Genomic DNA, 72,089 nt, shown 5'->3' with positions numbered 1-72,089 from the left:
GTTTTTTATTGATATAATTATTTGTACTAACAGTTTTCCTAATACTGAACCAACCCTGCATTCCTGGGATAAATCCTACTTGGTATTATCCTAGTGATTACTTGCTGTAATCTTTTTTGCTAAGATTTTGATTTAGATTTTTGCATCTATATTCATCAGGGAGATAGATCTATAATTTTCTTTCTCTGTTTTAACTCTTCTTGCTTTAGGTATCAGCACTATTTTGGTGTCACAGAAAGAGTTAGGGAAAGTTCCATCTTCACCTATTTTTATAAAGAGTTTATATATAATTGGAACCAATTGTTCCTTAAATGCTTGACACAATTCACTTTTGAATTCATCTGGCCCTGGAGATTTTTTTCTTAGGGAGTTCAATAATGGCTTGCTGAATTTCCTTTTCTGAGTTAGGGTTATTTAGGTATTTAATTTCCTCTTCATTTAACTTCCATTAACAATATTTTTATAAATATTTTTTACATTTCACTTAGATTATCAGATTTATTGGCATAGAATTGAGCAAAATAATTCTGAATTATTACTTTAATTTACTCCTCATTGGTGGTGAGTTCACCTTTTTCATTTATGATACTGGTAATTTGGTTTTCTTCTTTCATTTTTAATCAATTTAACCAGAGGTTTATCAATTTTATTGTTTTTCCCAGAAAACTAACTCTTAGTTTTATTTATTAGTTCAATAGTTTTCTTGTTTTTGATTTTATCAATTTCTCCTTTAAGTTTTAGAATTTCTAATTTGATATTTAATTGGGGGTTTTTATTTTGTTCTTTCTCTGATGTTTTAGTTTCAAATTTAGTTCATTGATTTCCTCTTTCTTTAATTTATTCATGTAAGCATTTAAAGATATAGCATATCCCCTGACAGCTGCCTTGGCTGTATCCCATAAATTTTGTTATGTTGTGTCATCATTGTCATTATCTAGGATGAAATCATTAATTCTTTCTATGATTTGATATTTGATCCACTCATTCATTAAAATGAGGTTATTTTGCTTCCAATTAGTTCTAGGTCTATATCTCCTTGGTCCAATATTTCATGTAATTTTTTTTTAGGTTTATGCAAGGCAAACGGGGTTAAGTGGCTTGCCCAAGGCCACACAGCTAGGTAATTATTAAGTGTCTGAGGCCGGATTTGAACTCAGGTACTCCTGACTCCAGGGCTGGTGCTCTATCCACTGTGCCACCTAGCTGCCCCTGCATGTAATTTTTATTGAATTATGATCTGAAAAAGAAGAATTCAGTATTTCTGCCTTTCTGCAATTGATTATTAGGTTTTTATGACCTATTTTTTGTGTAAATATATTCCTTTCTATCCCAATTCAGTTTCCACCATAGGTCTATCATGCCTAGGTTTTCTAACAATCTATTTACCTCCTTAAATTCCTTCTTCTTTATTTTATGGTTAGATTTATCTAAATTTGAGAGTGGGAGGTTGACATCCCCCACTAGTAGAGTTTTGCTGTCTTTGTCTTCCTGTAACACCTTCAACTTCTCCTCTAAGAATTTGGATGCTATACCATATGGTGCATACATATTTAGTATTGAAATTACTTTATTGTCTATGGTAACTTTTAGGAGGATATGGTTTCCTTCCTTATTTATTTTAACAAGATCTGTTTTTGCAACTGCTTTGTTTGAGATAAGGATTGCTATCCCTGCTTTTTTCACTTCAGCTGAAGCAAAGTATATTTTATTCCAACCTTTTTCCTTTACTCCATATGTATCTCTCTGCTTCAAATGAGTTCCTTTAAGCAGCATATTGTAGGATTCTAGTTTTTAATCCACTCTGCCATTGGCTTACATTTTAAGGGAGAGTTCATCCCATCCACATTCAGTGTTATATTTATTAACTCTGTTCCCCTCCATGCTATTTTCCCTCTATTTGTATTTTTCACATTATCCACATTCCCCTGTATTTTGTTTCTAAATACTGCCACCTTCAGTGTATTTGCCCTCCTATATCCAACCCCTCCCCCATTTTCCCCCTTTCCCTTTGCCTTCCTTTTGTTAGTTCCTCTTTTCTTCCCCTTTCCCTTTTCCCTTTTTATTACTTGAAAGGCAAGATAAGTTTCTTAACTTATCTGAGTGTATGTATGTTAATTTTAAGCCAAATCTTATGAGAGTAAGATTCAGGTAGTTCTCACTTCCTCCCTTCTTTCCCTCTATTACAACTGGTCCTTTACACCTCTTAATGTAATGAGATTTATCTCATTCAATCTCTCCATCCTCTTGTTTCTTTTCTGCCCCCCCCTTTCAAGGAGATATTGTTTTTAAATCATTCTGAGTCACAGAAAAGTCATATGTGTCTATCACTGTTGGCTAAGTATATTCTCTCTAATGGAGTTACAATTCTCAAGAGTTAGTAAAGTCTTTCTCCCAAGTAGAGATATAGCCCCTTTCATCTTATTGGACAGCAATTTTTTTTCTTTACCCTTTTTTAACCTTTTCATGTGCTGTTTGAAGTCCAAATTTGCTATTAAGCTCTGGTCTTTTCATGAGGAAAAGTTGGAAATCGGCTGTTCCATTAAACATCCATCTTTTCAAGGCTCAGTTTTGCTGGATAGGGAATTCCTGGCTCCATTCCAAGCTCCCTTGCTCTTTGGAATATTGCATTCCAGGTCCTTCAATCCCTTAATATTGATGCAGCCAGGTGGCTTACTGTGGCTCCTTGGTATCTAAATGATTTCTTTCTGGCTGATTGTAGGATTTTCCCTTTAATCTGATTGTTCTGGAATTTAGCCACAATATTCCTTGGTGTTTTCATTTTGTGATCCCTTTCCAGAAGGGATCAATATATCCTTTCAATAACTATTTTGCCTTTTGGTTCCATGATGTCAGGGCAATGTTCCATCACTAAATCCTGTAATATTAAGTCCAGGCTTTTTTTCTTCTTCATTATTTTCAGGGAGACCAATGGTTCTTAAGTTGTCTCTTCTAGTTCTATTTTTGAGGTCAATGTTTTTGCTGATTAGGTATTTTACATTTTCTTCTATTTTTTTGACTTTTTGATTTTGTTTAACAGATTATTCTTGTCTCATGAAGCCTTAGTTTCCACAGACTCCATTCTTTTTTTAGAGAAGAATTTCCTTCATTTACTTTTTCAACTTTTTTCCCAATTGGTCAATTTTATTTTTGAAGTTTTCTATTTGACTCATTGAGGTTTTGAGAGAAATTTTTTTTTTTTGCATTTGTCCAATTGTATTTTCCAATGATTTGTTTTCTTGTTTCAAGGTGTTAATTTTCTCTCCCAAATTGTCCAGTTGATTTTTAAACTCCTTCCTGATTTCTTCAAGGAAATTTTTCTGGACTGGAGACCAAATCATTTTCTCCTCAGAGGTTCTAGATCTCTCTGAATTAGGTCTTTGTCTTTGAGGTAGCTTTCAATTGACCCTACCCCTTTCTGTTGGCCTTTCTTTATTTTCCTAAGATCTTGTGTTGAGGGAGGAGGTTGGTTCACAGAGGTTTGGTGTTGAGATCCCTAGAGGCTTTGCTCACTGAGTTTAATAACTCCAAGTGGGATGGCCAGTGGGGGGGGTGCTGATTGCTTTCTTTGGAGTGTCTATGACTTTGATTAGAGGCCCTTTCCCTTGGCTTGGAGTGTGTGGGTTGTGCTGCTGGATAGTTTTATCCTTAAACAATGTGGCCTATGCCCTGGGACAAGGTAATCACTTTCCCTATTCAGCTGAGGGAGCTCTTCTGCCCATGCCTGTGCCTGGGAGGAGGGGTGAGCTGTTACTCTGTTTGTTCTGGGAAGAGGGTTTCTCTGAGACTCTTGGTGCTGGAACTAGCTTTCCAGCCCTGCTGGGAAGCCCCAGACTGTCAGTCTCTTTGGCTGATCTTAGGTTAGTCCCAGTTTCACCCTGCCCCTGCTGGCTCTCTGCTCTCTGCCACCAGCTCACCTACAATCACTGAAGATAAACTTTGAGGTAGATTTTCATCTCCTAGCTTCTTTTTCCTGGGTTTTGTTGATTAGATTTCTGTTAAGAGGTTTATTATTATTTATGAGGGAAGATCAGGAGACCTTAGCACAGTGCCTGTCTTCTCTCTGCCTCCTGGCTGGAAGTCATGCATTCTTTTTTTAAATGATTAAAATATTAAGTTAGTAAATCCAACTAATTGAGAATTCATAAGCTATGCCATATAGCATTCAAAATAGTTACTTATGACTCTAAAAAGAAAATAATCTTTCAAAAATCTCAATGACTCACAAAAGAATTTCACTCTTAAGAAATTCTGATGAAGAGGAGTACAAACTGAGAAAGCAACTCATCCTATTTGAATCTCAATTTTGAAAAATTCAAGTGACCCTATTTTTCAAGGTTTTTTCACAAACTAGATAGGTCTCAATCTAATGTAGGTTTGGAAATGAAAAATAATTTTATTGGGATAGGAATTTATTAATATTCAAATGATCTACAGAATCATGGCATTATATATATCTACAGAATCATTATGATATATATATGATATTAAAGCATTATCTCATTAAATGTCCTTTTATAGTAAGATCTTACCCACAACATCATTAGCTGATAATTATGTGTTTTTAGTTATTCAAAAGCTTCTACAAGGGAGAAAAATTATATCTCAGAATCTTTTGTTTCTAATAGCTTTCCATGTAGTTCCTTTCAATTTTTTATTTAAATTCTGTAGCAATATAACTTCAAATGTTTTAGTATTTGTGTGCTTATGTACATCTGTAAAGAAATAATAAAAAAATTAGAATGGATTCATGTCAGTTCAGTGTACTGTCCTTAGGAAAGTACTGTTCATGTGTACAACATGCACAAATTCAAAATACATACAAAATTGATCTTGTAAATTGTAAAAGTAAATTGTAAAAATCTCAAGCTAGTAAGGGCATTAGAAAAGGCCTTCATGTAGGAAGTGGTATATCTGGGCTATAAGAGGGAAAGGAAATGGAAAAAAACATGTTAGAAATGGAATCCCTGAATTAAGTATGCTCATGGTTTTTGCTTAGGAATTGAGGGACAAGATCTGCAAGATGAATCTGTAAACTGAAATAGAGAAATAGAGATTAAAAGGATGTCAGGAGATCCCTCTGATACAGCTTCTTAAGGCAGGGAAATAGATAGCTCAGGCTTTCTCAAACCATGTTCCACAGTGGTGTTTAGAACTACTAAGGAATTTTAGAAAAATCTGGGAATGAAAGACAAGTCTCTACACACAAACTGTCTGATCTTTGTATCTCTCACTACCTATCAAGTGCTGCTATTATTTTACCTGAAGCTATATCTGGGAGGGCAGAGTTATAAGTATCTCCTTATATTATTACAACTAGTGTTCAAGAACCGGCCATCTCTACAGGCTTAAGGTATGACAAAGTCCTGTCCAGATATTAAGAAAAACTTTCCTGACTAAAGACTGCTCTGTTGTACTAAGAAGAAAAGTCTCAGATGTGCAGCTTCCCAGAACATATGATCCAAATTAAACTCTGGTAAATTTTCCTGGTGACCTGAAAAAATAAGAGGTTGCAAACTCTACTTGCTTCATTAAACCATGAAGAGTCAAGAAAAATTTCCACCCTCCCCAGCATCTCTTTTCTACGCAAATTCAGACCCACTCCCTGAACCACAAACCTTAAGGAAGGAAATCAAAAGAAGTTATATCCATTCACACATGAGAATGGAAATCTGAGTTTACTTTGGGGGCAGGAGTTTCTTTGTGACTGTGACCCTCTCCATATCTTGTAAGTAGCAAATCCATACCTGTGGGAAAGCATGAAAACTAAGATTCATCCAGAATTAATTAGGCTCATTTCAGAGTCACCAGTGTCAACCAAGGCTCTCAAATATTTCTGTTGGGATGGGATTAGGAGCAGCTAGCTGTACATTATAATATTCCAAGTGATTATGTAATATTAGGGCAATATAGCCTACTAACCCCAAAAGTGGATAGAGTCCTGGCTCTATAAAAAGGAATAAGGTTCAAATTATGACTCTAATGCTTACTACTGTGACCTGGGTCAAGTCTACCTCCCTAGGTCTGTTTCTTTTTATGTAGAGTATTGAATTATGTAACTTCTGAGGTCCCTTCTAACTCTAGTCCTATAATCTTGTGATCTTGAATCTAGTCCTATAATCTTGTGATCTTGAATCTTGGGATTCCCACAACATCTCTGGGTAAGCATGGAGATATTCTCCCTAGAAGAGGAAATAGGCTCAGGAAGATTTGACAGGAACAATATTTGAACCTAAGTTCTTGGCCCTAAGTCCAGCATGCTGGTCATGCCATGTCATAGATACTATTCAATATACCAATCCAAATGGAGGGCATTTCCTTTGCCATTTTCTCTAAGTAGGAACATGACTGTCTATTCCAAGGGTACTTTTTAAGAATATGGAACATAAAAGCAGATTTCTACACCACATGCTAATTTCTATGAGACTAATCTACTGCAGTTATCTTTTCTTTCCATAGGCAGCAGGGATGCACCCAGGTACAAAGGGCCAGGATGAGTGAGTGAGCTTCCTGGGGCATCCTAAGCTCTCATCTTTAGTATCTTAAGAGCCATAACCATTGCCTCTCAGTCTGATCCTTTTGCCAGCTCAACTTTGGAACTCAAAGCAAGAGGTAGGAGTCAGAGAAAATTTCATTTTCTCTGTTGTTGCAATTCTTTGTAGATAATTGTCACATTTCAGGGTCTAAAATCAGTATAGACAATAGTTTGAGATATACTCAGAAAATGCAGAAAAGATCCTGAGCCTAGCTAGGGGTCTGAGGCAGGATTCCAAATCAAATCTTCCTGGTTACAATTTTGTGCTCTTTCCATTAAGCCAAATAGCTGTGCTAGATTCATAGATCTAGGGCTTGCAAGGACCTCAGAGGTCACCCATTGTTGTTATCCTTATTTTACAACTGAGAAAACTGAGACTCAGGGAGACTAAGCCATATAGGTAATAAGCATCAGAATCAGGATATGAATGCAAGTCTTTTGACTCCAGAACCAATGCCCTTGGTTCCTGTACTGTATGTCCAGAATCACTCCCCAGAAGTAGGTGATTTCACAAAAATCTCATTCTAAATCACATCTTGCTTTGAGGGGGCAAACAAAGAAGTATTCCAAATTGCCCACTCTCTCCACCTCTTCCCAACTGAATAAGAAAATAAGATTCTTATATGAGTAAGTTCTCTCGAGCCTGTATGAGAACGTGCCCTCCTCATGAAATCACCCCCTGGAACATGTCCTATGTGATTTGACCGCTTTCTTAGAGTTCCAGGAACTAGCCATTCCTTGGAACATAAACAGTACTGAAAAGAACTGGCTATTCTCACAGTGCTGATAAGGTCATGCACTTGAAGAGTCAAGAAAAATTTCCACCCTCCCCAGCATCTCTTTTCTACGCAAATTCAGACCCACTCCCTGAACCACAAACCTTAAGGAAGGAAATCAAAAGAAGTTATATCCATTCACACATGAGAATGGCAATCTGAGTTTACTTTGGGGGCAGGTCATTTAATTATGTTGTGTCTTGTGGCCCCATATGACATCTTCCTAACGTCATAACACTTACTAAGTTCCTACGCTCATGATAAGAACTCTAGGATCCTTTCCAATTAAATTTGGCAACAAGCCTTCTTTGTTCTCCCCTAATAAATATCCTGAAACTCTAAGCATTCAAAAGATTCTCACCCATGAAGAAGATTTTCTGCCTGGGGCTCTTTCCTGTTTGGGACTCAAAGGCTGTTGCTGAATCGGGATCCCCCAACCAAAATGATTAGAGTTGGTGCTCCCCCGAATTGGTGATGTTTTCTTTATCTTTCTCTTCTGCTTTTATTATAGCATTAATAATCCTTTGTCTTTTATGTATTATTTGCTGTATTGGATGTTATTGCAAGCAATCTATTCCTTACATTATGCGATTAAAATACTTTCATTTTTCAACTGCATGAGAGCATCACTTACAGGAAGGAATCAACCTCATTAAAATCACAATACATTAATTGGCATCATGAACAGGATTCGTTGTGTAAATGTCTCTATTTAAGAAAAGTACAGAGACCCCTGTCCCTGTTGAAGTACCAGGATGGGAGGACCCTCCCTTTTCTTCTTTAGCAAAGGTTTGGGCTCAAAACACAGGCTCTTGTGAAGATTGGGGAAGCCCCGTTAGGGATGGAAAGCCTCCCCAACTTACTGAGTGCTTAAGTAAAATTACCATAGAAAAGGGAAAGGAGATGAATAGTATTTGCAGAAGGGGATGGACTCTTTTAACCGGGTATCATAAGGTATTAAGCTTTGGATAAGAAAGAGGAAGAGAAAGTTCAAATGGAGAAAGAATTGATTGACCTACAGGGGTGAATAAAGTCTGAAACATGCTTAAATAATATGTCAAGAGAAAATGCAAATTGTGCAGTCTGAATACTGGATTTAAGGACCTGTGAAGAGAATAATGAAAGGGGTACAAAGAAAAATGAAGAGGCATAGAAAAGGTTGGGTTCTTTTTTAATTTATGGAAGCTAAAGCATGTAGAATGAAGGTATGAGCAAGTTTGACTTTGTATAAATAAGATATTGGTTTTGGAAGTTTTGAAAATTGATTTAAAATCAATGTAAAGTAGGAAAGAACATAGAGAGCTATGAATCAACTAATAAGTTATGGAATTTCTTCTAGGATTGGCAACCCAGATTTGTACTAAATTGAGATGTGTTCATAAAAGTGATTGGAGCAATTAAAAAAAAAATTAATATGAGACTGCTACCTGTGGGAGAGAGCTATACTCCTGAGCTAGCTGCATATTGGGCATTAGTAGAAACTGAACAGTTTCCTTTAAATCATGAAGTTTTGTTAAGGCCCCTAATAACTATTGTGAGCTGCATAAATGGAGACTCTGATCTCTCATAAGATAGGACATGCACAGAAGTCCAGTATAATCAAATGGAAATGGTACATACAGAACAGAACTAAACCAGGAGAATCTGGCGTCTCTCCCCTGCCTGAGAAAGTATCTGAATTAACCTCAGTCCAGTCTCCACTGACCACTTCCCCTCAGAAGGCAGTTTCACCAGCCAAATGGAATCAAGGATATGATGCCTTGAGTCCTGAACAAAAGAAACACACTTGGTTAATGGATGGCTCTGCTAAATATTTAGGACAAATTAGGCATTGGAAGACTGTAACAAATAATATTTTTAGAAAGAACAGGAAAGCAGTCAGTGGACAAAACGGATGGCTATATGTCAAGTATTAAAACAGGAGAAGGGGAGACAATGTCATATTTTTTACAAACACCAGGGTAGTGGCAAATGGCCTAACCACTTAGATGACCATGTGACATGCAAAAAATTGGGATTTTTATGGGAAACAAGTTTGGGCTTATGAAATGTGGAAAGATAAATGTATTTGGGTCCAGTATGCTTATGCCTCAGTCTTTCATGTAGATGCCCATGCCAGTGTCGACACTCTGGAACATGAGTATAATGCTCAAGCCAATGAACTTTCAAAACTAGAAGGAAAATCCCTGCAAATGATGCCCCTGGAGAATAGGGATGATTTGATGCTAGGAAAATGGATTCACATCACTGCAGGCCATCTTGGGGCTCTTGCATATTACAGCGTTTTATAGGCTTCTGATTTTATGCTGCAGTATGGACTTGGACTCTGGGAGCCCGGTTGAGATTCTCCAGGGACAAGATCCAATTGAATTGGTGGTCAGCTATTGACCCTTCACAACAGGGAAATTATACCTGCCCTTCATTCAACTTTTTTAACATTGCTAATTGGACTATCACTAATGCTACATTTTATCAGAATCCTTCATCCTATATCCTGAAAGGGCCTCTTTCCGTAGAGAATGTAAGTTTTACTATCTCTTCGTTAGTTAACATTTCATGTTGTATTACTCCTCTTCCCTTTGCATCTCCGGCCTCACGGTGTAACATATTAATTGAAAGTTGTCCATCAACAATGGAACAAGAACTAATTAAGAATTGTACACAGTGGAATATAGATAACTCTACATATAAATGTTACTACTGAAAATAGATACCAGTATTTAGTCTGCTCTAATGCTTCCACTATAGTTAACCGAACTACATGGAAATAATATATATCTATTATTATTACCTGAAACACCACCCACTGATCATCCTACATCTATTGTTTGTGCCCCAAAATCATGTATTAATACCTCTGTTTCTCAGCACAAAATTGTACTTCATTATAATGTATCCTTCCCACTTTTATTGCCCTGTACTAGATTTAAAAGAGCTTGGTACAATATACTCCTTGGCAGGGCAGGAACAGGTTTGGGTATAGTAAATTCTATAGATCTTGAGACCTTGGCCAGCAGACTGTGCAGTGCTGTGCAGTATGTATCTCAAGCTTTAACAATTAATGCTAATTGGTTGCACACAGCGATCCTGCCACACCAACATACTTTAAAAATACCAAGGCCAATTCTTACAAGTTTTTAATGATTGCATTCTAGCTAATATACAGATGTTAAAAATTTACTCTGGCAGGGTGATGATTTTTACTTTCCCCCGATACAGATGTTGTTAAGAATTTGACTTGGGTACCCAAATTGTTACCTTTTCCTTATATTTCTTTATCATTGCAACCTTTGATCAGTATTCTTTTTTTTTTTTAGGTTTTTTGCAAGGCAAACGGGGTTAAGTGGCTTGCCCAAGGCCACACAGCTAGATAATTATTAAGTGTCTGAGACCAGATTTGAACCCAGGTACTCCTGACTCCAAGGCCGGTTCTTTATCCACTATGCCACCTAGCTGCCCCTTGATCAGTATTCTTAATCAATCTCATGTCCTCAAGAAACTATTAGAATCCAACATCGAGTACAGACTCACATAGTTGCAGGATGTTTAATTGAGGCCTCTCATTTAGTAACTTCTGATACTAATCATCATTGGTATGACTTTTTGTTTAATTCAATAACCTCTACTAAATGTTTTAACAGTTTAGCTATATTCCTATATTATTGTTAATGATTTTCTTCCTATTATTATGCATTTGTAATTGTTACATGTATATTAAAATGAAACAAATCTATAGTAAATTTACTCCCATAGTCCCGTCCTCATACATTTCTCGTGACCTTAAGGCCAAATGAATAAGAAAATGAGATTCTTATATGAGTAAGTTCTCTCGAGCCTGTATGAGAATGTGCCCTCCTCATGAAATCACCCCCTGGAACATGTCCTATGTGATTTGGCCATGTTCTTAGAGTCACAGGAACTAGCCATTCTTTGGAACACAAACAGTACTGAAAAGAACTGGCTATTCTCACAGTGCTGACCTTAATTATTTTGTGTCTTGTGACCCCATATGATGTTTTCATAAAGTCATAACAGTTACTGATGTCCTACATTCATGATAAAAACTCTGGGATCCTTTCCAATTGAATTGGCAACAAGCCTTCTTTGTTCTCCCCTAATAAATATCCTGAGACCCCAAGCATTGATGAAGAAGATTTTCTGCCTGGGGTTCTTTCCCATTCGGGACTCAAAAGCTGTTGCTGAATCGGGACCCCCCAACCCAGATGATTAGAGTTGGTGCTCCCCCAAATTGGTGATGTTTTCTTTATCTTTCTCTTCTACTTTTATTATAGTATTAATAATCCTTTCTCATATATATATATATTATTTTCTGTATTGAATGTTATTGTAAGCAATCTATTCCTTACATTATATGATTAAAATACTTTCATTTTCAACTGCGTGAGAGCATCTTTTACAGGAACAAATGCGAACCTCATTAAAATCACAATACACCAACCTTTGTTCTCTTTTCTTGCCATGGGCCAGCTAATAGGCAGAAATCAGTTATTCAGCTCATAGGCTGCCACAAGGAGGTGGGTGCCCAGCCTATCACTGGAAGCCAAAGAGTGTGTCAGTTTGCTTCAGCTACTCATTGGACCCCAAGTGAAGTCCATGCTATAGCCTATTTTTACAGTGTCTGGTATTGGAAGGCAGTACTCTCCTCAGAAAATCCTCCACAGTGCCCCATACAGAAAAATTATTAGACTATGAAGGGCAAAGTTATTACTAATGTATCAACATGTTGAAAGTACACTATTTCAAGGGCAGCTAGGTGGCACAGTGGATAAAGCACCGGCCCTGGAGTCAGGAGTACCTGGCTTCAGATCCAGCCTCAGACACTTAATAATTACCTAGCTGTGTGGCCTTGGACAAGCCACTTAACCCCATTTGCCTTGCAAAAACCTTAAAAAAAATGTACACTATTTCATTTTAGCCCTGATACATTATCTTGGTGAGAACATGATTTTCAGAGATGAATAGGTCTTAAAATAGGGTTTAAAAGCTTTTGATATCACACAGAAATCATGTTTTGACAGCCATGGAATCTTGATCATACCCCAGGGATCAATTATAAATTATCAAGAGATTTGAGAAGAAATGGAATTCCAGACTTTGAAGCATGTTACTTTATAATACAATACTGAGGAGAAATAGCTGAGAGGACTCATTTTCAGTTATCTCTCCTTTTCTCTACCATCACAATGACAGCCACCCAAACTCATCATTAGACAAGGATCTTGCCAACTTTGAAAGGTTTAGAGGATGATGGAACACTCATACTACATCAATGGCCTATCTTCATATTCCCCAAAGATGCTCTAAAGAGCATCCTGGATCAGCTGGCAAGAGGGTCTATCATCAGGAGACAAAAATAACCCCAGACCCTTGGCTCTATAGTAAGTTGAGGAAAGGCACTATGCCTAAGGAAAATTTCTTGAGGAAAAAAAACTTCCATCAAGTGCACTATTTCCATATATTCTCTCAAAGCTTGCATTTACTTTCTCTGGGCTCTGCATTTACTTGAGAGAGAATGTGTCACAAGTTTTGACAATATATTTCAGGTCAAGTGTTCCTGTATTGCCTTGGAAATGCCTTTCTAAAAGCTACTTAAGGCTAGTTTATTACATTGATTCTCAGCTGATAATATATTAAAAAAGGAAGCCACTTGGAGCCTTGAACCATTGCCATTAGAGAATAATTCTTGATTTGTTCACTTAAAACTCCAAAAGGAAGATATAGTGAACCTAGTTCTGAGTGGAAGAGGGAGTTGGAATAAGGATACCCAGAGCCTACTTTAGCTACAAGTGCCTCTTCTCCCCTGAATCTTCATTTCCTGTTTCTTTACCAAAAAAAGTTGAAAAAATAAACTAAAACTCTGTTTAGTTTAATTTATCATTAGAAATCAGCTTAGCCAGGAATAAAGAGTCATAAATCTATCCTATATTTTCTTTGTAGAAAAAGGCAACTTTCAATAAGAACACATCACTTATATTGGAGATTCAGCAAATTGGAAGGCTTAAGAGAATTAATTCCTGCTATTTTTTTGCCTTTGTTCCTCCATTACTGAAAGAGACAAGATCCCTTCCTGTTTAAACCTCTCTTCTAGCACTCTTTAGAGTGTGCAACACATAATATTATTTTTCTCCAAGGAATAGTCATAATTTCTTCCTACTACCATTCCTTTTAAAATGTTAATTTGCAGCCTAGTTGTAGATATACAAATCATTCAAAGGTGAATGCTCATATTCTCTAATTTTACAGACCATATTAGATGCATTTAAGAATCCATCATGACAGATAGCATTGTCTCAAAAGGCATGTACTACCTTTTCAGAGATTGAATTTCTTTATTCTCTCAATGGTTATTCATCAAATTATGGCACTGATATTTAATTGTCCAAATGATGAACCATTCTCCTATAGTCATAGCAAAATCATTTCCATCTTATTTTAATTAACATCTGTATTTAACCAAATCCATATTAAAATAGTTTTGGCAAATAATTTCACAATAAAATAAAATGAAAACCCAGGAAAAATTTAATAAGTATGATGACTTTTGCTAAGTGATTCCCTCATAGTATTCCAGCTGATTTTTTTTTCAAAAAATAGAATCCAAAGGGAAAATATAGAAAGACTACAATTTAGAAAGCAAAATCCAAGGGGTGGCTAGGTGGCATAGTGGATAAAGCACCGACCCTGGAATAAGAAGTACCTGGGTTCAAATCTGGTCTCAGACACTTAATAATTGACTAGCTGTGTGGCCTTGGGCAAGCCACTTAACTCCCTTTGCCTTGCAAAAACCTAAAAAAAAAAAAAGCAAAATCCAAACATCCCTTGGTTCACTGAATAATTCAATAGAGACAAATTCAGTACTGTTCTGTAAATTAATCAGTCTGATGTAGGTTCCAAACTATTTTTCAGGCAACAAAGATTCAAAGACTCATCTTGCATAAGAACATATGTCATTTAAAATATCACAGCTCCAAAAATCATGAAATCAAAGCTTTGCTGAATACACTTATAGTTGTTCTCTCCCCGCTAGTCTTTTTCTCTCTCTCCAGCCATCAAAATTTCATAAGTGTGTTTCTTTTTTGTTTTTCTCACTGAAACTCTCAACCTCATCCTAGCACAACTTTAGAATCCAAGATTGAAAATTTTATTGTTTTCTTATACTTTGTCCATAGTAGACTAGTAGCTATAGGAGATTCTGGTATATCTGGCATATATGTGTATATATATATATATATATATATATATATATATATATATATATATATATATATATATATATGGAGAGCGAGAGAGAGAAAGTTTTTTTTTTCTCTTTTTTTCCCCATAGCTTGAAAAGAGGTTAAACTTTTGAAAGAGATGAGAATAAGAAGATACCAGGATGCCTGCTGGTCTCTTGCTATGTGGAGAAGTATCCATTTTGTGATGCTCAACATTCTTGCAAGTCTAATTCATGCAGCCATATTTTGGTACTAGAAAAACCATAGTTTTGACTGTATGGACTTTTGTTGGAAAGGTAAATGTCTCTATTTTTTAGTACACTGTCCAGATTTTCTATAGTTTCCTTCCAAGGAGCAAATGATAATTACAAAATAATCCTTTTATTTGATAATACCATCTGTTCCTTCATGATTTACAAATAAATAAGTGAATAAAGAAGTATGTGTATGCATATACGTATATATGAATGTGTATAGATGATAGAAGACAGAAAACAGATTGATTCTCGTGCAACAATCTGTGTGTATGCATATATATATATGTATGTGTATAGATGATAGAAGATAGAAAACAGATTGATTCTTGTGCAACAATCTGATCAAAGTAAATGTAGATTATAAAATGCAAACAATTAAACAAATATAGACAAGATTAAAAGCCTGGTAAATAAGATGAAATCAAATATGTGTTAAAATACAGTTAATCATCAACTTTTGTTGAAGAAGTTATAATGATAATGTATATTTTGTTATTTGATACAATTTGCTACATTTATCAGCTTGTCTAGCTCACTCTTTAAAAGACATCAACAGATTTCCATACCCTTCTCTCTTTGTTGACCAATTCAAGCTATCTCTATAATATTTATATCTATGGGAAAAAATGAATTACAAGATGCAAGATAGTAGCATCTTTTCATCCCCTAATTGTTTTAGATTTAAGAGAACAGATAGATGGCAGTCCTAAAACCAGAAATTGTTATTAAATTATATAACATTATCTAGATTCACAATTTCATTTATAAATATTTTCCTTTTTTTTTCTTAGAAATGGTCCTTTATTACAAGGGGAATACGCAGAACATTTTTAAAGTTTATGGTAGCCATTAGTTTAATTATCCTCCCATATAATATTTTTTATCCTAAAATCTAACAAATGTAATTGATTTTGTACCCTACTCTTTGGGTTAGGTACTAGAGGAAAGTAAACTAACCAAAATGATAAGAATAAATTTTATTTCTTTCATTTTTTTATCTTTTTTCCCTTTCCTTTCTCTTTCTTTCCATAGACCTCCTCTTGCTTGATGATAATTTAATATTTATATAGTTTGATGATGCTTGATGACAATTTAATATTTATATATTTTCTTTTATGTGCCTAATATGTATCAGACTAAACTAAACCCCTCCTTTAATTCCAGCCTCCCAATTTCATGAGGGTTTATTTGGGTTTGAAGGGATAGCATCAAGTGGACTTCTGGGGATGGAGCCAAAATGGTTTCATGAAACTAGAAAACTCCAGGAGTTTCCTAAAATAACTTTAATTGAAGCCTCTGAAGAGACCCCAACTTGACAGATATCATGGAGAAACTTCAGTAAAGGTCTATCTCATATGGGTAAAAGGGGAGTATAGCCCAACAGAGGTGGGAGAATTGACAATTCAGCTGGAGGTACATAGCCCCAGTACAGCTCAAGTCTCTATTTAGCAAGTTAAAGATGCCACGGGACAGGAGTGAGGGTCCCAACACCAGTCCAGAAGACAAAGTGTGATCTCCAAGAACATTGGTACAACAAAGTGAATGCAGGGAACATGTGCTAGCACCTGAAACATGATAGGAAGTAGTAATCCAGGGAACAGACCCCAGACTCAAGCACAAAAAGCTTGGCACTGTGCCCCAGGAGCAGAACTCATTTATCAAAATGAGCAATAAACCCCCCAAAAGTGCTAATCACAAAACCCTCTATTCTGATAGGGATGATAAGAATGTCATCTCAGAAGAGGAAATCAGTGACAAAATGCCTGTATGTGAAACCTCAAGGGGGTTTTGAATTGGTCTCAAATCCATAAAAAGGCCTCTTGGAAAAGCTCAAAAAGAATTTTACAAACCAAAGAAAAGAGGAAGAAGAAAAATGGAGAAAAGAAATGAGAGCCGAGCAGAAGAATTATGAAAATTGTCTAAATAATAACTTTAAAAAAAAGTATTTAAAACAATGGGGGTTAAGTGACTTGCCCAAGGTCACAAAGCTAGGCAATTAAGTGTCTAAAGCTGTATTTGAACTCAGGTCCTCCTGACTCCATGGCCAGTGCTCTATCCACTGTGCCACCTAGCTGTCCCTGAAGAATCACTTTAAAATTGACCAAATGGAAAAAGAGATCAACTCCTCTAAATGTAAAATTAACCAATTGAAAAAGGAAACACAGAAGTTAACTGAAGAAAACTAAACCCTTCATATATCTTTGTAGCTATAAGCTACATATTTCAGTCTAACACACATTCCATTCTATTTTTTTTTTACCGTAATCTCTCCTTTACTAGTTCACTACAAATCAATTTATTCTTAAATGATGTTTTTAGTGTATTTGGGAGCCTTAAAACTTTGTTGCAACAAAGTGACATGGTCTGTGGTTTTTTTTAAAAGATGGCAACATTATATATATATATATATATATATATATATATATATATGTATGTATAAACATATATATGTATATATGTATGTATTCATGTGGATATTTAAATAATTTTTAGCTCTTGAGATAACAAATATTCTAAAGAAAATGTAGAGGTTTAATTCTATATAAGATCCATTTTTCTATCAAGAATTTTTTCTTGCCTTTGTCTATTTGAAAAATCAAATTCAGTACAAAATAGGACTTAAAAAACCCAAAATGTAGAATGTTATAAAGAGAAAAGAAATGCATGTTATTAAGCATCTGGAATAAGTCAATATTTGTGTACTAAGTTCAGTTGTGAATAGCAAAAGTTTTCTTCACTAGTCTAGTGCCTGTGTTCATTGGTTGCTGTCATCCCTACTCATCTGATTAAAAAAAAAGCATACAAGTTTGAGCAAACAAACTTTTTCCTATCCCCATTTCAAGTATAGAACACATAAAACCGTACTTAACAGAAACTGGGTAAAATAATAAAACTTTCAATCATAATTTTGCCAAACCTAGAGAAATGTACAAACAGATGCTTGTTATATTGACTCACTATAACAGCTCAAGATATAGCAATAAATCTTATCTCAGTGAAAACAGTTTTTGTGGAATGCTGAAATAAGATGTCCAGGTGTTCTGACTTTTATCTATCTCAATACAGGGAGGGAGAGTTGAGAGAATTAGAGAAATATATAGTCCATTAAACTTCTTTCTCATAGCAGGAATTTTAAGGTTCATTTGGCAAGTGCTGGACACAATTAATTTTTCATGTTTAAGTTCTCTGACAAAAGTGTGGAGTGCCAATATGGTGTATTGATTAAAGAGAAGTTTTCATGCTCTAGGAATCGAACATTTTGCTATGAATCTAAAAGGCAAAGCTCTTAGTTTTTCTACATCTAGGGCTAGTGCATTTCTGCACTGAGGTTAGGTGCAGGGGTATCTGAAGACAGGGCAAATATTTACCTCGGTAAATTTACTCACTTTGACAGAAATCTGAGAATTCATTATACACATTAATATTTTAATACTTTTTTACATTACAGAGAGGAGAACTTTGGTGTCTGAATGATTTAAGGAGAGAAGTTACCAATTAATTACTTGAACTACAGAAGAATATTAAGATGAGTCCTTTGAGATACTTTTCTTTTTTAAATAGAATTGCAATCTCCTGGGCCTGCAAAATGTAACTCAAAGACCAATCTTCCTTCTAAAAAACAGGTGATCAAACATACTTCTCTCAGAAAAGGAGAACTATTAAAGTGGAAAAGTTGCACATATTGTCAAACTGATTCATTTTATTTCATTCGGTAATTTGAGAGAAGAAATTGCCTTTTATTTTTCTATCCTCTGCATTTAGGACTGTGCCTGTTAGATAGTAGATGCTATTACTTGTGGATTATTTGTTCACTGTAATGGAAGTAGGGTGGTATTCTATGAAATTTAAAAGTTATTTTAAAATAGAATAGCAAAGATCTAAATATCTGAATGATCTATTGAAAGGGGGGTATTTAGTATTTCCTTTTCAATTTTAAGAATATCTGTAGCTAGGTGGAATAATGGATAGAATACTAGACCTGGAATCAAGAAGACCTGAGTTTAAATTCACTTTCAGGAGCTTACTAACTGTATGAACCAAGTATGAACAAGTCACTTAACTTTTCTCTGCCTTAGTTGCCTCTTCAGTTGTTTTGTATAAAATAGGGATAATACTTATGTCTACCTCTCAAGTTTTTGTTACTGGAAAATAAGATAAAATTTGTGAAGTATGTTGTACTTTAAAGCACTAAATAAAGGCTAGCTCTATGTATTTATGTTGTTGTTACATTCTGAATCCATTGAGTGGGTCATGGATCAATGTTTGGCAATCATTTTGGCATACTCAACAAATTTGCATGTGACATAAAACTGAGAGCAACAGCTAACACACTGAATAGGGTCAGGATCCAAAGAGACCTTGACAGGTTAAAACCCTGGATCAAGATAAGTGTAATAATGATAAATATAAAATTTTACACAAGTTCAAAAACTCTATTTCTAGTTTGGGGAAGGATAATTAGACAGAAGTCTATGTAAACATATCTAAAGTTTTACTGAATTGCAAGGTCAGTACAATCAATACCGGGAAATGGCAGCCAAAATAAAAAACAAGAACTTAGGTGGCAATAAAAGAAGCATAAAAAAAAAATTAGTCTCTCTTTATGCTCCCTGGTCAGTTCATATCTGTTGTTTTACATTCAGTTCTGGATTACAGTTTAAAATTGTTGCATTTACTGCCCAGCTTGGTTTCAACTACACAGAACAAGATTACAAGGACAAGTTAATCACTTCTAAACTAACCACCAAGCTGTTATCAAGCCTTGATTGATTACACCTTCGGCCTCCTTTCTCCTGTGATTTGAGGGCTGGAGGAGAGAGTACCACACTCTTCACATTGCCTTCTTTTTTAGAGGGTAGAACCTGGGCTCTTATAATCAATCCACTTTTCATCTGCTGCCTCATTGCAACTCCATGAAACAAGATGTTCTTGATGCAGAGGAAAGATGAAGAGAATTGTGAATGTAGAAATTGGGTAGAGATGTAAATTGACAACCACCTTCTCTTGAGATGTAAATTGACTACAATGGAAAAAAACAGAATTATGATTGTAGCAGAAACAAAATTTGTAATCTTAAAGGCTGCTAATCTTTTCAAATTGGGTGGAAATCATTCTTGATGTAAGTCAACTACCACTGATTCATTGTTTAATGTATTCTGATTTCCTTAGGTTTCACCTTCTACCTAAAAGTAAAGAAAAGGGAATTCACCTTTTGCCCTCTGGATGAGAGCAAGACATAAAAACCTGGGTTGGCCTCCACTCAGGGCTGGCCAGTCTTCTCTGACTTGCTGGTCCAGTCAAGTTCAGCTTGATTGTTCTTTTGTCTTTGCTTTTCTTTATGAACCATTTTCTTATGTGTTGAAAACTTTTTTAAAATAATTTTTTATTTCTACCTTTGCTTTCCTGAGTCTGAATAATGATTCCTCATAGGCAGAACCTAATTCAAGTAGCCCGTGGCTACATAATGACAAGCCAGCCAGGAGACTCTGCCCAGACTTGGGAAAGTGGATTGAACTCCATAGGTGAGAAGCATGCCCCCTTTTTTAGATCCTAGATTTTTAGAAAAGTAGGAAAATTATTGGACCTCTAGCCCTCTTTCTGTTTTCCTTTTTTCTGGAAAACAGGAAAAGTTTGAGTTTTGAGGGGAGTCAGCTAAGCTGATCCCATGTGGTTTTTCACAGCAGCCCTTATGTGAGCCTGCCCTGTTTTATTCAGACTGCCCAGAGAAGGCAGTTCTCAGTTATGTTTGGTTTATAACTCTACTGTGCAGTAAGGGTTGTTAAGGAAGGACGTTTGACGTATGTCCAATTGATGTGTTTGCTTACCAATAAATTGACAGAATTAAAACATGGGAAAATTTAGTACCAAGACTCCCCCCACCCCAAGCTGTGTGCTTGCTCCTAGGAAGGAATCAGATTTGACAAAAGCAAAACACCTGACTCTTTGAAATTATCTTTGGGTGGAATTCTCTCTCTTTCTCTTTGAAATGTTCTTTCTCATTCTATGCTGCCCCCACCCTCTTCAGGAGAAAGGGGTAGGGAGAAAGAGAAGGAAAATCTTCCTTTTTAGAACTTCAAAACTCAAACTTATGTCTCAGATGGAATGCATGCTTCACTGCAGGAAGGGTAAGATTCCCCCCCCCCCCCACTCCAACTTGTTTTAGAATAGGGAACTCCCATACCTTCTTACTGGTTTGGGGAGGAGGGAGGCTAGGCAATGACTATGTTATATCAATTCCAAGCCTCATCCTTGGGAGGGGGGGAAGGGGAAATGGGCAGATTGATTGAGAAGCCTTGTGGTCAGTTAGTTAAGAAAAAAAGGAGGGGGAGATAATTTTTTTTTTCTGATATATATATGTGTGTGTGTGTGTGTGTGTGTGTGTGTGTGTATGTATGAGGTTCCTCAAGAAATTCTGATTGATTCTAAAAGTTATTTTTTTGACTGGTCATAAATGGTACATTCAAAAAATGTTAAGTATTTGTGTGTATATGTGTGAACATGTGCATTTAAACATCATTGGGTCATTTTCACATCTCTCCACTGGCCTGAAGAGGTGGGAAAATGTTTCTATATTCTGAGATTAGGTGCTGGCCCGGGTATCCAATCTCACCTGGGTAAATTTGAAATCTTTATACAAATTTGTGTGTGTGTGTGTGTGTGTGTGTGTGTGTAAATCAGGTCTGAAATAGTTACAGTTACCTGAGTTAAATGTTACTCCTACTTTGGGTTTTGAAATTAATTGCTTAAAAGTTCTAATTTTAAGTAATTAATGAAGTTGGGGTCTGAGCCTATCCCCTTATTCCATTTGAAAGTTTGTAAGTGGAAAAGTTTATGAAATGATTTGAGCTGTGAGCTTTTTTGTTAACATAATATTAATTGAAGGCTGTATTCAACTAAATTGAGACTTTAAGGTTTAGTAAATGTAGACTTCCTGCCCTCAAGAGGCTTTGAAAAGAGGGAAGGAAGTTTTTTGATAGAAAAAAGTTATCAAGTGTTTAAAAAAAGAAACTACCTGAGAGCTAAGTGAGAGTAACAAGTCTTGAGAATTTGTGTTATTAAGAAGGAAAATAATTATTATAATCTTTGTCTCTTATAGCATGTTTATGGAAAGGAATAAATATGTATATGTATTTATCAATTATCTGGTATTCTTTTCTAACTTCAAAGAAATTATATTTGGTTTAGTTCTCTTGTGAACACGGAAGCTATTTGAAAAGTGTAATGTTAAAGCCTAGAATTAATATGTGATTGCTTTGAAGGGGTGATGAGGGAAATATCACAAATTATGACCCCCTTCTGGAATATATCGACTTGAATGCCTGGTTGTTTTCTTAATTGCATTGGAATCAATAACACATGTTAGAAATTTAAGATATTCTAACTTTTTTTAAAGAATTCTGAAAGTAATGATTTATATATTTGTAAAGAAATTTCTAGATATATATATGTATACTGGGACTAAACTGGTTATTTGCTTTGAGCAAACAGCACCTATGTAACATGAGGAAGATAAAATGATAACTTGAGATTTTTCTAGCCAATTGTTATGTGAGAAGTATGTAGATGATGGATAACCTCCTAGCCAGAAGGAGATGTTTAGTTATTTTAAACATAGTTAATAACTAAATGGGTTCTTTGCAAAAGGTTGATTTTATAAAAAGTAAGAATTGGGATTATTGCATTTTTACATCTCAATCTGTTTATTGCATTTCATTCACAGCACTGTCCTTAGGTACTTGAGTAACAATTGGATTATTTTTTTCCCCTGGGTCTCTTATACCAAATTACAGCCTGGCACACTCTTGGTTCTTCTTAATGCTCAAACCACCTGAAGCTCTGGTTATAGGTAATTGCTATATTACAGCCTATTGATAATTGATTTGCCTTACATCAGGTAAGTTAAAATAGAAAGACAATATACCAGTGAAGCCATTTAGCCCTATGGAGTTTGATGTTAAATGCTGTAAATAAGTGATCTTTAAAAGAATGACCCTAGCCTCACTGGGGTAGGATTCTCTTAAAGGAATCCCTCACCTGGTTCACTGAAAAGATTGTGTGTACATGACTTCATAAAGGAACATGCCCTCATGTCCCTCTCTGCTCTGTAATATCAAATTGCCATGATCATTCCAGGTGCATCATAATTAAATATGAGAGTGAGCCATTGGAACTCTTACCTTCTAAATTTTAAATGGCAAGTATTTTTGTCTTGACCTTTTAACATCTGATGTAACTTTTTACCACAAGTTCTCCTAATTAAAAATAATATCTGTATGATTGTTTATATCAGAATAATGTCTTTTTGATATTTTTTTAAAACTATTTTAAAGGAGAGATCCGTTGTTCCATTAGAATTTTTGTTCATGCTAAACATGGTCACATCAAAAGAATTTTTTGCAAATTATGTTTTGGATACATCAGTTTTAAAATGCTTTTTCAGTATATTTGTTTATACTGTTTTCGAGATCTTATTTACAACTTATGTGGCATACATCAGTGAATTTGCATTGTATTGGAACCAATGTTATTTTTTAATTTATTTTTATTCATTTTTTGTACAAATGATTTTTTATACATTACTAAAATATTCTTGTTTAAAAGTAAACACAATACCCTCCCAAAAATAGACCCTCATGAGCAATAAGGTAAAGGAAATAGAAAAAATTAAAATTAAAATAAAAAATAGGGGCAGCCAGGTTGCCCAGTGGGCAGAGCACCCGAGCCCAAATCTGGTCCCAGACACCCAACAATCACCTAGCTGTGTAACCCTGGGCAAGCTACCCCAACTCCACTGCCCTACAGAAACCAAAAATACCCCCAAATAAAATAAAGCAATACTAATTAATGATAATAATAATAGTAGTAGGGGTGGTCAAGTGGTGCAGTGGACAGAGTACTAGCCCTGGAGCCAGGAACCCCCAGGTCCATATCCAGCCTCAGACACCCAACAATCACCCAGCTGTGTGGCCTCGAGCAAGCCACCCAACCCCACTTGCCCTGCAACCCCCCCAAATAATAATAATAATAATAATAATAATAATAATAATGATAATAATGATAATAATGATGATGATGATAAATGTGCTTCAGTCTGTGTTGCAATACCTCCATCTCTGTCATAGGTGGATCACATTCTTCACCATAAGTCCATCACAAAAGCTACTTCCACATCCATATTTTTTCCACTGTTGCCATTGCTGATCGCAACTCCTTCCATTAGTACTTCCTCACTATCATATACTATATTTTCCCTCTCTTTTTACTCTGTCCCTCTTCTTAAATGTGCTGTAGGGTAGCTGAGTGGCGCAGCAGACAGATCACTGGCCCTGGGGCCAAGAAGCTTGGAGCCTACATACCACCCCTTAGGCCTAGCAACCACTTGGATAGTCCATCCAATCTCAGCCTCTTGCAAGAAGTAAAAAAAGAAAATGTGTTATATGTGACCATTCTCCCCCATGGTCCACTCTCTCCTCCATCATTTATATCCCCCCATCCCCCATTCCCTCTTCTCTGCTTCTTACTCTAGATGTCTATACCCCATTGAGTATATGCTGTTTCCTCTCCTAGCCACCTCTGATGAGAGTGAAGGTTCCCTCATTCCCCCTTGTCTTTCCCCCTTCCATATCATTGCAATAGTTCATTGTAATAAAAAAAACATGAAATTAGCCTATTCCACCTCTCCTTTCCCTTTTAGTCATTGACTCCATTTTTTACAATATTTTATATCTTCAAATTAGCTCTCTCCTGTGCTTCATCTATGAAATCCCCTTCTACCTGCTCTATTAAATGAGAAGTTTCTCATGAGTATTATCAGTATCATTTTTCTATGCAGGAATACATGTAATTCATCATCATTAAGTCTCTCATATTTTACCCTTCTCCTCCAATATCTATGCTTCACCTGAATCCTGTATTTGAAGATCAAACTATGTGTTCAGCTCTGGCCATTTCACCAGGATCATTTGAAATTCCCCTGGTTCATTGAAAGTCCATCTTTTTCACCTAGAAGAAGATGTTCTGTTTTTCTTGGGTAGTTGATTCTCGGTTGTATTCCAAGTTCTTTTACCTTCTAGAATATTATATTCCATGCCCTATGAGCCCTTAATGTAGTTGTTGCTAAATCCTGTGTGATCCTGACTACAGCTCCACGGATATTTGCATTGTGTCCTTCTGGCTGCTTGTAATATTTTCTCTTTGACTTGGGAATTCTGGAACTTGGCTATAATATTCCTGGGGGTTGTTTTATAGGGATCTCTTTCTAGGGGAGATCAGTGCATTCTCTCAATTTCTATTTTGCCCTCTGCTTCTAGGATATCTGGTTAATTTTCCTGTAGGAATTCTTTAAAAATGATGTCAAGGCTCTTTTCCTGATCATGACTTTCAGGTATGCCAATAATTTTTAAATTATCTTTCCTGAATCTGTTTTCTAGATCAGTTTTTTCAAAGAGATGTTTCACATTTTCTTCTAATTTTTCATTCTTTTGGTTTTGAAGTATTATGTCTTGATGTGTTGTAAAGTCAGCAGCTTCCTTCAGTTTCATTCTACTTCTGAAGGATTTATTTTCTTCAGAGAGCTTTCTTATTTCTTTTTCCATCTGTTCAATTCTGCTTTTTTCTTTTTTTTTTCAATTTTTTTTTCTATTCTGCTTTTTAAAGCATTCTTCTCAATAACTTTTTGAACTGTTTTATCCATTTGAGCTATGCTGGTTTTTAACATGTTATTTTCTTCAGCATGTTTTAGGATCTCCCTAAACTGCTACTTTTTCACATTTGTCCTGCATCTCTCTCATTTCTTTTCTCAGTTTTTCTTCTGTCTCCCTCACTTGATTTTCAATCTTTTTTGAGCTCTGTCATAGCCTGAGCCCAATTTCTGTTTTTCTTGCAGTCTTTAGATGCAGGAATTTGTATTTCCTCATCTTCAGATTGAATATTTTGATCCTTCTTGGGATCATAGACAATGTATTTCTCAATGGTGTTCCTCTTCTCTCTGTTTACTTATTTCCCCAGCCTGTGCCTGGTTTTGGGGTGCTTCCTGAACTTTTGATTATTATTGGGACACCCCCTCACACACGCAAGGATCTCAGTGTATGAAGCTCTGTCTTCTCTCTTGGTCTGTGAATGATCACAAACATACCCCTCTGCCATATGGCTGAGGTGGGGGGGGGAACCTGCTGTTCCATGGGGTGGGGCTAGACTGTGATCAGGATCTGAATGTGGTCAGAGCCCCAGAGTCCCGTTCCAGGTACAGAGGACAGACCTTGGAAGTCTCTCTCCATTCCCCTACCTAGGCTAATACTCAAGACTCAGTTGCTTAGAGACTCCTGCTTAATGGCTCCACCTGCTACTGGTTCCTGGTTCTAGGCTGCTGAGACCAGGCTGCTTGCTGAAGCCCTGAGGGCTGGGTTTCACCTGCTGGCTCTGACAGAGCCCCCCCACCATCTTCCAAGTTTTGCCTGAGTGTAGGTCAGGAAACTGCCCCTTATGCCATGAGCTGTGGCTCCCAGGTGCCCTGGGGCTGCCTCCAGGAGGCTGAAGTTCCTTCATTCTGGTGGGTTGCTCCTCAAACCCCATGGAGTGGAGCTTTCACTGTTTTTTAGGCTTTTTAGCCTTTCACTGTTTTGGGCTGGAGAACTGCCTTACTGGATCCCTCTGTGGGTTCTGTCTCTCAAAAATGTAGAGTTCTTATAAGTTTTGAGAGAGAGCACCTAAGAGAGGCTCTTTTCCTGTCACCATCTGGGCTCCACTCCAGAACCAATGTTCTTATAAAAGGTATTTTGATACTGGCTTAGGATCATAAAGTACAATTCTTGTTCCTTATGGAACTAGTTTTTCCCACTTATTGGACCTCTTTCAAATAGCCTTCTCTGTTAAAATATCTCTGGAGTTTTTTGCACGATGTCAACCAGTTGTACCAGCCAATCATTCTCTGGATTCTGCCTCAAAGTAGGCCTCACCAAATGGACTCTGAAAGGCCAAGAAGACTCTGGGTCCCTAATAATTTTGAGGGGGGGGATGATGATGCAGGGGAAAGAGAATTGTGTATGTAGAAGTTGGGTAGAGATGTAAATTGACTACCACCTACTCTTGAGATGTAAATTACTACCATGGAAAAGATATGATGGTAAAAGAAAATTTGTAATTTTAAAGGCTGCTAATCTTGTCAAATTGGGTGGAGATCTCCATTTTTGATGTAAATCCACTACCATTCATTGTTTAATGTATCCTGATATCCTTAGGCTTCCCCTTCTACCTAATTCCCCAGTCCAGTAAGGGAAAGGGAGCTCACCTTTTGCCCTCTGGATGAGGGGAAAGACATAAAAACCTGGGTTGGACTCCACTCAGGGACAGCCAGTCTTCTCTGACTTTTGTCTCTTTCTTTACCTATCATTTTCTTATATGTTGAAACTTTTTAAAATAATTTTTTAGGGGCAGCTAGGTGGAGCAGTGGATAGAGCACCAGCCCTGGAGTCAGGAGCACCTGAGTTCAAATCCGGCCTCAGACACAATAATTACCTAGCTGTGTGGCCTTGGGCAAGCCACTTAACCCCATTGCCTTGTTAAAAAGAAAATAAAAAAAAATTTTATTTCCATCCTTGCATCCTTGATGGCCCCTTCCTTGTCACCCCACTCCTAGCTTTCATGCCTTCACTTTTGTGCTGTCTTTGACTTTAGATTATGAGCTCATTGAGGGCAGGGACTTTTTTAAAAAATTTATTTTGCCTCTAGAGTTAGATGTATACAAATTTATTAAATGCTTGTGTTGATTTATTGAGTAAGTGGAATACTGGTAAACTTGAAAATATTCATAGGAGTGCACACAAAATAATGAAAATTCTTGATTCCATTTGGACTGAGTTATTTGAAGAACCTGGTGATATTTAGCATGACAAAAGAGAAATTTCAGAGAGAAGTAGCTGCATTTAATTATGGATTTCAAATTGCTCTCTTTAGTCCCAAGAGGTCAGAAACAGAAATTAGTTTAAGAATTGCAATGAAACAAGTTTAATGTCAAGAAAAATCTTCCTAATTTTGGTGCTGTGTAAAGGTAATATGGAATTATGGATTTTCTGTCATGGAAGGTTAGAGCAAAGACTAGAGAATTACTTATCAAGTGTGTCATATTGGGGTTTTCTTTTTTGATATTGGGGGAAGGGAATTAGGTAGTCACCTGAGATCCCTTCCAAAGATAATATGGAAATCTTTGAGAGTGCTTTTGGAAGGTGCCCTTGAAATCAATGTTTAGTTCTAGAAACTTGGAAGTCATTGAGTCCTCTCCCTCCTTGGTTTACAGATGAGGAAACTGAGGCAAAAAAAGTTAAATGATTACTCAGTCAAACAGTTAAGTCACTGAAATAAAATTTAAACCTAACTTCCTGATTCTTAGTCCAGTTATCTATGTCTACTTACTAAACTACACTAACTTCAAAAAGTGAGACCCCTGAGAGGGCCATGTGGATTTGCAACAGAGAACTTTTGACCTGCAGTTAAATGCTTGAACCATGGGCCATGGGCCATGGCCCCAAACAGATACTTATTAAAATTAGACCCAGATTAGTAAAATCCCTCCAACTGTACCCCATCTCTAAAGTAGTAAGTAATGCCTGGAGAAGAGTCCAAACTTCTACAATATGTTGAAATTATTAGTGAGTGTAGCTTTTCTTAAATAGTATAATATTTTTTCATTTAAATGTTGGAGAATTTCTATCAAGTCTAAGTTGATGCCAAGTTGTAATGATATTATTAATAGATGTTTCCACTTCTTTCATTCATGCCTAGGAAGAAATTGTTTAAAACAATGTTATCAGCAAAGGTAGTATGCTTTTTTTTAACCATTGAATATCTAGAACCTCTCCTAAGAAGAAAGGGAATAGGTTCTTCTTCCTTGATCTTTAAGATAGGAAAGGTTCTTGCTATGGTGGAACCAGTTATCATCAATGCCTACCATCCCCCCAAAGCTAATGAATTTGACTAATTGTCTGAAATCCCTCCTGCCCCTCATGGACAGAATCTACAGATAGACAGAACTGGGCCCATCCAGTGATCTCTATCCTCCCAGAAACACTAAAAATAGAACCCATGCCTGAGGCAATGACTCACAGTGGAAACACAAACTAACAACATTACCATACTCAAGGCGACATAGAATAGTTGAATTGTAGGAGCAAAAAACTCAGTAACCTTTACCAAGAATTTAATGAAGGTACCAGGCTTTTATTTTCTTTGTCTGCTTCCATACGATAGATCAAAAACAAAGAGATTCATAATTTCTTAGTTTAAATATGTGAGAAATTATTTCATGTATTGATAATTATTCAATCTGAACTAAGGTTTTCCCTCTTTTCTACTTCCTCATCCAGAAATCAACCTGTGTTAGAAATCTCTCTCATTCTAAGATGTTCCCAGGTCAAGATCTAATCAAGTGAGTAAAAGAAAATTGAAGATTGGACTAATGGGTGTATTACTGTTCATTGTGTTTACTCAGACAGACAGGAAGTTGTTGATTCTCCCCTTTGTCAGAGTAGTGTTATGGAATTTGATGAAGTCTCTTTGACCAAGATTAGGTGATCCAAGTCATAAGTTCCATTTTGTAACATAGCACGTCCTCTCATTGTAGTATTTATTTTCTCATTAGTTGTTAACCAATTAGAGTTGATTGCCATCCTTAGGAACACATACTCTTCCACGAGGATATAAACTGTGAGCTGGTCTAAGAAAGATTGTCAACTGTCCATACTTTGATAAAATGCTGGAATTATTAATAAAATGATTAAATTACTTAAACATTTATCTCAAACCTTTTAAAATGTCACAGACATCTGCAGAAATGACAGTCATGATAGAATTGAATGTTAGAGAGCCACTTAAGACCCATTTGTGGCAGAGTGCTGTGACTCTAGAAGGATACTATTTGGTGTTCCTAGGTTACATCCCTTAAATGATGTTGGTTTTTGTTTCCCAATATATCAAGTTGAAACATTGTACAGAATAGCCATGACTCTTATCTTGGGGGGGGGATATAAAAAGGGATTTGTTTTGAAGATGAAGTGGATTATACTTTAAGTTCACTTTGAGAAAATGGATTTATATCTATAAGGTAAAATTTTGGCTCTGTTTTGAACCCAGGACAGGTTCAGAACAAATCAAATAGCAAGACAACTTTTCCTTTGGCCTTAGGTAACTGGTAAGGTATGAAAAATCAGATGGTGTTATATTTGATCACATAAGAGAGAAGAATCTATAAAAATCAGAGATCATGGAGAGAGCTCTCAATACTTCATTGATAATACTTTTGAAAAATTCTTCCTTAAAATTATGATGAAATTAAGACCAACTTTTTGTTTCTTTAAAGATACTGAGAAAGAGGGAATGAACATTCAAAAACCACATGCCTAAAAAAACCTAATTTCATTTTCTAAAAAACAATTTCATATCAATCTTACCTTGTTTGTGCTAGAAGCACTTAAGAAAATTTAAATGAAGAAAACCTCTCTGGACAACTCATTTCAGGAAAAAAATTTTTTTTCTTAAGATTCTTCTGAATTTTATATTGAGAAATTAGTTCATGATGACTATTAATAAAAAAAGAAAGAAAATTTCTCAGAATGTTAAGTTCAAAAGTAATTGTATCCCAAGGGAACTGGGAATGGATTCATGAAGTAGACTGTTGGTCTTTTAAAAAGTGTGGACCAGCTAATGACACAGGGAATAGTGTGTTGGGCCTGGAGTCAGGAAGATTACAACTCAAATCCAGCCTCAGGATACTAGATGTATGACCTGGGACAAGTCATTTTTCCTCAGTTGAAAAATGGGAATAACAATAGTTCCTGGGTTATGATGAAGATCAAATGAAATAATAATTGTAAGGCATCTAGTACAGTTCTTGGCAAAAAGAAGTTCCCAGCTATTTTCTAGCTATTTTCATTATTACCAAGGAAAGTGACATCTACTCTGCAATTTGGAGATTTAAGAGAATTATCTGCTGCACCAAATGACTTGCCCAGGCTTTTACAAAGCCAGTGTGGATTAGAAGGAAGACTTCAATTTGCACATTTCTGCCTCCAAGCCTAGTTCTCTATCTAGTGTGCCATGTTGTCCTTCTCTACTTGATTTCTTGCTCTAGATTCATTATTGAAGTTATTTTGGGGGAACTCATTACTTTAAAAAGGATATTTTCCAAACTTGCTAAGAGTCCTGATCATTGCATACTGCCTACAATTTTTGTGAAGTGTGTGTGTGTGAGAAATCATCTTGCAAATCAGAAAACATTGTATCAATATAATTACCATCTCTAAATTCAGTTTTCTGGCAAGTGAATACCTCTTACATTCTATCCAAAACCATTCTTTATTAAAGATTTTTAAGCCTCAAGCAACTGTTAGGAATATGTAGGCAAGATAACAATGAAGGACCTGATTATAAGTCTTCTTCAGTCAATTCTGTGGAACATCAAACAGCATCATTGGCTGTTAATAATGCTAACCCACTTAACCTTATAATTTCTAACTTGACTTTCTTTGCATTGATGATAAAGTCTAATATATAAAAGTACTGTCTTTTAAGTTCTTAATTTTTATGTTCTCTTGCCTATAATTTTTACTAATTTTATGGCATTTTCAACCTTACTAGAAAAAAGCTAATATTCATATAAGATTTAGTGACTGCAATAAATTATCTTAAATCTATAGATTATACATAATTATAAAAGGTTAAATTATAATTGATTTTTAAATAATAGATTATGAAATATTTGGGTTTCGAATAATTAGTATACTAACATTGAATAACCACTACAAGTAGCATATTCTTCAGCCGTCAATCCATAAATATCTTGGCAAGAGAGGTCAATATCATGTTGTAGGAGAAGATTGACTATTCCAATTGGTTCACCACCAACAGCAAGCATAAGGGCTGTTCTGCAATAAGAAAGACAACTTCGCATTTAGGGATTTTATATGACCGATTAGAGAAAAACAAAACCTGTTCCTCAATTTTTTTCTTCTTTTTCCTTTCCTTTTCCTTTTTCCTCTCTGCTTATTTGGAGAGGATGATGGGGTTGTAGCAAATGAGCAGAATCTAATATCTAAAGTGAGTGACTATGACAATAAAGGAAGAGTAATTAAGAAATAAACATTGGTGCTTCATTACTCAAAGAGAATTATTCACATTATGGAAAAAGAAAAAAAAATTCACATTTCAAGTGTGACTCCTAGTTACCTTGCATAATTTTACTAAAATTACCTCTGTAGCTTATCTGAAGCATTCACATCTGCTCCATTTGTCAAGAGAGTGGCCACCATTTTTGGGTTATTTTCAGTAATAGCAAGTAAAAGTGGTGTGTGCCCATCCTGCAAAAACATTTTAAAACAATTAATGCAAAATGCTTCCACAAAGTTGGACTCAAAGGTCACAGACTAGTCCTGATGAGGAGTGGTTTTCCCCAAATTTAGTTCTTAAACTGGAATGAAACAAGATACTCATAAATCAGTTAACAGCTTGCTTAGCCATGGCAGAGAAAGGATATTTAGAACGGAGAAGTGATGTTTATTCAAGGTAAATTATTCAATAGGTACTGCTTTCTGATATTTTGAGTCTTGTGAAAAGGTTCTCAAGTCTCAGGGAAGGGTGCCAGCCCATTGTGTCTTGGCCATATGAAAAATTTAGCTGAGTAGGGGAGAAACAATAGAGAAACTCTAAAGCACAGAACACAAGCCCATGTATGGGGAGATTCTGAGATACCACCTACAAGACAGTATCTGCAAGGTTTCTAATAGTGAGGCTGTTGTTAGGGGTGAAGGAACCAGGATAAGGTAGAAACTTGCTTGGGATATGAAAGAGGGGGTCATGTCCAAGAAACTTTCTATTATTTTTCCTTACTAATTGTTCCAATTCTCATAACTAATTATTCCCTGGTTATATCTGTTGAGGTCCTGTACATGTATTGACAGTGCTCTCTATATTTTGATGTCTGGGTAAAGCCCTGATTGTTCCACCTTAGTTGCATTTCTGGCTTTGCTACAGCAACATAAGCTATAACTGTGCTATCACATTGGAAAGGTCTAAATAAGGTAGAAGGTGGCAAATACCAACAAATATATAAATGCCACATAGTAAATGTGCTATGATCATACCTTCCTTATGAGTGAGTACTCATGCCAATGAAATCATGAGTCCATGAGAAAGTATATTATAATTACATACATTTAAAAATTAAGATACTTGGGTTTTATGTACATGAAACTACCAAGAAATTAATTTTGAAAATAGTTTCGCTACTAAATACTTAAATTGACACATAAAACTTTTAAAAATTAAAAAATTAAAAGAATTGACACATAAAACTTTTTTTTGGTGCCTAGATCACTAGGATTCTCTATATTGTCCAGGATCACAGAGCCCAATATGTATTTCAAATGGAAACTTAAACCTGTGTCTTCCTCACTAGAAATTTAGCTCACTATCTAATGGGTAAAACTGCCTCTTTGATTCTCACTATCTATTCACTTATAATTAATGTTTGAATTGTCATAGGTCTCAGGATAATGTTCAAGTTCTAGATACAGTTTCAATTTGGAATTCAGGTTTAAATCCTGGGATTTAAAAAAGACAAAACCCTTAAAAATAAGAAAAAATTATAATGTTTTACTCATATATCAGCATACAGGTCTTCCATTATTGGTATTCTCGGTCCTGAAATACAATGGGTTAAAAAACGATCAAGCTCTTAAAGGAATAATATAAAATTTTTCTAAATGAATGAATTAAATATCCATGAACTCTTTCTTAAGGTCCCTGACAGCAATTAAAAGTTTGTAATTAATACCATCACATCTCATTTGGCAGAATAGCTTTGTAGTGCAGAAGAAAAAGTTCAGGATTTGAAATAAGAGGATTTGGGTTTATATTTTACTCTTATTACCTGTATAATCTTAGGCTAGGCTACTGTGTGAGATAAAAATCCACTTAAAAATATAGAGACTCCCCTGAGCAAAAAAAAGTTTATTTTGGCTTTTCTTGGGAAAAGGGCACACTCCAAGTCTCATAAAGATAATGAAGTTCAAGGAGCTGCCCTGAAACTGAAAGTCAAGCAAGATTATATCTAAGGTGATCCCCTACTTCTCCCTAACTCCCTCTCTGTGGACTCATTGGTTAGTCTTCAGAGTTACATTCTACTTGTGAAAATCTAGCCCTGCAATAAAAACAAGAATGAAAGGTTTTCATAAAATATTACCTCACCATCCGGAAAGTGAGAATAACCATCGGGATTATAACTATCTAATTGAAGTAATGTAACTGGTTTTGGAACACAAAGTCTAGGAACAGTCTACTTGTCTTCAAACAAGAGGAGGCTAATGAGCTTCTTTCGAATGCAAGGTTTTTCACATGAGAAGAAGTCTACTATCCTAGTAGTCAGTAAAAGTAGTCTTATCAAAAGTTAGGAGAGTGAGCTACCTGTATGGATAGTTTAAGAATAATAGTTTGTTCTTTCTTTAATATTTCTTAACCCTAAGAGGACTTCAATAGGAATAATAACCTTGAAATGAATTTATTGGGAATATTCCACTCAGCACTAATCCTTAATTTTTTATTTATACTATTAGAGAGATGGGCTAGTTGTCCTCTAAGGTCCAATCTGTCTCTAAATCTAACTAAGTTTAAAAGGGTTTTTTAAAACCTTTTTTTAAAAAGGATACAGAATGCTGATTCTCCCCTGCCCCCAAAGAACAGGTACCTTATTTTGTGCTTCAATGTTGGCTTTATGTTCAATCAATTTATTCACTAATGACACATTATGCCCAAGAGCAGCATAGTGAAGGGCAGTATTTTTCTTGATATCTGTAAGATTGGGTTCTGCTTTATTTTCTAGAAGAATAGTTGCACATTCTTCCTGCTGACATTGTACTGCCTGTCAATGCAACATAAAGAAGACCATGAGTTCTGCTACTTTGCATTATATGCTAAATAATTTAATCTTTGAGTGATATCTAAATAGAATGCAGTTCATAGCTAAATATAATTTATGCATACCTTAATCAAAGGAGTTCTATTTTCATTATCACAGATATTTAATTTGCATTTTCTCTCCACTAAAAGGGACACAACATCTGGATAACCATTGGCGCAAGCCAGGTGCAAAGGTGTTCTATAATAAAATAGCAGACTAACAAGATTATTTAATATGATATATATATATATATATATATATATGCAATTAGAGTATTTTAATATAATTATTTTCTTTCTATATAATATATATGCAATTAAAGTATTTTAATATAATAAAATTTCAAAATGTTTATTATGGAGCAATATTACATTTGATCTTACTGCTAATTATTAGAATAACCTGTATGTATTTGAAATAAAATTTTTACTTAAAAAATTTAGCTCTAGTAATTTGAACTTTTGATAAGTTATAAATATACAATTATATATACACATATATGTGTATACACACACATTCTTTACTCTTGCTTATGGTAGGAAAGGGATATTGCATAATGGGGTACCAATGGACAAGAATCAAGTGTATTTCTGTGAGGATAATATATTACAAAAGCCAGTTTGGTCTTTGTGGAAACTGAAAGATGCCAGTCTGTTTACAGAAAAGGGGAGGAGAGAAGAGTTAGACAAAAGGAAAGGTGATTAAAGGAATAACTCTGCAACTAGTCAGGAATTGACTGAGGGTCTATATTTTTGTCCTTTGTACCTGCTCAAGGATGTTACTTCCACTTCCCTGTGTTCATTAGCATAATGAGCAGGATGGGGAAAACAAATGGAGGTGAATATATCAATTAGATTATGACTCTGGCACAAAGTGTGTGTGTGTGTGGAACAAGTCTTTCAAACTGTATATAAGGCCCAGCATTGCTGTGATATGGAGTCTTCTGTCCTTAAGAGAAGAGGGCTATATTTGCAAAGATGCATCAATAAAAGCAATTTTATTCACTCCAGACTAAATATTTATAATGGCAAGTCTTCGATAACAGTCTCTGACTTGGAGGTGGGCTAGTTTCTCCCCCATCCCCACTAAAGTCAGAACAGTCATCCAAAGACTTCATTTTGCTTTCCTTTTCTAAGGTTTACAAAGTCCAGGATCATAACAGAAAAGTGCCCCTCTTACCTAAAAGATAGTGCCTTTGATCTGGTAGTCAATATACTCTTCCAACCAGAAAGGTTTCCAAATGGAGATGAAGAGTCTTAAATCTACCTGAAGCAGGGCTACATTCCTGCTGAATGTGTTTTCTATGTTACCATTACTGAAATATATGTTTTTAAATTTCTGCCCTTCTACCATTTTTGTACCTTTTCTTTCCCTCTTCATCAGCACACTACATCTCAAAGTCCAATCCTGGGAACCTGGTCTATGATAAGTGAATTTTCACTTTTATCTTGGCTGAATTCAGACCCTACCATAAGACCTCACCTTCAAACCATGCATATCCTTGGGTATCTCTGCATTCCCTCATTTCAAACTCTAGATTCCCTCTATGCTTAGTCTTCCCTCATTAAAATGGAAGTTTCTGGAGAGTACAACCTGTCTATTGCACAATCACCACCAGTAAAATGAAAAGTACAATTAAAAATAATGTATATTCCCAACTCTTAGCACATTGTCAGAGACACAGTAAGGATTTAATAAATGCTTTTAAAAATTCATTCATTCATTTTTGTTAGGCTAGATAGGCTGCAATTTTTTTCATTTTATTCTAATCTTGAGAATAAAGCTGGTGTATAAAAGGTCAAAAATTTTATGAACATAAGTCTGTACAAAAAAAGCAAACTGAATTGATAATTCCTAATTCCTAATTAATAATTACCAAATTATTAGTGTAAGGCCTCTTTGATATGTATGAAGGCCATAATTGAGGCAATGACCCGTATATGAATTCACCATTTGGGGTATGCCTTATGTGATTTGGCAGTATTTCTGACATCCCAGGAACTAGCCATCCCTGGGAAAGACAAAACAGGATTGGGAGAAACTGGCTATTCTCCCAATACTGATATTTAATAAAAATAAACCTTATAGCCCCATAATGGCATTTTCCTTAAAAAAATAACATATTGATTCAATCTATACCTGAAGCCAAAAGGGAATTGGATCCCATTCAACTTAGATGGTTCTGAGCCTTCTTTGTGCTCAAAGGTATAAAAGTTGTAAGTCCCCTCTCCTCATTGGGATCTCATCCATGGAGGAGACGTCCTGCCTGGAATACTCTTCCATTTGGAACTTATAAGGCCGACACCTCAGGGATCCCTCGGTCCCGAGAAAACGAGTTGGTGCTCCTCCGAATTGGTGATGTTTTCTTTATCTTTCTCTTCTATTTTGATTATAGTATTAATAATCCTTTGTCTTTTATGTATTATCTGCTGTATTGGATGCACTGTAAGCAATCTATTCCTTGTATTGTATAATTAAAATACTTTCATTTTTAACTGAGTGAGAGCGTCATTTGCAGGAATGAATCCGAACCTCATTAAAAATCACAAAACATAAATCTAAGATCTTAGCTATTTTGACTGCCTTGTAGTCAATCTATTCTTAATCCTTTTGGGGCCCTCCCTTGATTGTCACTGCCTCCTTTTTTTTTCTATTTTCACAAACCATCGCACTTGAATATACATCCTTAGTTCTCAAGAAGCTCACTTTCTATTATAAAATCCATGCATATCAGAAATTAAATACAAAGTTAATTCAAGGAGAGAGGAGTAAAATAATTGGGGTGGGAGTGAAGAGGATTATGGAAGTGCCTCTTGAAGGATATGGACATTTTAGCTGAGTCTTTAAGAAAGCTTAAGATTCTAATAGACTTAAGAGGTAGAGGTGAAGAAATCCATTTCAGTGGTGGGGTGAGGGAGGGAGGCTTTGGAAGTTTTATTGAAATATAGGTAAACTTGAATGAAATATGGAGTGCAAAAATGGAAATAGTATTGATAAGTCCAGATTGGTAAGTGGGAGTCAGGGAGGGCTACCATGACAGAGGTTCATAGTGACATTTCCTGTTACATGAGTAGTGAAATAAGATTTCTTTAGACCTAACACGTGAAGAAAATTTATTTGATTATTGACAATTGATATTGACAAGATGTTAGAAAACTTTTTTCACTATATATGGAAAAAATATGAAGAAAAATATTCTGTAAAAATATTTCCCCCCAAATCTATGCATTTTGCATAGATTATATAATTTATTCATAGGAGCACACATTTATACAACGTTTTGAGTTTTACAGTGAGTTATGCTTGTATCATCCCTATAAGGTTTAGTCCTCAAGTAGTAAGCAATGTAAGCTCCTTTACTAAGATGAGAAAATTGAGTTTCTGAGACTAACTTAAGGAAAGAAAGAAAGATTGTGTTAGAGACATAACTCCACTCTTGATCTTTGGTCTTCATCTTCTTTGCTCATTTATCTGTGGAGATTATTTTTGAATTGAGTTTAGGCACAGGATAGTATTATTTTGTAATACTCGGGCTTTTTATTGCTATGAATAAATATTGCCATTCAGTAAAATAAGTTTGCACACATTGAAGAGTATAATTTTCCCTCTATTTTAAGGGAAAATTGAACATTTTCTGGAAATGCAAAACCTAGTTTTTCACATGGCAGCTTATAGTCTCTTTCATAGTGTTTTAATTTCTTTAACTATAGTTAATTTCTCCTGTTTCTCAACTTGCTCATTTTAAAAGACTGGGTTTATCCCCAAATATCGAAGCAAGTAAATAAAGGATACATACTGATATACTTTCTATTCTTATTTAAACAAAATGCATTTATCAGGAGGAAAAGTAAGCAACAGTCAGCTTTTCATGGCTTCCTAGACCCAGGAGTTGGGAAACCTTAGGTAAGAAGCAACCTAACAGTAGGCAACAGCCACAAGATATGGACCTTTTATTTCATTGCTATATATGGAACTTAAGGGAAGGGACTCTTTCAGTAATGCCTCTTCTCTGCAATTTGCAATCTTTCAAGAGTTGTCTCTTAGGGGTGGCTAGGTGGCTCAGTGGATAGAGCACCTGCCCTGGAGTCAGGAGGACCTGAGTTCAAATCTGATCTCAGACGTTTAATGATTACCTAGCTGTGTGGCCTTGGGCAAGTCACTTAACCTCATTTGCCTCACAAAAAAACCCTAAAAAAAATGAGTTGCCTCTTTAGAGGCACCCCATAACTAGCATTATAAGAGAGATTGGATTTGATCCCAGCTTCTCAATGCTTCAAAGTCAACTGACTCTCCACTAAATCCCACTTCTTCTCTTAACATGTATAAAGAGTTTTAACATCTACAAAGCATTTCATACATTAACTTGTTTGTTATTTTAATCTCTTATCTTCTTTGATTTTAATTTGGACATCCAATACCATAGGATGGCAAGTAGAGGTGCTTTCTTTAACATAACATAATTAAACACTAGGAAAGAGGTTAAATATCCTCTGCACCTTGTTTCTGCAGAGAGAATATGAACAATGCTGGTCCCCCCCCCAACTTCACTCCTCTCCCCCTCACCACCATCAGCACCACCACCACCACCAGCACCACCACCACCACCAGCACCACCAGCACCACCACCACCAGCACCACCACCAGCACCACCACCAGCACCACCAGCACCACCACCACCACCACTCTGGCCAGTCCTGCAGCTCCCCTGTGTCACCTGTGCTCTTTATCTCTCTTATTCAGGTCATGTTTCTGGAACTGCAGGTGGTGCTGCACCTTCGCCAGGTCCCCAAGGAAGGCTGCTTTATGCAGTTTGCCTAAGTCCTTGAATCGGATGTGGTAGCGGGGCGAGTCTGGGGGCGTGGGGGTCGAGCCGTTATTCTCAGCGGTCTTGATGCTGCTGCTGCTCCTTCTCTCATTTCGGTTGGAAAAAGAGAAAGAGGACAGCTGGACCTTCTTTTTGATGGACCCAAGAAACTTTATCATGCTGGTGGGGGGATCAGTCCCGACCCTATCCCCGCCTCGGGCAACAGCGAAGCTTTTAGATCCAGAGACCTACGGGCAGGTTTCAAAGACCAGCGTGGCATCTTCCGTCACCCTGGTAACGCGGGCCCAGAGGCGAGCCTGTGCCTGACTCTATTCTGAAACATAACATACATGTATGTACAGTTACGTAAATACATAGAATTTAGCGGCCAGGCCTCACATGTGTTTTATGTCTCTACATGTGTGTAGAGATGGCCGGCAGAGCAAAGAGGTAGCGTCTCTGTATTAATAGAAAGACTACATTAATAGACTAATACTAATAATGTTAATAATAATGTATTAATATATAATAATGCAATATAAATATATAATATTAATAGACTACAAGAATATGTGATAGGCATGATACAGACACATACATGTGTGCGTGTGACTTCTAGAAATATCAAAGGTCATAGTTCATATGTAATTAATTGCATATGCACTACTCTATATTTCTATGTCTATTCTGAAACATAACCTACATGCATATCATTATATATATAATATACAGATATATAACAACATATATTAAACATAGTTATATAGATTTGTATAATTTATCTATATTTACTATATACACAGTTAACTGTAGTTATTGATAATTAATATATATGTAGTTTTATATATTTATTATATAAAATATATATTTATGTAGTTTTCTATTTTGGTAATGTATATGATAATATATAACTATATAGTCTTATAAATGTATTTATTTATAACTAGTTTATTAAACTAGTAACTGTATATGAGTGAATTAAGGGAATGTCCATGTAAAGGACTAAGGGCTAAACTATATACACATATACACACATACACATCTTTTATCTTCATCTAAATACGGAATATATAGGAATAACAGGTTCAGATACAAAAGTGTGGTGAGCATAAAGCAATATTAAATCAGCATGTGTGGATCCCAACATTTAAGCCACCATGGGTAGATAAGTGGATTCCATAAAATTTTTGTTCAAATTTCTTTTTTAAAAATTTCATTCTAAACTTTTAGTATTTTCATAAACAAAGCTTAAAATTAGTTTTGTCTTTTTGAGTTCAAGATTTGCATTTATTGTTATAGAATGGTATATAAGTGAATTAAGGGAATGTCCATGTAAAGGACTAAGGCCTAAAACACTAATTAAACATCTCAATTTGAGAGGTAGTATGACCTTCTATAGAGAAAGTTGGCCTCAAAATCAGGGAGACCAGACTGACTTCACATTGTGCCATTGTGATCACAGGGAAGTCCCATAACCTTTCAGTGCCCCAGACAACTCTCTTGAGATTATTATAATAACTAAACTCAAGCAGACTAAAACTAAAACAGACCTCAGATGTTATTTTGTCCAGTCTTTTGATTTTGCTGATGAGTAAGGGGCAATGAAAAATAGTTGCCATTCTTCAATGATAAGGGGAATCCTCAGTTCTAAGGAAATCCCAGGTCTGAACACAACAAATAAAAAGTCCCAGGTTTAATTCATCATCTTAGCATCCTAAAGTCTTGCTATTTTGCAAAATATTCAATTTAGTAAATTAAATATCTTTTGAATAATAAATCTATTTAAAGGCAATAAATAATAACAAGCATCATGTCATTTATCTTTGAAATTTATCTTCTTACACCTAGGGATGTAGGGTGTGTTCAAGCAGGATTAGTACCTCTGGTGTGTATGGGTGTCAGGGTTGCTTTCCATCTTTGATGTCCACCTGAGGCACCCAACTCTCTCCTGTAACTCCAAGAAGCTGTAGCATGCATATCAGCCAAACCTCAGCAAACCATTTCAGCAGATGGGCAAAGCCAGGTTGAGAGTACCCGAAGAGGTCTCAGACCCATCAGTGAGTTAGAGAGATGTCTATCCAAGCACTTGAAGTCTTCCACTGGTGGAATAAGTGGATGAGAACTATTTGTTCCAATGCCTATTAAGGCGATTCACACAGATTCTGTGTGGCACTTAGAGCTTGGTTAAACATCCAAGACTCCAATGTCATCCACTGCATCTAGAGCCATCATCAGTTGTCTTGACTGTCTTGCCACTGGACTGTGAAGATTTTGGAAAAGAGAGTGAGGTCAATAACTTCAATCAATTCTGCCTCACTTAAATCCAATTTACACATGCATTAAAAGACAGTACCCATACCACTTCACCATTTCTATCTCAGTCCTGTGGCAGGGGGTGAAACAGCAGGGGCAAGTACACTGGGAGCTATACAGAGGCTGCCCAAGTCTTAGGGTTATCACCTCACTGGACACAGCAGTGGGATATGAAAACCTCTTAGGTATCTGAGCAGTTTTTTAAAGAATCCCATTGCTTACCTCATGGTGTGAAGAACAGTCTGCTTACCCAACTCTGGACTTGTTACCTTGGTAGATGGGGATTCCAAGCTGCAGACAAAGTAAAACTTTTTTTTTTTTTTTTTTTTTAGGTTTTTGCAAGGCAAATGGGGTTAAGTGGCTTGCCCAAGGCCACACAGCTAGGTAATTATTGTTTGAGATTGGATTTGAACCCAGGTACTCCTGACTCCAAGGCCAGTGCTTTATCCACTGCGCCACCTAGCTGCCCCCTAAAGTAAAACTTTTTCAAAGAAGATTTCACTCCCTCTCCATTGGTACATGGATTGTGTACACATTAATAGACAAGATCCAGTCAACTTGAAAGGTGAACAGCTCTTGTTGCAAGAGAACTAAGTAGGTATTTCAAATCCAAATAGTAGCCCTGAGTGAAAAAGATTGGCAAATGAAGGCCAGATTACTAGCACACATTTTTCTGGAGTGGCTGCAGTGAAAGGAAGTGCCTTGTTACCAGGGTTAGGTTTTGCAATCAAAACCAATCTAGTCTACAGGCTTGTAAGCCTTCTAAAAAGAGGTAATGTGCAAACAGGTGTTTGGTGCAAGAGTCATGTAATGAGAGTTTAGAATGTGCCTGGATCATTGAAGATGGAGGCACCTATATGGGTGACTTCGGGGACATGCTTCTGTGAAAGAAACAGACTAGTATCTCCCAGCTGGGTTTTTGTTAAAATAATATGAACTTCGATCAACAACTGTGGAATAGATAAAATTACTTGAAGTACTTGAAACCAGTGATCTTATCTCCCTCTTTTCTCTAGGCTAAACATGCCCTATTATTTCATCCAGACATGTATCATTCTGCTCCCTGATCCCTAGATTTCTTTTCCGTTTGATTTCAGGTATATGATTTTATTTTTGCTTCTATTCCTTTAAAAACTGGGAAACAAATCTGAAGCTCTTCCCCTCCCCTACCTCTTTACCTACTTTCACCACCTATGAAATATAAACTACTATACTTTCCTAGTTTTGGCAAAGCTTTGAAAAGAAGACAAAAATTTAAATGAGGAAGACATCCTTTCTTCTCCCCAACTCTTTATTTTCAACTTTAGTTCCTCTTTAAACCCCCTCCTTCTAACTATTCAAGGATTCAGGAAAGCATACTGCTCAGCTGGGCTTGCCCCTGCCACTCTCCTGGCCACACTACCCCCCCCCCAATTATGCAGTCATTTCAAGGGTGAGAGCACTAACAACTGGGGAAACTCAATCTCAGATATTTTTGAAAGACAATGTCAATGGTTCGATCATCAGACTAATATAATTTCAGTGGTATATATGCCTCATTTATGTGCTTTTTTGTGTGACTTTTAAAATTAATCTCTTTGAATAGATATTGATCCCCCTACTGCGGTATAATGTTTTGAGGCTTGGTACAATGTGCACAATATCTGAAAAGATTAGCATCTAGAAAACTGTATAATTCAAGGAGAATCTCTCTTCCATATAAACTTTGCATAAGACATGCTCCAGAGATCCTTGACATGGGATATGAACTGACTGATCAATGGAAAATGGAAAAAAATAGAATAAAATACTGACTGATTATTGCAATTTCCTAGACAAGTCAACTATCAAAAATATTTTTTAATATTTTTTGTTTTTTAAATGCATTTATTTACACATTACTAAAATAGTCTTAGTCTAAATGGTAAACATAACCCCCCCCCCCAAAGTGGAGAAATCACCTGAAACATAAAGTTAGAGGAAAAAGAAAAAAAATTGTACTCCAGTATGTGTGCAGATAACATTAGTTTTGTCTCTGGGATGAATTGTATTCTTTTATATAAGTCCTTCAGAGAAGTTGCTTCAATATTTTTTCCCTACCAGTTGCTATTGCTAATTGTATTTCCCCTCCATCTATTCCTCTCCACTCCCATTGATTCTATTCTCTCTCTTCTTTTACCTTAAAAGTGTGATGTGGGGCAGCCAAGTGGCATAGCAGACTGAGCACCAACCATGGAGCCAGGAGTACCCAAGCCCAAATCCACCTCAGATACCCAACAGTCACTGAGCCCTGTGATCATGGGCAAGTCACAATCCCATTGCCCTTCAAAAAAAAGTGTGTTGTGTCTGACTACCCTCTCCCAAGATATTCCCTTTCCTCTATCACCAATACTCCCCTCCTCTCCCCCTGTCCCCTTTCTCCCATCCCCTTCCTCTCCTTTTTCCTCTAGGGTGAGATAGATTTTTTTATACCCTATTGAGTCCATATGTTGCTTCTTCTCTGAGGTATTTTCAATGAGAATGAAGGCTCACTCATTTCCCCTCATCTTCCCCCCTGCCAATCCAACATTTTTTTCTTGATTCTTATGTGAAATATCTTAGCATCTTCTTCCTGGGGCAAGTAGATCAATTGGAAGACTACTCTTGTAGAGCAAAAGTTAATGATGAGGACCTTTATGAAGATAATGGGATACAAGAGATAAAGTTTAAGTTAGAAATAACTGTGTTGGCATGAATGTAAGGGAACAGTCTAAAGTGATGCCACTGACATAAGCCTCAATGATGGGGAAGTTTAACCAGTGCAGCATAGTTCCTACAATAAGGCTAGAAAAGAATAGAAATTGCCTCGACAAATAAATGACTCTCCTACTTTCCAAGAGCAATAACAGTTTGGAATACAAGATCAAATACATGACAAATGCATACAAAAAGTGAAGAAAATACTATATTAGGTTTTTAGAGGCAGAAAATAACATTATGGGGCATAGTCTTCCTTTTCAAGCAATCTCTATCTGTTTAGCTATTCAAAGAGATTTTTAAAATAAATCAGTTTTCTGTGAAATACTGTTTGTACATTGTATATGAAGAATGATTTTAGAATTGCTGAAATTTATTTTTGAAATGGAAAGGTGCCTTCATTCTTCTTATTGCCCTAGGTAATAGTCTTTGCTCATATTTGAAAGGCTCACAATCTGCTATATAAAAAAAGGTATGCATCATGAGGGTTGGAATGGCATCTTTAATTGAGTATAATCCATTTACAATGATTTCCAGAGAAATGGAGTGACTGAACGGCCTATAGACTGCTACTATCTCTTGTTTGTCTGAATATGTTTAAAGTGTTTCATCATATTATGCTTAAATATAGGGTGTAGCAAAAAAACAATGATTTAGTAATTAATTCCAGAACTTAAATAAATTTTCGATTCCTCATTTTAATAAGTTCTGAATTCCTTTTCAGTATTATTGCTATATTCTTCTTATATTCTATATTCTATATACTCCTCCACCACTATCCTGCACTCCTTTGCTTTTAAAACTGAAGGACAGGAGGTAGTAGGAGCTTTATTTCTTATGGGAGTAGGGATTGAAAGGAGTGGTAGAAGATACCTCAGTCTCTATCTCTGTGATGAAATGAATTTCTCTTTTCATTTTCTGTTATACCCCCATTTACCCTCCCACTATTCTTTGCTTTCTCTTCCCCCCTCTCTCCCCCCTTTTCCCCACACCTCTTTTAATGCAACCTTTCACTACCACATACACTCTTCCCATCATTTTATCATTAAACACAAACCATTTATTCACACACATGCATTTATATATGTATATGCATACATAAACATACATACACACATATACACATATACATACAAACATATAGCACAAACACAAAATTGTACTGTAATTTGTTTTCTAAAAAGCCTTTGCTTTTTTATATCACCAAAATTTCCATGTCCTCTCTTGTATCTCCAGAGCCATATCATATAATAAATACTATTTTAAAAGCAAAAACAAAGACAAGTATGAAGAGAAAAAAAAAATGACTGAGGAAAATGAACTATACACATATTGAAATTCTTGCTTTAAATGAAGCCAAAAAGACAAGTTGCAGCTAAATAGAAGGATAATTCACAGGTTCTTCTCGAGAAAATAGTAAGAAATTTATTTTTGTTATGGCTACAGAATCAGAAAGCAAGCTCATTTCATATGGGCATTTTGTTATCTAGCAGTCACAATGAATGAAACAAATGTATTGCTATGAAAACAATGCTAATTCATTTTATATTTAGATTCTACTTCCTCAACATTTATTTAGCACTTTAAAATGCTAATAGTTACAAAGTTCGTTCCTTAGAACAACTCTATAAGGTAATTAAAGTTTATAGGCAAACATATGTTATAAAGAATGAAGAAATGTAGAAATTCTCTCAAGAATTTACCAAGCTCCACCACTGGATAATATCAGCATAAAGTTGCCATACAGGAAATGTGACATGAAATTTATGTGAAAATATAATTAAGAATCAATAACTAAAGTGAATACTCAAAAGATTTGCCTATATAACATGAATGTTTTCCTTAACATTCACAAGCACCTACACACACTCACAAAAACACAGAGGACAAAACTGATATCTTCTAAGACAGGAAATAAATGGTTACTGGTATAGTCATTATTTAAAAATGATCTATCTATATGTAGTCTAATCATTTTCTGGCTAGAGTCAAGGTCAAAATCAATATAATGGTTTTTTAAAGCAAGAAAAGGAAAAATATAGTGTGAAATTGCATTATCTCCAACACAAGGAATTTTAAAAGCCAATTTCAAATATTGGGAAATCAACAAAAGTAAATCGATCTGTACCTTTGGGTTTTTCAAATCATCAGAATTTCTCTCAATATCCTGTACTTTATAGAGCTATCTCATATAATATTATTTTGAAAGAAAAATTAAAAGTAAAAAAAGAGAGAAAATCAGCAAAACAGCAATATCACCAATAATGTTCCCCATTCATGAACTTCCCACCTCAAAGTGGGAGTTTCATCTTAACTCTACTTTGAGACCATGCTGCTTATTATTTATAATTAGGCAACATTCACTTTTGATTGTTTTATACTTGTGTTTTTTACATTGTTGTAGTCAATTTGTATTTTGAATCTGATTCCTTGACTCTGATTACTTCACTTTGTATCAGATCATGTAAATATTACCATGCTTCTTTGTTTTCATCAAATTTCTAATTTCTTACCAGCACAGATAAGTATTTGACTGTATTCATGTACCACAATATGTTTAGCTATTCAGCATTAAATTGACACCTGTTATGATTCCAGTTGTTTCGTATTACAAAAAGTACAACTTTAAATATTTTGTTGTATGTGAGGAGTTCATTCTTGGTAGCGATCCTAACAGTTTATTCTCTGATCAAAAAGTATGTTAATTATAGTCACTTCACCTGCATCATTTTGAATTGCTTTCCAAAAGGGGTAAATTAATTTGCAACTCTACCAACACTGTACTGGAGTGAAGAGAGCCAGCTTCTGTGGAGTTGTGGAATGTAGGTGTCCCTAGAATGAAGGTTACCAGAGATCAAGCATGTATTCTTCATTAAATAGAAGAGTTGGCTCACCAATGAACCTTGGCCTAAACATCTGCTGAGCTGAAAGTGTAGTGGGAGAATTCTGATAAGGAAGTCTAAGAGACATCAAGGCACAAATATTGTAAATATAACCAGGGAAGCCATGCATCTGGATTACCTCTGGCTTGTCATATCTGGAATGAGTTTTGTTATAAGAGTCTGGATATTCAACAATAAAGTTAAGAGAGTTATTCACAATATTAAGTTGTTTATGACTGTTTCTTCAACCCAGCTCTTGTCAATACCCAGGCCCATGCCAGATTGGCTGGCCATACTTGAGTGCTTACCTTACCACAAATCCTATATCTTGATTTCTTTGAGAAGCTTAATAAGACAATATAGTCACTTCAATGAGAAAGTCGAGAAGTGACCTCAATAATACTTGATTTCCTTCCCAATCAAAAATGTTATGGGGAAGGGAATGGCAACATAGAGTATAAACCCTTTTGTGAGATTTTATGGAAAAATCAACAAATCAACATCAAGAACGTTCTCAGAACCAGATGAAATGATAACAGCATAATTTCACAAAACCATAAGTAGTTGGGGGGAGGGGAGAGTTCTTATCATTTGAATAAGGTAAGGATGACCATTCTGAATGTCTGAAGTATCTCTAGCGTGACAGAGATGATATTCTCTCAGCTCTGAGCTGACAAACTTGGTTCTTTGGAACAATACAGACCTTCTTCTTTGTTTAATTATTTAAATTAAAAAATTTAATATATAAATATTGCTTTACATTGTAGAATTACAAAAGAAAACAAATTTCCTTGTGTCTAGTATGAATAATTGAAGGAAAAATTTTCAAAGGTTTAGTAGCAACGGTTGGAAAACAATAGAAAAGGGGGGGATTGTCTAGAGTATTCTGACATCTATAACTTAATTTGAAGTTGAATAGAATGAATATTAGAAAGGGAAAACCATCAGTGCTCTGACCTCAAAACAAAGCACATTGTGGGTAATGGAGAGCAGTAGTTTGCAGGATTTAATCTTCTTTCAAAATGTATCTAGTTGTGAGGACAAAACAGGGCTAGTTTGAGTTATGGTAATCAGGATTTACAGTTTCCAGGGACAGATCATGTCTTACTATTCTTCATTCACTTCTGTTACAAAAAGTTTCATCCCCAAAAACAGAAGGGAAAGGAAAAGAATCTAGGTATTTTTGTGCCCCCAAGAAATGAGCCATTCTACTTAGGTCTGGGGTCCTCTACTTTCAGCAACTTTGTCAGCTTGAATGACTTATGGGATCTGATGTTGAGTGAAGAGAATAAGTAGAGCCAAGAAAACAATGTACACATTAATTACAGCAATGTGAGATGAACAACCTTGGTGGAAGCAACTCCTCTCAGCAGTTCAGAGACTTAGGACAACCGTATTAGACTGGATATAGACTATATTATCTCCATCTAGAGGAAGAAAAACAAAACAAAACAAAACACACAAAATAACCCCACCCCTTCAGAATCTGATGAACATTTTATAAAAAATTGTCTCTTATGTATCTCTTTCCCTTAATGCTAATTCCTCATACCTAAAATTACTAATCTTGTAAGCATGTTTGTCAAAATATTTATGTACCACACTAGCCTGATTGTTCACCTCTGAGGAGAGGGGGCTGGGAAGGGAAGGTATAAGGAAATTTTGCAACTTAAAAATATACATGTGCATATCGATGAAAAAAATAAATTAATTAAAATAATTTTGTCAGTATGGAGGTGGCAGTTGTCAATAAAATAACATCATTTTACACTAGTGAATGACATCACGTTGTGCTCTGCTCTCCTTGCAAATTTTATTTCTTCTGACTTCATCCTTCTGTGTATAGTAGACACTCAAAGTTATATATGGATGTGAAATGGAATAAATCTGACCTTTTTATAGTAAATTTTTTCTCAGTAGTGGTGAAAAATGGAATTGCAACAGTTGGAATCTACATTCTTTTTTAAGAAAGATTTTATTTATTTTGAGTTTTACAATTTTCCTCCCATTCTTGCTTCCCTACTCCCAACCCCCACAGAAGGCATTCTGTTATTCTTTACATTGTTTCCATGGCATACATTGATCTCAGTTGAATGTGATGACAGAAATCATATCCTTAAGGAAGAAAAATAAAGTATGAGATAGTAAAATTACATAAGATAACTTTTTTTCCCTAATTTGAAGGTAATAATCTTTGGTCTTTGTTCAAACTCCATAATTCTTTCTCAGGATATAGATGGTATTCTCCAATTCAGATAGCCTAAAATTTTCCCTGTGCACTGATGGAATGAACAAATCCATCAAGGTTGATCTTCACCCCCATGTTGCTGTTAGGGTGTACCATGTTTTCCTGGTTTTGCTCATCTCACTCAGCATCAGTTCATGCAAATCCTTCTAGGCTTCCCTGAATTCCCATACCTCCTGATTTCTAATAGAACAATAATGTTCCATGACATACATATACCACAGTTGGTTAAGTCATTCTTCAATTGAAGGACATTCACTTAATTTCCAATACTTTGCCACCACAAACAGAGCTGCTATAAATATTTTTGTTCAAGTGATGTTTTTACCTTTTTTCATCATCTCTTCAAGGTATAGACCCAGTAGTGGTATTGCTGGATCAAAGGGTATGCACATTTTTGTTGCCCTTTGGGCATAATTCCAAACTGCTCTCCAGGAAGGTTGGATGAGTTCACGGCTCCACCAACAATGTATTAGTGTCCCAGATTTCCCACATCCCTTCCAACATTGATCATTTTCCTATCTGATCATATTGGTCAGTCTGAGATTTGTGCGGTGGTACCTGAGAGATGCTTTAATTTGAATTTCTCTAATAAGTAGTGATTTGGAGCAGTTTTTCACATGACTATGGATTGCTTTGATTTCCTCATCTGTAAATTGCCTTTGCATATCCTTTGACCATTTGTCAATTGGGGAACAGCTTGTTTTTTTGGAAACTTTGACTCAGTTCTCTGTATATTTTAGAAATAAGTCCTCTGTCAGGAATACTAGTTGCAAAAATCGTTTCCCAGTTTACTACATTTCATTTGATCTTGATTACAGTGGTTTTGTCTGTGCAAAAGTTTTTTAATTTAATGCAGTCAAAATCATCTAGTTTGTTTTTAATGATGTTCTCCATCTCTTTCTTGGTCATAAACTGCTTCCCTTTGCATATCTCTGATAGGTAAACTACTCCTTGATCTTCTAGTTTGCTTATAATATTGTTTTTTAATGTCTAAATCCTGTATCCATTTGGATCTTATCTTGTTATAGGGTGGGAGGTACTGGTCTAATCTAAGTTTTTTCCATATTAACTTCCAGTTTTCCCAACAGTTTGTATCGAAGAGAAAATTTTTATCCCAAAAGCTGGACTCTTTGGGTTAATCAAACAACAGATTACTATAATAATTTCCTTCTATTGCACCTAGTCTATTCCACTGATCCATGATTCTGTTTCTTAGCCAATACTAGCCAGTTTTGATGTCTGATGCTTTAAAATATAATTTTAGGCTAAACCATGTTCTTTTGTATTTTTTTTCATTGAATTCCTGGAAATTCTTGATTTTTTATTTCTCCATATAAATTTACTTGCAACTTTTTTCTAAATCATTAAAGTAATGTTTTGGAATGTTGATTGGCATGGCACTAAACAAGTAGTTTAGTTTTGGTATAATTGTCATTTTTATTATATTAGCTTGACCTATCCACGAACAGTTAATGTTTGCCCATTTAAATCTGATTTTATTTGTGTGAGAAGTGTTTTGTAATTGTTTTCAAAAAGCTTTTGAGTCTGCCTTTGCAGGTAGACTCCCAGGTATTTTGTGTTGTCTGAGGTTACTTTGAATGGAATTTCTCTTTCTAGCTCTTTCTGCTGTATCTTGCTAGTCATATATAGAAATGTTGAGGATTTATAAGGGTTTATTTTATATCCTGCTACTTTGCTAAAGTTGCTAAATATTTCTAGTAGTTTTTTAGATGATTTTTGGGATTCTCTACCATCATGTCATCTGCAAAGAGTGGGAGTTTTGTCTCCTCCTTCCTTATTCTAATTCCTTCAATTTCTTTTTCTTCTCTTATTGCTGAGGCTAACATTTCTAATATGTTATTGAATAGTAGTGCTGATAATGGGCATCCTTGTTTCACCCCTGATCTTATTAGGAATGTCTCAATCCTATCTCTATTGCATATAATGCTTATTGATGGTTTCAGATGGATACAGCTTATTATTCTAAGGAACAAACCATTTATTCCTACACTCTCTAGAATTTTTAATAGGATTGGGTGCTGTATTTTGTCAAAGGCTTTTTCAGCATCTATTGATATGACCATATTATTTCTGATAGGTATGTTATTTATATAATTGATTATACTAATAGTTTTCTTAATATTGAACCAACCCTACATTCCTGGGATAAATCCTACTTGATCATAATGTATTGTCCTAGTGATAATTTGTTGTAATTGTTTTGCTAAGATTTTATTTAAGATTTTTGCATTTATATTCATCAGTGTTATAGGTCTATAATTTTCTTTCTCTGTTTTAAATCTTCTTGGTTTACGTATCAGCAACATATTAGTTTCATAGATAGAGTTAGGCAGAGTTCCATCTTCACCTGTTTTTCCAAAGAGTTTATATAGAATTAGAAACAATTGTTCCTTAAATGTTTGATAGAATTCACTTGTGAATCCAACTGGCCCTGGAGATTTTTTCTTAGTGGGTTCAATAATGGTTTTTGAATTTCTTTTTCTGAGATAGGATTATTTAGGTTTTTAATTTCCTCTTCATTTAATCTGGGCAAGTTATATTTTTGTAAATATTCATTGATTTCACTTAGATTATCAAATTTATTGACATATAGTTGGACAAAATAATCCCAAATTATTTCCTCCTCATTGGTGGTGAGTTCACCTTCTTCATTTATGATACTAGCAATTTGGTTTTCTTCTTTCTTTTTTTAATCAAATTGACCAGAGGTTTATCATTTCTATTGGTTTTTTCATAAAACCAGCTCTTGGTTTTATTTATTAGTTCAATAGTTTTCTTGCTTTCTATTTTATTAATTTCACCTTTAATTTTAAGAATTTCTAATTTGATATTTAATTGGGGGGGGGTTTAATTTATTCTTTCTCTAATTTTTTTAGTTGCATAGTTAGTTCATTGATTTCTTCTTTCTCTAATTTATTCATGTAAACATTTAAAGATATAATATCTCCCCTGACAGCCACCTCAAGTGTATCCATAGGTTTTGGTATCTTGTTTCATTAATGTCATTATTTGGGATGAAATAATTCTTTCTATAATTTTTTCCTTGATCCACTCAGTATTTTTGTTTTGGTTTTTTTGTTTTGTTTTTAAAAATTTTATTTGAGTTTTGTTTTGTTTTATTTTTAAAAATTTTATTTGAGTTTTACATTTTTTCTCCCACTCTTCCTCCCCCCCCCCCCCCCCGGGCCATGGAAAGCAATCTGTCAGTCTTTATTTTGTTTCCATGTTGTACATTGATCCAAATTGAGTGTGATGAGAGAGAAATCACATCCTTAAGGAAGAAACAAAAAGTATAAGAGATAACAAGATCAGGCAATAAGATATCTGTTTTTTTCCCCTAAATTAAAGGGAATATTCCTTGAACTTTGTTCAAACTCCATGGCTCTTTATCTAGATATAGATGGTATTCTCCATTGCAGACAGTCCAAAATTGTCCCTGGTTGTTGCACTGATGGAACAAGCAAGTCCATCAAGGTTGAACATCACCCCCATGTAGCTGTTAGGGTATACAGTGTTTTTCTGGTTCTGCTCATCTCACTCAGCATCAGTTCATACAAATCCCTCCAGGCTTCCCTGAATTCCCATCCCTCCTGGTTTCTAATAGAACAACAGTGTTCCATGACATACATATACAACAGTTTGCTAAGCCATTCCCTGACTGAAGGACATTTACTTGATTTCCAATTCTTTGCCACCACAAACAGGGCTGCTATGAATATTCTTGTACAAGTGATATTTTTACACTTTTTCATTATCTCTTCAGGGTACAGACCCAGTAGTGGTTTTGCTGGATCAAAGGATGCTCATTTTTGTTCCCCTTTGGGCATAGTTCCAAATTTCTTTCCAGAAAGTTTGGATGAGTTCACAGCTCCACCAACAATGTCCCAGATTTCCCATATCCCTTCCAACAATGATCATTATCCTTTCTGGTCATATTGTCCAGTCTGAGAGGTGTGAGGTGGTACCTCAGAGAAGCTTTAATTTGCTTCTCTCTAATAATTAATGATTTAGAGCAATTTTACATATGGCTATGGATTGCTTTGATCTCATCTGTAAATTGCTTTTGCATATTCTTTGACCATTTGTCAATTGGGGAATGGCTTTTTTTTTTAAATATGACTCAATTCTCTGTATATTTTAGAAATGAATCCTTTGTGAGAATCATTAGTTGTAAAGATTGTTTCCCAATTTACTGCATTTCTTTTGAGCTTGGTTACGGTGATTTTATCTGTGCAAAAGCTTTTTAATTTAATGTAATCTAATTAGAAACCAGGAGGGATGGGAATTCAGGGGAAGCCTGGAGGGATTTGCAGGAACTGATGCTGATTTAGATGAGCAGAACCAGAAAAACACTGTATACCCTAACAGCAACATGGGGGTGATGTTCAACCTTGAAGGACTCGCTTATTCCATCAATGCAGCAATCAGGAACAATTTTGGGCTGTCTGCAAAGGAGAGTGCCATCTGTATCCAGATAAAGAGCCATGGAGTTTGAACAAAATTCAAGGACTATTCCCTTTAATTTAGGGAAAAAACCGAGATATCTTATTGTCTGATCTTGTTACCTCTTAGACTTCTTGTCTCTTCCTTAAGGATATGATTTCTCTCTCATCACACTCAGGCTGGATCAGTGTACAACATGGAAACAAAGTAAAGACTGACAGATTGCTTTCTGTGGGGGGGTGGGTGAGTGGAGTGCAGTAAGATGGGGAGAAAATTGTAAAACTCAAATAATATCTTGAATAAGAAAATTAGATTCTTATATGAGTAAGTTCTCTCGAGCCTGTATGAGAACATGCCCTCCTCATGAAATCACCCCCTGGAACAAGTCCTATGTGATTTGACCATGTTCTTAGAGTTCCAGGAACTAGCCATTCCTTGGAACATAAACAGTATTGAAAAAAACTGGCTATTCTCACAGTGCTGAAGTTAATTATGTTGTATCTTGTGGCCCCATATGACATCTTCCTAACGTCATAACACTTACTGATTTCCTATGCTCATGATAAGAACTCTGGGATCCCTTCCAATTGAATTGGCAACAAGTCTTCTTTATTCTCCCCTAATAAATATCCTAGGATTCCAATCATTCATTAGAAGAAGAAGAAGAAAAAAAGGAATCCCACCCATGGAGAAGATGTTCTGCCTGTGGCTCTCCCATTCAGGACTCAATGGCTTTTGATTCGGAATTCTCCAGCCAAGGCGATTAAGAGTTGGTGATCCCCCAAATTGATGATGTTTTCTTTATCTTTTTCTTCTTCTGCCTGGGACTCTCCCATTCGGGACTCTCCCCCGAACACTGGTGTTGTTTTCTCTATCTTTCTCTTCTACTTTTGTTATAGTATTAATAATCCTTTCATATATATATATATATATATATATATATATATATATATATATTTGCTGTATTGAATATTATTGTAAGCAATCTATTCCTTGCATGATTAAAATACTTTCATTTTCAACTGTGTGAGAGTGTCATTTATAGGAATGAATCCGAACCTCATTAAAATCACAAAACATCTTTAATAAAAAAAAAATGAATGAAATTGAAATAATCTTGTTTGTTTTTAGTGATGTTATCCATCTCTTCCTTAGTCATAAATTGCTCCCCTTTCCATAGATCTGACAGGTAAACTAGTCCTTGATCTTCCAATTTGCTTATGGTATTACTTTTTTTATGTCTAAATCTTGTAACCATTTGGATCTTATCTTGGTAAAGTGTGTGAGGAGTTGGTCTAATCTAAGTTTCTTCCATACTAACTTCTAATTTTCTCACCAGTTTTTATCAAAGAGATAATTTTTATCCCAATAGCTGGACTCTTTGGGTTTATCAAACAGCAGATTACTACAATCATTTCCTGCTGTTGCTCCTATTCTATTCCTCTGGTCCACCACTCTATTTCTTTCTTTCTTTCTTTTTTTTTTTTTTTAGGTTTTTGCAAGGCAAATGGGGTTAAGTGGTTTGCCCAAGGCCACACAGCTAGGTAATTATTAAGTGTCTGAGACTATATTTGAACCCAGGTACTTCTGACTCCAGGGCCGGTGCTTTATCCACTATGCCACCTAGCCACCCCCACCACTCTATTTCTTAGCCAATACCAGACAGTTTTGATGACTGATGATTAGTAATATAATTTTAGAACAGGTAGGGCTAAGCCCCCTTCTTTTGCATTTTTCTTCATTAAATTCCTGGCAATTCTTGACTTTTTATTTCTCTGTATGAATTTACTTAAAACTTTTTCTAATTCTTTAAAATAATTTTTTGGAATTTTGATTTTTAGGGCATTAAACAGGTAGTTTAGTTTTGGTAGAATTGTCATTTTTATTATATTAGCTGTACCTATCCATGAACAGTTGATATTTGCCCAGTTATTTAAAACTGATTTAATTTGTGTGAGAAATGTTTCATAATTGTTTTCAAAACGTTTCTGAGTCTGTCTTGGCAAATAGACTCCCAGGTATTTTATGTTGTCTGAGGTTACTTTGAATGGGATTTCTCTAGCTCTTTCTGCTGTATCTTGCTATACATATATAGAAAAGTTGAGTATTTATAAGGGTTTATTTTATAACCTGCAACTTTGCTAAAGTTGTTAATTATTTTTAGTAGTTTTTTAGATGATTTCTTGGGAATTCTCTCAGCATACCATTATGTCATCCGCAAAGAGTGAGAGTTTTGTCTCTTCCTTCCCAATTCCAATTCCTTCAATTTCTTTTTCATCTCTAATTGCTGAAGCTAACATTTCTAACATGATATTGAATAGTAGTGGTGATAATGGGCATCCTTGTTTCACCCCTGATCTTACTGGGAAGGCCTCTAGCCTCTCCCCAATGAATATAATATTTTTTGCTGGTTTCAGACAGATACTGCTAATTATTCTAAGGAACAGCCCATTTATTCCTTCACTCTCTGGTGTTTTTAGTAGTAATGGGTGCTGTATTTTGTCAAAAGCTTGATATGATCATATAATTTCTGATAGGTTTGTTTTTGTTATAATTGAGTATACTAGCAGATTTCCTAATATTGAATAAACCCTGCATTCCTGGGATAAATCGTACTCAATCCTAATGTATTATCCCATTGATAACTTGTAATCATTTGCTAAGATTTTTATTTAAGACTTTTGCCTCTATTATTCATTATGGAGATGGGTCTATAATTTTCTTTCTCTGTTTTAACTCTTCCTGTTTTAGGTATCAGCACAATTTTGTGTTCATAGAAAGAGTTAGGCAGAGTTCCATCTTTCCCTATTTTTCCAAAGAGTTTATATAGAATTGGAACCAATTGATCCTTAAATGTTTGGTAGAATTCACTTGTGAATCCATCAGGCCCTGGAGATTTTTTCTCAGGGAGTTCAATGATGGCTTGTCGAATTTCTTTTTCTGAGATAGAGTTGTTTTAGGTATTTAATCTCCTCTTCATTTAACCTGGACAACTTATATTTTTGTAAATATTAATCCATTTCACTTAGATTGTCAAATTTATTGGCATAGAATTGGGCAAATAATTTTGAACTATTACTTTATTTTCCTCCTCATTCTTGGTGAGTTCACCTTTTTCATTTATGATACTAGCAATTTGGTTTTCTTCTTTCTTTTTTAATCAAATTGACCAGAGGTTTGTCAATTTTATTGTTTTTTTCATAAAACCAACTTTTGGCTTTATTTATTAATTCAATAGTTTTTTGCTTCCTATTTTATTAATTTCTCCTTTAATTTTTGGAATTTCTAATTTGGTATTTAATTGGGGATTTATATTTGTCCTTTCTCTAATTTTTTTAGTTGCATGTTTAGTTCATTGATTTCCTCTTTCTCTAATTTATTCATGTAAGCATTTAAAGATATAATATATCTCCTGAGAACCACTTTGTGTGAATCCCATAGGTTTTGGTATGTTGTTTCATTATTGTCATTATCTAGGATAAAATGATCAATTCTTTCTATAATTTGTTTGTTGGTTTACTCATTCTTTAAAATGAGGTTATTCAGTTTCCTGTTGGTTCTGGGTCTATATCTCCTTGGACCAGTATTGCATATGACTTTTATTGCATTGTGATCTGAGAAAGATGTATTCACTATTTCTGGCTTTCTGCAATGGATTATTAGGTTTTTATGCTCTAGTATGTAGTCATTTTTTGTGTAAGTGCCATGTACTGTAGAGAAAAAGGTATATTCCTTTCTATCCCCATTCAGTTTCCTCCATAAGTCTACCAGATCTAGTTTTTCTAACAATCTTTTTACCTCCTTATCTTCTTTCTTGTTTATTTTGTGATTCAATTTATCTAGATCTGAGAGCAGGAGGTTGAGGTCTCCCACTAGTAGAGTTTTCCTGTCTGTGTCTTCCTGTAGCTCTTTCAACTTCTCTAAGAATCTGGATGCTGTCCCATTGGGTGTGTACATATTTAGCATTGAAATCACTTTATTGTCTATGGTACCTTTTAGGAGGTACCATAGTTTCCTTCCTTATCTCTTTTAATGCTATCTCTTTTTGCAGCTGCTTTGTCTGAGATAAGGATTGCTACCCCTGCTTTTTTCACTTCAGCTGAAGCAAAATATATTTTGCTCCAACCTTTTACCTTTGCTCTCTATGGATCTCTGTTTCAAATGAGTTACTCATAAGCAGCATATTCTAGAATTCTAGAAATCTACTTTGCCATCCACTTATGTTTTAAGGGAGAGATTATCCCTATTCACATTCAAAGTTATAATTACTAACTCTTTATTTCCCTCCATGCTATTTTCTTTTTGTTTGAATTTTTCCCCCTTTTTTCCATTTATCCATATTCCCCAGTGTTTTGTTTTTGAATACTGCCACCTTCAGTGTATTTGCCCTCTTATATCAACCCCCCTCCCCTTTCTATCTCCTTTCCCTTTTTCCACTTCTTCCCTTCCTTCTGTTAGTTTCCCTTTTTCTCATCCTCCCCCCCCCCCATTTTCCCCTTTTAATGCTTGAAAGGTAAGATAAGTTTCTTAACTTAACTAAATGTGTCTAAGTTAAAGTTAAGCCAAGTCTGATGTGATTAAGATTCAGGTGGTTCTCATCTCCACCCTTCTTCTCCTCAATTACATTAGGTCTTTTGCACCTCTTAATATAATGAGATTTACCCCATTCAGTCTCCCTCCATCCTCCCTTCTCCTTACTGACCCATTTTTTAAGGAGGTACTGTTTTTAAATCCTTCTATCTGAGTCACAGAAAAGTTATGAGTGTCCATCACTTCTGGCTATGTATATTCTCTCTAATAGAGTTACAATTCTCAAGGGTTAGGATACTCTTTCTCCCAAGTGGGTATATAGCCAGTTTCATCTTGTTGCATAGCAGTTTTTTTAAAAAACCTTTCCATGTGTCTCTTGAGCCTCCTGTTTGATGTCCAAATTTCTATTTAGATCTGGTCTTTTCATCATGAAATCTTGGAAGTCTCCTATTTCATTAAATGTCCATCTTTTTCCATGGAAGGGAAAACTCAGCTTTTCTGGGTAGTGAATTTTTGGCTGCTCCCTTGCTCTTTGAAATATGTCATTCTGGGTCCTTTGATCCTTTAATGTTGCTGGGGCCAGGTCCTGCATAATCCTTATTGTGGCTCCTTGGTATTTAAATTTTTTCTTTTTGGCTGCTTGTAGGAATTTTTCTTTTTTCTGATAGTTCTGCAATTTGGCTATAACATTTCTTGGTATTTTCCTTTTAGGATCTCTTTCCAGAGGAGGAGTCTTTTAAAGAAAAGTTAGGTCTGACCAAGCATCTAAAGAAGAAATCCATAAACTATTTTACCCTTTGGTTCTATGATATCAGGGCATTTTTCCATCATTAAATCCTATAATATTAAGTCCATGCTTTTTAATCTCTTCAATGTTTTCAGGAAGGCCTATAATTCTCAGATTCTCCTGTCTTGATCTGTTCTCAAGGTCAGTGGTTTTGCTGATGAGGTATTTTACACTTTCTTCTATTTTTTTCGATCTTTTGGTTTTAACACAATCTTGTTTTCTCATGAAGTCATTAGTTTCTGCCTATTCCATTATTTTTTTTTAGAGTAGAAGATTTTTCTTCATTTATCTTTTGCAACTCCTTTTCCAGTTTGTCAATTCTATTTTTGAAGGAATTTTCCATTTTCCCAGTTGTAGTTTTGAGAGAATCATTTTCTTTTTGCATTTTCCCAATTGAAGACCTAAGAGAGTTAGTCTCATTTTGCATTTGTCCAATTGTATTTTCCAAGGATTTGTTTTCTTGTTGCAAGATGTTAATTTTGTCTTGCAACATGTTAATTTTCTCTTGAGTTTCTTTCCCCAATTTTTCCAATTGATTTTTAAACTCCTTCCTGATTTCTTCAAGGAAGTCTTTCTGGGCTGGAGACCAATTCACATTCTCATCAGAAGTGCTAGATCTCTCTGGGTTACAATCTGTTTCTTCTAAGTATTTCTCCATGAGCCCCCTTTCCTCTGGCCTGTTTTCATCTTTCTATGATCTTGTGTTGGGGTGGGGAGCTGGCTCTCAGAGGTTTGCTGTTGAAGATACTAGAGGCTTTGTTCAGTTGGCTTAGTAATTCCAAGGGCCAGCCAGTAGGGGGTTCTGGTGGCTTTCTCTGGAGTGTTTCAGGTCCCCAGCAGCAGGGTTTGAATTGACCTTGAACACTGGGCTGGGCCCCAGGGGAGGGAGTTAATCTCTTTCCATTGAGTGAACTCTGTTGCCCTGAGGGGGTGGTGAGAGTTGTTTATTCTTTGTTCTGGGCAAAGGGCTCTACTGGAAGTATGGAGCTCAGGTCTCTGGCCAAGCTGGTTGTTCTAGAGGCGTGCTCTGTGCTACAACTCACCCTCCTGTAGCTACTCTTCCCTGGACCAAAGACTGCACAGCTAAAGTTTGAGCATGTACTTGCTATTCACTGAAGTTCCTATAGGTGAGGCTGGCCCTTTGGCTTCCCCCAGCTGCTGTTCTGGGTTAATCCTCTGCTCTCCTCTCCTGGTCCACCCAGGGTCCCCTGAGACAGACCTTCTTGGTAGGTGTTCTTTCCTACATTCTCTTTCTGGGTTATATTGATCGAATTTCTGTTGAGAGGTTTTTCTCATGTTGTTTCTGAGGGGAAAGAGGAGCACTTATCACAGTGCCTGTCTTCTCTCCACCATCTTGGTCCAAAGTCTTGGAATCTACATTCCTATAATGTATTTTCAATGTGAACAAATGGCAATAGAATGGAACAGATAAAATTGAAAGAAAAGTTAGGTTTGACCAAGCATATAAAGAAGAAATCCATAATGATAAATTTTTGTGATTAAACAAACTTTTGAAGGAACTGAGAGATTCTGTTTTCAAGTTATCTAAAAGAGAGAAAGATTCCAAAAGAATTGAAAAGGTCAGATACCTACACTTTACTTTTTAAAAATGGTTCTGAAAAATACAGCAACAGCTAAGACTCACATAAATTCCTCACCGCCAAAGCCTATATAAGATCTATGCTTTCATACAAGGTAGACTGAAAGAATTTACTATAAGGGAAGAATAGATAATCATATTGTTATAAAACAGATTGCAATTCTTAAAAGAACTTGATTTGTTATTTTGTCAATTTTTTCTATTTATTTTTCCAACTACTTGTCACAGTAATTTTCAACAGTCATTTTAATTGATATTTTATTTTTCCAGTTCCATGTTATGAAAGTTTTTCAACATTTATTCACATGTATATGCATATTTTTAATTTACATTATTTCCTTCCACCTTCCCTTCCCATCCCTCCTTCCTCAGCAGTGAACAGTCAGGTGAATATTGTACATACATATTTGTGTTTCACACATTTACAGATAATTCATTTTAGGTTAGAGGAATTAGGATTAAGGGAAAAGAAAGAAAACCATGAGACAGAAAAAAATACAGAAGAGAAATTTTTAAAAAGTGAATGTAGTGTTCATTCAGATTCTGAAGGGTTTTGTTTTGTTTTGTTTTGTTTTTCTTCCTTCCCCTGAATGGGGATAATGTAGTCCATATCCAGTCTAATAGGGTTGTCTTAGCTCTGTGAACTGCTGAGAGGAGCTGCTAACATCTCACAATGTTGTTGTTAATGTGTACAATGTTCTCTTGCTTCTGCTCCCTTTGCTCAGCATTGGATCCTGTAAATCATTCCTTGCTTCTCTAGAGTTTACCATTTATGGTTTCTTAAAGAATTATATTATTCCATAACATTCATATACCATAATGTGTTCAACCATTCCCCAAATGAAGGGCATCCCCTCAATTTCCAATTCTTTGTCACTACAAAAAAGAGCTACTGTGAATATTTTGGGACATGTGGAATTCCTCCCATTTTGTATGATTTCTTCTGGTTATAGGTCAGTTTTATTGCTCTTTGGGCATAGTTCTGTATTGCTCTCCAGAATGGTTGGATCAATTGCATTAATGTCCCAATTCTCCCAAAATCTCTCCAACATTGATAATTTCCCCTCCTTTTTTTCCCATCTTAGCCAATTTGATAGGTAAGGGGTGATACCTCATAGTTGTTTTAATATGCATTTCTCTAATCAGTAATGATTTGAAGTATTTTTATATGATTATATATATATATATATATATGTATGTATGTATAGCTTTAATTTACTCATTTGAAAAACGTCTGTTCATATCCTATGATCATTTACCATTTGGGAAATGACTTCCAACCTTATAAATTTAATGCATTTCTCTAATAATAGTGATGTAATATATGCTCTTCATTTTCGAAGAAGACCATGACATCAGGGAGATGTCATGACAAGCATATGATTTGGATTTGAGCCAGAGAGTGCTGTGCTAAGTCATCAGCCTCACTTTTCCCTCCAAATACAGTGGGCAGATATGAATCAGGATGACTGGATATTATCCTGGAGGCCCAAGGTCACAGAACTAGTTAGTGTTAAGTGTCTGGGGTCAGATTCAAACTCCAAGGTCAGTGCTTTATCTACCTGTAATTCTCTCTATATTTCAGAAAAGATGCCTTTATCAGAACCCTTAGCTATGAAAACTGTTTTCCAGTTTTCTGTTTTCCTTGTAATTTCAGCAGCATTGGTTTTATTAGTGCAAAAAGCTTTTTAATTTAATATAGTCAAAATTGTAATTTTTAATGTATTCATTTCTTGCTCGGTCATAAATTTTTCCCCTTTCCATTGATTGACAGGGTATTTCTTGATCTATTGGTTTCTATTCTATTCTATTGGTGTCTATTTCTATTTCTATTCTAATTGATCTATGGTATCACACTTTAGGTCTAAATCCTGTATCCATTTTTGACCTTATTTTTTGCCATACTATTTTCCAATTTTCCAAGCAATTTTTGTCAGATAGTGAGTTCTTATCCCAGGAGCTAATTTCTGGGTTTGTCAAATAGTAGATTATTGCATTCATTTTTTTTTTAGGTTTTTGCAAGGTAAATGGGGCTAAGCCCAAGGCCACACAGCTAGGTAATTATTAAATGTCTGAGACCGGATTTGAACCCAGGTACTCCTGACTCCAGGGCCGATGTTTTATCTACTGCGCCACCTAGCCGCCCCAATTGCATTCATTTTCTACTGTTTCTTTTGAATCTATCCTAATCCACTGATCCATTACTCTATTTCTTAATCAGTACCAGGCAGTTTTAATGACTGTCGCTTTATAGTATAGTTTTAGATGTGGTAGAGCTAGGCCACCTTCCTTTACATTTTTCCATCAGTTCCCTTGATATTCTTGATCTTTTGTTCTTAGATGAATTTTGGCACTATTTTTTCCAGCTTGGTAAAATAGTTATTTGCTAGTTTGATTGGTATGGCACTGAATAAATAATTTAATTTGGGTAGAATTGTCATTTTTTTTTATAATAGCTGTATCTAAACATGAGCAATTGATATTTTTCCAATTGTTTAGATCTGTTCTGACTTTATTTGTGTGAGAAGTGCTTTGTAATTGTGCTCATATAGTTTCTAGTTTTGCCTTGGGAAGTAGAATTCCAGGTTTTTAATATTGTCTGCATTTACTTTAAATGGATTTTTTTTCTATCTCTTTCTCTTGGGCTTTGTTGTTCATATATAGAAATATTTATTTGGGTTTATAGAAATGTGGGTGTGTATATATAGAAATAATTTATTTGGATTTATTTTATAGCCTGCTACTTTGCTGAATTTGTTAATTGTTTCAATGAGTTTTTTTAACATGATTTTCTTAGGTTCTCTAAGTATAGCATCATATCATCTGTGAACACTAGAAAGCTTTGCTTCTTCATTGCCAATTCTGATTCCTTCAATTTCTTTTTCTTCTTTTATTGCTAAAATTAATATTTCTAATACTATATTTTGAATAATAATGATGATAATTGGCATCCTTGTTTCACTCTTGATCTTATTGGAAATGCTCCTAGTTTATTCCTATTTTATATAAAATTTGTTAATGTTTCAGATAGATAAGGTTTAATATTTTAAGGGAAACTCCATTATTCCTTTACTTTCTAGTGTTTTTAAATAGGAATGGATGTTGTATTATATCAAAGACTTTTTCAGCTTCTATTGAAATAATTATACGATTTCTGTTGATTTTGCTATTGATATGTTCAATTATTTTGAATATTTTCTTAATATTGAACTATCCTTGAATACCTGGTGTAAATCCTACCTGATCATGGTGTATTATTCTAGTAATAACTTGCTGTAATCTCTTTGCTAAAATTTTATTTAAGCTTTTTGCATCAATATTCATTAGGGAGATTGATCTATAATTTTCCTTGTCTGTTTTTGGTTCTTCCTGGTTTAGGTATCAGCACCATATTGGTGTCATTAAAAAGAATTTGGCAGAACTCCTCCTTCTGTTATTTTTAAAATAGCTTATGTAGGACAGGAATTAATTGTTCCTTAAATGTTTGGTAGAATTCACTTGTAAATCCATTGGGACCTGGAGACTTATTTTAGAGAGTTTATTGATAGTTTCTTCAATTTCTTTTTCTGAAATGGGGTTAAATATTTCATTTCCTCTTCTGTTAATCTGGGCAATTTATTTTTTTATATAAATATTCATCTATTTCATTTAGTATGCCAATTTCATTGAGATATAGTTTGAAAAAATAATTCTGAATCATTACCTCAGTTTCTTCCTCATTGGTAGTGAATTCTCCATTTTCATTTTTTGATTCTGGTAATTTTTTTTTGCAAGGCAATGGGGTATGTGACTTGCCAAGGGTCACACAGCTAAGTATTAAGTGTCTGAGGCTGGATTTGAATTCAGGTCCTCTTGACTTTATTTTTATTGTAACATGATCTGAAAAGGTTATATTCAATGTTTCTGCCTTTATGAATTTTATTATGAGGTTTTTATGCCTTTAATAATGATCATTTTTTGTATAGGTTCCATGTACTGCAGAAAAAAAAGATATTCCTTTCTATCCCCATTTCATTTTCTCCAGAGGTCTATCATGTCTAAGTTTTCTAACATTCTATTCACCTCCTTAACTTCCTTCTTATTTATTTTATGGCTATATTTATCTAATTGTTAAAGAGGGGGATTGAAAGTAGTATTTTTCTGTCCACGTCTTCCTGTAACTCATTTCGTTTCTCCTCTAAGGATTTGGATGTTATACCATTTAGTGCATACATGTTTAGTGTTGAAATTACTTCATTGTCTATGGAATCTTTTAGGAAGAGCTACTTTCCTTCCTTATTTATTTTAATGAGATTTACTTTTGCAATTGCTTTGGCTGAGATAAGCATTTTTTCACTCTTTTCACTGATTTTTTTACTTCACTTGAAGCATAATATATACTGCTCCAGCCTTTTACCTTTACTCTGTGTATATCTCTCTGTTTCAAATGTATTTCTTGAAAACAGCATATTGTATGATTCTGGTTTCAATCTACTCTGCTAACCACTTCCATTTTATTGGCCCTTTCACATTCACAGGTTTAATTACTAGTTCTTTATTACTCTCCATGGTATCTCCCCTCCAAATTTACTTTTTCCCCTCTTCTTTCACCTTCGCCCTTCTCCCTAGTGTTTTACTTCTGAAATATCTCCTCCAAAAATGCACCCTCCTTCTGTCAGGTCCTCCTTACTTTTCCTCCCATCTCTCCCCCATTTTCCCCTTCCTAATACTTGAAGGGTAAAAATAAATTTCTAAACCCAGATGAATGTGTCTGTTAATCTCTCTTTGAAACAAAACCCATGAGAGTAAGATTCAGGGTTCTTGCCCCCTGCCTTCCTTCTTTCCCTCTATTGCAATAGGTCCTTTGCATCTCTCTTCATGTGATGTAATCTACCCTATTCCATCTCCCTTTTCTTTACAACCCCCCCTTTTTGTTGTCTTAATTAAAAAAAAATCATTCCATTAAAGTCATTTCTATAAATTACCTACCTTCAGTCTAAGATTATTCCCTCTAATAGAGTTAAAATTTTCATGAATTATGAGACACTTCCTCACAGGTAGAGATGTAAACAGTTAATTTTATTGGATAACAGCTTTTTTCTTTTCCCCTACTTACCTGTTCATGTATCTCTTGAATCTCCTATTAGAAGATCAAATTTTCTGTTCAGTTCTGATCTTCTCATAAGGAAGGTTTGAAAGTTACCTGTTTCATTAAATGTCCATCTTTTCCCCTGAAAGAAAGCACTCAGTTTTGTTGGCTAGTTGATTATTGGTTGCAATCCAAGCTCCTGTGCTCTCTGGAATATCGTAGTCCAGATCCTTGATTCCTTTAATATTGATGCAGTCAGGACCTGTGAAATCCTGTCTCTGGTTCCTTAGTATTTGAATTGCTTCTTTCTGGTCACTTGAAGGCTTTTTCTCCTTGATCTGATAATTCTTGAGCTTGATACAATATTTCTAGACATTTTTATTTTGGAATTCCTTTTAGGAGATGATTGATGGATACTTTCTTTCTTTCTTTTTTTTGCAAGGCAAATGGGGTTAAGTGACTTGCCCAAGGCCACACAGCTAGGTAATTATTAAGTGTCTGAGACCAGATTTGAACCCAGGTATTCCTAACTCCAGGGCTGGTGCTTTATCCACTATGCCACCTAGCCACCCCTGATGGATACTTTCAATGACTATCTCTGGTTCCAGGAAAAAAACCTAAAGAAAAACTGACTTTAAGAATGCATAAAATATTTATAGCTCTTCTTGAAATCGAAAAGAATGAGAAGCTGGGGTGGTAACCATAAATTGGGGAAGTTGAGTAAGTGACAGTATATAAAGGTGTTGGAATAAATACTGTTGAGATGTAAGAAAGGCTAAAGGAGATAGAATTGGAAAAACTTGGAAAGACTTATATGAACTAGTGCAGAGAAAATTATACAGAACAAGAAGAATTTATGCAATATCAATGATATGGTAAAGACAAATAGCTTTGAAAGACTTAATGATTGATCACCATGACCAACAATGATTCTAGAAGACTAATGAATAAAACATAACATTTAACATGCCAACATATACATATATATACATGCATGTGTGTATATGACAAAGATACATAATTTATATATGTATATGTATAATGTTTTGGAAATAGCCAATGGAGATATATTTATATTGTTTGACTATACATGTATTGGGGACTGCAATTTATATCGAACAATGAAAAGAAACTTGTCAAGACATGATTTGCATGATTTTAAAAATTTTTTACTCTATATTTCTATGAACAATAACTGTAGTAATAAAGCAAAAATCAATCTTCACAAGTAGAGAATGCTTACTGATCACTGATATGTATTGGGATTACCTGTAGCAATGATCTTTCACTAGGAATAGTAGTAATACATAATAGTACTACATATGTTAGTGTACATTATCATGTATACAAATATATATTACTTCAAATAATGCACACATATCCGGTTATAGATCTATGAACTTCCTAGAGGCAAACTCTCAAATAATTAATCATTTACTGGGAAAATAAATAAATGTATTCTATCAATGAGATTATTATTTTAATATTTTTTTCAATCTGAAATAAATATTTTTAAGACTATAATCCTCTTCACCTTTTTCCAGAATAAAATAATTACAGCTAATTCAAATAGTAATAAGGAGAAAGAGGATAGGCAGTATTGTGATGAAGACTTACCTGGATACATAAAACCCATAGATAATTTCTGATTTTCCATATTAACTAGTAGTTTCACCATCCTCCTTTGGCAAAACCTTTTTAATCAAATTATTCATTAGTATCATATATCCCATTAACTGATTGTGAAGGGTTTAATGAACAATTGAAATAATGACCCACTGGTCATGAAGATGGAGAAGCACAAAACTGGAAAATCAGACCTGGAATTAAAATTTTCTAATCACATCTTTGATCTCATATACTTTGTATATACATTGGTGTATACATTGTAATTTCTTATCATTGCTATTACAATGAAATCTTAGTATTCCCCCTGTGGTGACTAGTACAGAATTGGTATAAAGTCATTATCCAAGCAAGATTAGTTACTGATATATTAACAGAACACTCTCAGTAGATGCTTTTTCTTCTGTGTTGTATAAGCACTAATAGATCATCAATCAGGGAATATGAAAATTCAGTTTTATATAGTAAGGCACCAGTGCTCTTTGACTACATTTGTCTCTACCTGTCAAGTGCTGCTAATATTTTACTGAAGCTATATCTGGGAGGGGAGAGGAATAAGGATTTGTTTTTATTATTGCAACCAGTATTCAAGAGTCAGCCATCTCTGCAGGTTCACAGTTATGACAAAGTCATGTCCAGGAGTTAAAAAATGTTTTCCTGATTGAATGCTGCTGTTTTAATAAGTAATAAAGTCTCAAATGTGAATGATTTCCCAGAGTATATAATCAAAATTAAACTGGAAGATTCTCCTGGTGGCCTGAAAAAATTGGAGTCATAACCTCTCTTTGCTCCATTAAACCATGAATGGTCAAGAAATATAAATCTCTCCCTCCAGGTCCCTGTTTTCCTCAAACTTATTCCCACTCCCTGAGCTCCAGCCCTCATGGAAGGATATCAAAAGAAGTTATATCCATTCAAACCTGAGATTGAAAATCTGAGGTCATGCTCAGAGCAGGAATTTCACTCTATCTGTGACCCTTTCCCAATCTTTCCCAATCTTCTCAGCAAATTCTTACCTATGGGACAACAGGATAACTTAGATTCATCCAGAATTAACTAGACTGATTTTAGTATTATTAATGTCAGCCAAAGCTATCAAATCTTTCCTTTGTGATAAGATTAGATGTAGTTAGTTGAATATTATAGAATCCAGGATGATTATTTAACATTAGTACCATGTAAGATAGTAATCCCCAAAATGGACAGAGTCCTGATTTTAGAGTTAAAGGAAAGAAGTTCAAATCATGCCTCTAATTTTTGATACCTGTGTTATCTGGATCAAGTCTACCTCCCTTGATTTTTTTTTCTTATATGTAAACTATTTAATGATAACTTCTGAGGTCCCTTCTAACTTAAGTCTTATGATGATCTTATTGGGAATTACATAACATCTCTGTGAGTGGGCATGAGAGATGCTATCCAAACATGTAAATACTCAGAAAGTCTGTGACTGTACCATCAATTTGACAGAGACAATATTTGAAACCAAGTTTTATTGACCCTAGGTCCAGCATGCTAGTCTTTATGCCATGTCATGGACTATTTACTATACCAGTCTATATGAAAGGCATTCCCCTTGTCATTATGTTCTTTGCAGGTATATGGATGTCTATTCCAAGGGTACTTTTTAATAATATTGCTCCTGCTCCTGCTTCTGGAACATATAAACCTCTTTCTTTACCACATATTGATTGTTGTAAGACTAGTGTAGTGCAGCTATCTTTTCTTGTCCACAGTTGGTAGAGATGCAGCCTGGTGCTACAAAGGGTTAAGGAGGACCAGGCTGAGTGACCTAGCTTCCTAGAGTTCTATTGCTGGAGTTCTTTGGGATCATTGTCACATTTCAGATTCTAAAATCTTTATAGACAATAGTTTGAGACACTCTCAGAAACTGACAAGATTTATAAGATCCTGAGACTCATTAGGGGTTTCAGGTAGGATTCCAAAGCAAGTCTTCTTAATTGCAATTCTGTGCCCCAAGCCTACTAGCTGGGCTAGATTTATAGCTGTGGGTCTGGCAAGGACATTAGAGGTAAAATATTGCTGTGCCCTCATCTCAATGGTGAGAGAATGCCCTGCCAGTAGATGGACAGAGCCCTGCTGGGGAAGATCGAGACCTGAAGCAAGCTCAGTGTATGTATTTGTTATGACAATATTTTTCTCAAACCAAATTAATATCACAAACAAATGGACTTCCAGCCAAGATGGTGGGGAGAAGCCTTTTAATGTCTTAAGTTCTCCTGGCTTTCCCTCGGAACTAATATGAACCAAGCCTCTTAATAGAATTTGGATCCACAAAACCCAGAAAACCTAGGAGAAGAACATCTACCAACAAAGTCTGTGTCAGGGGAGCATGGGTAAGCTGGGGGCAAAGAGCAGAGAGGCAGCACAGGAGTGGCAGGGTGAGACCTGGGCATTAACTGAAGAACAGTGGCAGAAGCATTTGCTGTGTGCTCTGTGGCAGAGAGCTCCAACATGGAAGTGTTTACTGTGTGGGGAGGAAGAGCTCTAGAGTGGTGGCAAGACATCCCAGTTAGTTCAGCTGGTCTAGAAGACCAGGGCCATGAGTCCCATATTTTCAGTGAAGTCCTCGTGTTTCCAGTTGAATCCCCTCCCCCCCCCATTCCTATGGGAAAAAGTGACTCTTCCCAGAATAAACAGTAACAGCACCCTCCTTCCTCCCAGACTCAGATGTGGGCAACAGATCTCCCCCAGTGCTGATTGAGGATTAAATAGATTAACTATATAGCCTAAGGATCCAAATAACTTTCTTCAAGTATAATCTAGATCCTTCAGTACCTTTCTCCTAACCCCGCCTCCCAACTGTCACAGGTCTAGGGAGAGGGCCACTAATTAGGGTCACAGAAACTCCAGAGAAAGTATCTAGCATCCCCTGTTGGCTGGTCCCACTTGGAATTACCAAGCCCAATGAGGAAAGCCTCTAGGGATTTCAACATGAAAGATCTGTGAACTAGTTTCTCCCTCAACACAGGATCCTATGAAGAAAATGAAGAAAGGTCAATGGAAAGTGGGGTCCATTGAAAGTTACTTTGAAGCCAAGGATCTTCACTCAAAAAGAATTAGAACTTCAGAGGAGAATATGAAGTGGTTTCCAGTCAAGAAAGACTCTTTAGAATAGATCAGGAAGGAATTTAAAAATCAATTGATTAGTGGCAAAGAAATGGAAACTGAGGGGTTGCCCATCAGTTGGGGAAAGGCTAAACAAGTTATGGTACATGAATACTATGGAATATTACTGTTCTATAAGAAATCATAAATGGTCAGACTCTAGAAAAGCATAGAATGACTTGCAGGATCTGATGCTGAGTGAAGGGAGCAAAACCAAGAGAATCTTAATGGATGCAGGTCCTCTCAGCAGTTCAGAGAGGTAGGATAACCATATTAGGCCAGCTGTGGAGAATGTTGTCCCATCTTAACCAACCCTTCAGAATCTGATGAACACTTTATAAAAATTATCACTCATGTATCTCTTTCCCTTAATCTTAATTCCTCATACCAAAAATAACTTTGTAACTTAAAAATATACATATGCATATGGATGGAAATAAATAAAAAATAAACTTGAATAAAAAGAAAAAATCAAATTGAAAAATTGGTAAAAGAAATGCAAGACAAAATTGCACTTTACAAGAGAAAATTATCATCTTTAAACAAGAAAATGAAAACACTATTGGACAATTGAAAAAAGAAAATAATTCTCTCAAAAACACAATTGGGCAAATGGAAAACTCCTTCAAAAGAAGAATTGATCAAATGGAAAAGGAGTTGCAAATGGTAAATGAAGAAAATTCTCTAAAAATGAGATTAGAATCTGTGGAATTTGACTTCATGAGACAGCAAGAAACTGTTAAACAAAACCAAAAAGAAAGAAAGAAAGAAAGAAAGAAAGAAAGAAAGAAAGAAAGAAAGAAAGAAAGAAAGGAAGAAAGAAAGAAAGAAAGAAAGAAAGAAAAAAAGAAAGAAAGAAAGAAAGAAAGAAAGAAAGAAAGAAAGAAAGAAAGAAAAAAGATGGAAAAATGTAAAATACCTCACTGGCAAAACAACTGACCTGGAGAATAGATCCAGAAGAGACAATATAAGAATCATTGGGCTTCCTGAAAACAATGAGGAATAAAAGGTCTCATTCCATACTTCAGGATACAGTGAAGAAGAATTGCCCTGATATCATGGAACCAGAGGGCAAAGTAATTATTGAGAGAATACATTGATCCCCTCTGGAAAAGAATCCAAAAATGAAAATATTAATGAATACTATGACCAAATTCTAGAACTATCAGATAAAAGAAAAA

General features: G+C 35.4%; 1 protein-coding gene and 1 long non-coding RNA gene across 4 annotated transcripts; one reads left to right on the top strand and one right to left on the bottom strand.

Annotated features, from left to right (window-relative positions):
• The first annotated feature begins 14,594 nt into the window (after positions 1-14,594).
• On the top strand, positions 14,595-23,470 carry LOC141493018 (uncharacterized). The gene is made up of 2 exons (XR_012470101.1): positions 14,595-14,839; positions 18,249-23,470. It is a non-coding gene; the product is annotated as an uncharacterized LOC141493018 (long non-coding RNA).
• A 5,520-nt stretch (positions 23,471-28,990) lies between these two features.
• LOC141493015 (uncharacterized) lies at positions 28,991-39,869 on the bottom strand. Of its 3 annotated transcripts, none has more exons than XM_074193839.1 (7): positions 39,457-39,869; positions 34,826-34,958; positions 34,530-34,703; positions 32,039-32,145; positions 31,576-31,713; positions 30,241-30,369; positions 29,460-29,546 (listed from the first exon to the last, which is right to left on the bottom strand). In XM_074193839.1, the coding sequence occupies exons 1-6, from the start codon at positions 39,723-39,725 to the stop codon at positions 30,261-30,263; spliced, it is 930 nt and encodes a 309-aa protein (XP_074049940.1). In that variant the 5' UTR covers positions 39,726-39,869; the 3' UTR covers positions 29,460-29,546; positions 30,241-30,260. The 3 variants fall into 3 exon arrangements, with proteins under 3 accessions (XP_074049941.1, XP_074049940.1, XP_074049942.1); XM_074193841.1 differs by having other exon boundaries at positions 34,826-34,940; positions 39,457-39,867; XM_074193840.1 differs by lacking the exon at positions 30,241-30,369 and having other exon boundaries at positions 28,991-29,546.
• Positions 39,870-72,089: the final 32,220 nt, after the last annotated feature.

The sequence above is a fragment of the Macrotis lagotis genome, chromosome 7 (assembly GCF_037893015.1).
Source record: "Macrotis lagotis isolate mMagLag1 chromosome 7, bilby.v1.9.chrom.fasta, whole genome shotgun sequence".
Classification (NCBI taxonomy): Eukaryota; Metazoa; Chordata; class Mammalia; order Peramelemorphia; family Peramelidae; genus Macrotis; species Macrotis lagotis.
Note: the sequence above shows the minus strand (reverse complement) of the source record. Positions and strands in the feature narration are given on the sequence as shown.

Excerpts from the sequence above, each read along its gene's own strand:
- LOC141493015 (XM_074193839.1), bottom strand. The coding sequence starts at position 39,725 with ATGATAAAGTTTCTTGGGTCCATCAAAAAGAAGGTCCAGCTGTCCTCT. Across the intron at positions 34,959-39,456 it reads AAGAGAGATAAAGAGCACAG|TCTGCTATTTTATTATAGAA; the intron begins GTGACACAGGGG and ends TAATCTTGTTAG. Across the intron at positions 34,704-34,825 it reads ATAGAACTCCTTTGATTAAG|GCAGTACAATGTCAGCAGGA; the intron begins GTATGCATAAAT and ends TTGCATTGACAG.